Source organism: Phocoena sinus, chromosome 1 (genome assembly GCF_008692025.1).
Source record: "Phocoena sinus isolate mPhoSin1 chromosome 1, mPhoSin1.pri, whole genome shotgun sequence".
In the NCBI taxonomy this organism is placed as follows: Eukaryota; Metazoa; Chordata; class Mammalia; order Artiodactyla; family Phocoenidae; genus Phocoena; species Phocoena sinus.
In genome coordinates this window covers 114,727,863-114,788,810 of record NC_045763.1, presented here as the reverse complement: position 1 = coordinate 114,788,810, position 60,948 = coordinate 114,727,863, and the positions used below count along the sequence as shown (strand labels likewise).

Genomic DNA, 60,948 nt, shown 5'->3' with positions numbered 1-60,948 from the left:
TGGGTCAGTTGTCCAGTAGGCATGGCACCCACACTCCTGTTGCAGGGCACGAGAAGATTTCACCACACCCTGGAGCAAACAGGAATTAAAAACTTTTTAAAACAGCTACTACTGCTTCTTTAATAAGATGCTTTGGGGCGTTTCCTGTGCTGGGGGAAATTAGGGTCACACCCCTTTAAATTGCCCCCCTCGGCTGTAAGTGTTCTGGGGCCGCAGGCATTGGGGATTAGGTCACCCACGAACTATGAGCTGTCGCTTTAAATTGATGGGCGTCTGCCGAGCCGGCTCCGGGAGGGGAGGGGGCCTGTCTCAGGTAGAGGGAGCAAGCGAGCTCTCCAGGTAACCCCCCAGAAATGAACGTGTCCCTTTAAGTGGAGCTTCGGCACACCCTAAGTGAGAAAGATGGAATCTTTTCAACACTTAGCGTCTACCCTTAATTTATCTACTTAGACTCCCACCTCCCAAATCTCCTGGGGCTTGGGGGATGGGGGGAGCTGTCGAGGTAGAGTGTGTGTGTATGCGAGAGTGTGCACGCAGTCCGAGGAAGCTCCCGGGAAAGGACCTTCTCGAGCGCACGGTGGCAGCAGTGCTAGGCGGCCGTCCGGCCAGCTCGAAGCGGGGCACCACGGGCGCGGGCCGATCCCTTTAGGGGCCTCTGGGTCTCGCGTGCCTACTTAGCCTCGGTCCGTCGCTGTCTCCCTCCCTCCCGGCTGGCGGAGGGATCTGCCGCTCCCGGCGCCGCAGCCTAGCTTGGAAGGGCGGTGGGGTGGGGGCCGACCCGACCCGGCTCGGCCGGCCCGAGGAAAGCGAGGGGCGGGGCCGCGTCCCTGGGACGGCCTTTACTCCGGCCCCGCCCCCACGCCCCCACGGGTTCCTCCTATTGGCCCCCCGCCTGTCCATCACCCCTGTTCCCCCCACCCCCTCAAGCTAGGCTGAGCTGTGCCTACGTCGGCCTTGACTCTTGGGGGCTGGAGGAGTTACCTTTGGAGCCCGAAAGGAGGAAGGAAGCAAAATATCAACAACAGCCGAGGCGACTCGGACGCTCGGCCCAGGTCCCCCGCCTGCCTGCCCGCCCCCGCGCCCAGGACGGGGGCCTAGGCCCCCCGGCGCCGCCCAGGGCCCGCGCGGACGCCGGCCTCATTTATTATTCCCCCCGCCCGGAGCTGCGGCTTCCAGGTGCTGAAGATCCCCCGGACTAGGGGCGAGGGCTACCCACTCCCAGCTGTGACACCCCCCTTCCCCCAGTGGGGCCGGTGAGTATAGAAAAATAATGAGCCTGCCGCTTTAAGAGGCCCCCTCCCCCACCCCGTCCTGGGGTTGGGGTGGAGGGTGGTCTAGACCGTCCCCCTGAGGGGTGGGATGGGGTGGCCTTCTGGACTGGGAGGAACTCGCGGAGCGGGCTGTTTTCGTGTGGCGTTCGTGGGAGATTATATGGGGGACTGTTTGGGTGAGGGAGTCGGCTGTGGGGACAAGTGGAGTGGGCTGTAATTCCCTTGGGTGTTGGGGTCGGGGTGGGGACCGGGGGCTTGGGGGCGCGCCGGTCTGTTGGTGTCCGGGGGTTTAGGGCGATCCCCGAGTGGTCTGGGAAGGGGCGCCATCCTCAGAGGGGGTCTCTGGTGACAGCCGGGAGCGACTGACATTTTAACAGCCGGCCCTCCCTCCCTCTCCCTCCTCGCGCCGCCTGTTCCCTCCTCCTTGGCCCGAAATGGTGCAGAAGGGGGCCTGGGAGGGCGGCGGGAGGGTGGGGGCGGGGGGAGCCGCAGCTGTTTGGGAAGCGGGGGAGGGAGGGGGGATGTTGTTCAGATGACACCAGGGTGGTGGGTTGAGGTGTGTGAGTGTGTGTGTGTCCGGGGCCCGGGTTTGCCCGGCGCCTGTGGAGCTGGGACGCGGAGTCACCACGGAGGTGGGCACGCAGGACCCTTCCTTGGGACCTCCTAGCCCGCTCCCGAGACCCCTGATCTGGTTTGTCAGCAGCCCCAGCTGGAGAACCCCCGGCCAGAAGTTTGCAGCTGTTCAGCATCTGGGCAAGAGTTCTCCAGTCCCTCTCTCCACCTACGGCTGGCTGAACTGGGCTGGGAGTGGGGGTCTAGTGAATGTTGGGGGGCTTTTGGGGAGGGAGGGCCAAAGAGGCTAAGATGCATCTAGTCTCTCACCCCAGTGCTAGACCCTTTCCTATCAGGTTTGGTCTTACAGGGCCTCCCTTCCCCTAGTGATTGAAGCTCATCTCTCAGTGGCCTCCTGAGGTCTCTCCCCAATGAAAGGGCTCCTGAGTGTGGGCACCTTTGGAACCACTGACTCGGTTATCCCAGGTTTGTCCTTTGAGTGGGGGACTCTCTCTGCCTTCGCTTAAGCAGCCCATTGTTGATGGGTTGGGGGAGGGTACAGTGGGTGGATCCTGTGTCCCCCTTCTCAGTGCTCAGCCCCCTTTTGAGGTCTCTTTGTAGGCCTGGTTTCTTTGGTTTGGGGGAGTGGCCCTCTGCTGCCCCTTCCCCCATCCCCTCAGTGGGTATCCTAGGCAATTCAGGGGCCAGCCTGGACTATGGGAAGTTTACCGTCTGGGGCGGTGACCTTGGGCTGCTCTGGCCTCGAGATAGCAGGGGAGCCCTGGCCAGCAGAACATTGGGTATTTTGAAGTTAGGGAGCTGTCCACCTCCCGCTCCCCTCCAAACCCCCAACAGAGAAGTCTTAGTAGTCAAGGAGAGCATTGAAAAAGGCACATGTCAGTGTTCACAGATGTCTACCCGCCTGTGGCCGCCGGGTCACACCCGCCCCAGGACTTAGCCTGGCTGTCCCAGCTCCCACGGCCTGCCTGGGAATGAATTTCCTTCCTGTGGTTTCCCAGTGTGTTGGGCAGGAGATGGGGGTGGGGTGGGATCAGTGTGAGGGTGGCTGAAGACGCGTTTATATGGAGTGATTGGGGGTTCACAAGAGCTTATGTGTAGCTCTTTCTCCACTTTCCCCAGCAGACATTTGGACGCTTGGGTCTCAGTGGTCATATTCTCTTTGTTGTAACTTCCCTGCCACCCCTCCCCCAACACAGCCTGTGTGTGTTAGTGTATTTGTGTGTATATGTATGTATATGCGTGTGCATTTGTAAAGGGCAGGGTCTCTGGTTTCTCTGGGAGAAGGGGGAGCTTTCTCTTACATACCTTTAGAGGCCAGAGAGGTTGTTTTTTTTAATCTGAGGTCACACAGCAAATCTGTGTCAGAGCTTTAGTCCAACCACCACTCTTTCAGGCATGGCTTCATAGCAGGGAGAGACCATAGGAAAGAAGACACAGTCCTTCCCCTTGGAGGCCCTGGTCCAAGTGGAGAAGCAGGACCCTTGTGTTGGGGGATGGGCATGAGAGGTTGGGCTGGATTCTGTCTGCTGTGCCCAGTGCGTGGAATAGAGTAGTGGAGGACATGAGAGAGTGGCGGGGACTGCCCGTTGTCTACACCACTCTGTACCTGCTGTCCCTGGACTGGAGGAGCCTGGGCTTCCCAGCTCTGCCCCTCTTGGCTCCTGGTTCTTCTCATAGGCTCGTAAATATGATAGTCTTTCTGGCTGCTGTTACATAATCTCGCCAGAAGATTTTTTTTTTTTTTTTTAATCTTTTCTGGGTCTTTCCTGGGAGGTGTGATGAGGGGAGAAGGCAGAGGGTAGACTCCCCAGGTTGGGGCTGGAGGACCAGTAGCAAGGAAGCTGGGAGAGGCCTCCTGGCTTCTGAGGGGGACAGGAAAGAGGACACCTTGGGTTTAGGCCCTCATTGATTGTGACCTAGCCTCTCCCACCCTCCTCCCCGACCCTGTCCTGGAAGGTCTCTCTGCTGTGGGTATCCCTGGGCCTTGTGCCCCCAGAGAAGCCTGCCCCTCTGCTCATCCTGTCAACCTTCTTCTTCTGGCCAGCTGGGCCCCTTGCCCTCCCCAGTTGGCTTTGGTCCAGAATCTCAATGCTTACCCTGGCCTGGTATGGGAGGCCCCTGTGTTGGACACTTTGCCTCCCACTTCTGTACCTCTGTGGGGGCAAGAGGAGTCAAATGGAACAAATGGGTGGGTCCAGCATTTCCCTAGTTGTATTTAAAGCCAGGCTCCCTGCTTCTCTGCCCCTCTAGTCCAGAGGGTGGTGGCCTTACTGGAGAAGGGGAGTCAGTGGGGGATGTGTAATAGAGGCCTCAACCTCTTGGGAACAAGTCATAGTTGGTGTTCGGCTGGGTCCTGGAAGTGGGTAAGAGGATCAGACATGGGCCTAGAATCCATCCTCAAGGGTCAGCCTATGGGTCTTGTGGCACTGTGGTGGTGGGTTCTCCCCACCCCTTGCGATCATAGCTGGGACTCTCCAGGCTCTCTGAGGCCAACTGGTTTGAGGCAATTCTCTCCCTTTAAGAGGGAAGGAGGAGATGGTGGCAGGGCCAGCATAGCCTCAGCATCACTGTAATCTCCGGTGACTTTTATGAGCCAGTCATGGGTCCGGAGTCCGGCCAACCGTCTGTCCTTCTGTCCCAGTTTGGTGACTTACTCATGGGGTGAGGGGGAGGTGTTAGGTGCTAGTAGTTCTGTTCTGGGAGCTGAAAACCTTTCTGTGGTTGATGTCCCCCTGTCCGTCCACAACTGCAGCAGGCAGAATGGAGCTTAGACTTCAGGAAGAACTTATCAGTGGAGATAGATGGGAGAGAGAGAGAGAGAGCTCTAACTTGGCTTGAGAAGGATGGGATCTCAAAATACTTTCTTCGCCAGTGGCTCTTGGTGGCTCTGCTGAAAGGCCTTGAACTTTGGCCTAGTGGGGATGGTGCTGTTTGGCTCCTGTAATATTTATTTTCTCTTCTTCCCCCATGCCTGGGACTGAAAGTATCCTGAGGAGAGTTTGTCCTGAGAGCTGTGGGATGGCTAGCCTTTGGGCTCCTTTCCCCTGAAGGGGGCGGGGTGGGGGTCTTGTGCAGACTGGCATGCCCAGATGCACCGGGCAGGTCCACAGCGTTTAGTGGCACACATGCATGGAGGTGTGCAGCACATACACACGACTGTCTAGACACCCATGAAGCAGCTGCTCCCTGTAGCGGGTGGGGGTAGCGAAAGGCAAAGATAATTGAAAGATTGGAGACTGGGGACAGGGTGAGGGGACTGGAGGCAAGAAGGCAGAGGCATGCACAACTCTGAAGAGAGGAGTGTCGACTCGAGCAAGAGGGATTGAGTTTAGACCTAGAGCATGGCATGTGAGTTGGGGAGCCCTGGCTGACTTCCCTCACTGCCCCTTGCAGCACTCCACCCCCACCACCATTTTTCCCTCTCTGTGCCCCTGGCTCAACCTGCCTCAGCCCCTCACTCGAACTGTATGTCCTTGGGTAAGTCTGCTTTCCAGATGTACAGGAGTTTCACTTAGCCTTGTGGTGAGCAGAGCACCTGGGTGTTTTGGTGGTTTGTCACTGGTCTCTTTTGCCCTCCCCACTCACCCAGATAAGCAAGGCCATTCTGAGGTATCAAGGTTACATCTGAGCCCTCAAGCATTTTGGGGCCAACTCCTGGCCTGGGTGATCCCCAAGACCCTTGGCATCTGATTTTTCCTTTTCTTGAGGCTGTAGCCACAACCTCTCCTACCTGGGAGCCTAGCCATGCTTCTCTGGCTGGTCCTGCCTGGTGTGGAGACAGGGGGATGCATTCACTGACTCTGCACAGGACCCTGATAGCCTGGGGTTGAGGGGTGGCAGCTGTGTCTATTGTCTGATCTCTCTCCCCTCTGTTGTAGGCTGGGAAGGGAAGGACTTAGATGGAGCTCTGGCCTGTTGCTGGCCTCAGCCAGGTGGGACCATATTTACTCATTTAAACTCACCCTCCCAGGAGGCTCCAGGCTCTAGGCCTGCTCACTGACCTTGGCTTGGTGCCTCTGGCTGGGTGCTCTGGCCACTCCCCCTAGGAGTTGGAGAGACCAGGGAAGCATATAGAGAAGGAACATTTTTTGCCCCCTGGTCATGAGCACTTTTACCCAAGGGCAGTACCCCACTCACCCTATTTTCCAATATACTTTGGAGACCAAAAACTAAAACTTTGGAGATCCCTGGGGATTGGAGAAAGGAAACTTCCATTTGTTGTGTCCCTGTGTGCCAAGCTCTGTGCTGGAAACATAGGAAGACTCATTTATTTTTCTCCACATTGTTTTTTGTAATTGAGGAGACTGAGTCAAAGATTTAAGTGACTTGCTCAAGCTTTCCCAGTTAGGAGGTGTTCAGGGCTTTTGTCTAAGGTTAAGGGAAGGATCCTGCCCTGCGGGAGGGGCAGTGGAAAAGGAGGCCCAGGGAGACCTGGGAAGAGGAGGAGGATACATTGGAGGGAAGAACGAACCCAGTAGGATTCCCTGGCAGGAGTGCAGAGGATTAGGGTCTGGTGGCAAGATGGGGGGACGGGCGGGGGGACATGCTTTGGTTCCCTGAGGAGGTATTGTCTTCTGATTGAGTGCCATGGGAGGAAGCCCCCAAAGCAGGGGTATGTAGGCAGGACAAGTGACACTCAGAGACCCTTCCTGGGTACCAGTTAGTACCCCCTAAAGCTGCCATATGAGATGGATGAGGAGAGAGACTAGATCAGCAAAGACTTGAGCCACAAGAGTCCTGGGCTTGTGCAAAGGCAAGAGGCATGGCTGACTTGAGCCTCCCAGGCCCAGATATTAGGGAATCTGCCCTGGAAGGAATGTGCTGTTACTCCTGGGAGGGAAAACCTGCCTGCTCTCTGTCCAAGTTGTGCGGGGGAAGCGCTGTGCTCAGCAGTCAGCCCTCCTCTGCCACTAATTCCTGGTGACCTTGGGCATGTGTCTGCACATTCTGAGTTGGTTTCCATTTCTGTGAAACAGAGATGCCTCCCCTGGAAAAGGAAGGAGGTTCCATGGGAAAACGTGTGGTACTCAACACAGAGTGGGTGCTTGGAAAGTGGCTGCATCCTTTCTTCCAGACATCAGCTCCAACCTGGCCCTGGACTTGCCTGCTAAGGCCGCGGTCCAGAAGGTGGGGTGGAGGCACGCAGTGTCCTGGGTAGGGACTTGATGTGAGGGGGACTTAGGAGGCCCTGAGAGGACCCTGGGACGGGCTTGAGAAGCTGAGCCCAGCTCTGCCCTCCACAACCAGCTGCCTCCTTGTCTCAGAACCTGCCCACTCCACATTTCACCTCAGAGTCTTACCAGATCCCTCTGGCTGAGTGCTTACTTATCTCTCATGATCTCCCTGCCCCCACCCCTGCCAGCAAATACTTGGGATTGAGGGTTGGGAGAACAAGGAATAAGAGAGAGCTCATCCTCAAATCTCAAGGGAAGACATACGGGGCGTGGGGGGTGGGGGGAGTGGGTGTGGATGGGGAGAGGAGGGTTGGTCTCTTTGTGGAGTCTTCCCACTCCAGTTGGATCGAGTAACACGGAGGCAAGGGGATGGAGCAGGTGACCTCAAACCTTTAAAGCATGCGTGTGTTAATGGTTGGGGGTAGACCAGGAGGAAGGGCTGATCTTGAAAGGGTTGCCTCAGGCCTCCCCAGGCACATCTCTCTTTGACCTCTGAGCCCCTTTTCTCCATCCCCCACAGCTGCCTGCCTCTCTGCTGACTCCCCTATGCATACCCCATGGCAGGCCTGTGGGGCCCAGGCTGACTGGGTGGGGACAGGTGTCCTGGCCCAGCTGTTCCCTTTTGTCTCCCCCACCTGTCAGCCCAGAGGGTGGGGAGCTGACAGGGAGCAGAGATGAGGAACCCCTTGGCCTCCTCACCTGCTCTCTGGGGTGGGGCCCTGGTTATAAAATGTAGCAGAGGGATTGAGAGTAGACAATAGGCAGGACTTCCCACTCAGAGGAAGGATAAATCCTGACCATAGGAATGGCAGAGAATGCTGAGTACATAGGGATCCTAGCTGTCAGAAATCAGAGGGGTGTTTGCACAATATCTTCTTGAAAGGGTGAGAGACTGGATATTGGTGAGGGGCATGGATCAAGTCTGGGGGCAAGTATTTGCCTAGGTGTGTGTAGGTACTCCCACCCCCCACCCCCCACCCCCGTGCTGCCTGCTAGTGTGGCGGGGTCGGAGCAGCTCCATCTGGCTGGGCATCTTAGCCTCACCTGGCACCTTTCCTGAAAGCAGCAAGCTAATCCTATAAGAGCTGCCTGGCTGGCCGCCTCAGCAGGCCCACGTAGCCGCACTGCACTGCCGGCCCTCCCTTGCCAGGGGCTTAGAGGACTGTCCTTCGAGTCAGAAGGAGATCCAGCTGCCACCCTGAGCGGCCCCTTTAAATCCCCGGTGGCTTCCCGAGGTCACGATGTCTCTAGGAGGATTTGCTTTCCGTGATTGGATTGGCCTCTTTGTGGGGGGCAGTGCTGTCTGCAATTGTAGGTGAACACTTCACATTCTCATCCTCCACCTTCCCTTCCATCGGAATTGGTGCTGTCCAGTCTGAGGGCCCAGGCCTCAGGCCTCCTCCCTTCTCTGCTTGCTCTCACGTTCCAGCAATCAGGACCTGGACCCCCTTCATCTGCTTCAGCTAAAGCAGCCTTGCCCCTGTTCTCTGGATGGGAAAGAAGGATCTTGCTGCTTTAAACAAGGGGACAGACCACTGCCCTGGAATACAGTGCCCTTCTGAGACTGTCTACTGCCTGTTTTTCTCCACTTTTTCCTCTTCAGCTTGTTCTTCCTTCGGCCAGGGACCCATGCTCCATAGTTTTCCCAAGCCCTCATTTCCATGGGCAGTCCCTCTCCTGATCTAACCACCAGCCCGCCTGCTGCAGTGGCAGGCAGCCCAGACCCAGCACTGGTGGCATTATGCTCACCCCAACGGCTCTCAAGCTGACCCGCCCCCAAGGCCCCAGCTGCCACTTTCACTTCTGTCTCCTGAGACCCCAGAGGGAAGTTGGGTGGGGAGGTGGAAGGTGACCCACTAACCGTCCCAACCGCCCCACCTCTCCTCAGCCGAGGCTTCGGATGGCCAGGGGCCCCTGTCCGCCACTCTCATCTAGATGAGTGGAATGGGCTTAGGTTGCAGGGGAAGGGTTGGCTGCAGTGGGAGGAATGGTGGTTAGATAGCAGGAAGGACTTCCCGGGATAGGAGGCCACTGCCTGCTTGGCTTCATTGTTTCAGAGGGTACAGCTAGAAGCATAGGTATTATAACTGGACAAACAGGTCATTTGACCTCGTCAAGGTAGGCAGGGCATTGGCTGTCTTCTAGCTCCCATTAGTTGGACTACAATGCTGGGGCCGCAGTGCCCTCCCAAGTGTTACCAGCTGTCCATGCTTAGTCAGGTAACTTCTAACAAAGCAGATTTTAGCCCCAGAGACTACTTTGAGTTCAAAGACTCAGCCTGGGAAGTCCTCTCTGTACTCTTACATCTATGTCGCCTGCTGTACTAGGCTATTTCCTCTCGTTTGGGGAGTGGAATTTAGAAGTGGGGATAGAGGTGATAGAGGGTCAGTCCGCTCATGTCCTAGTGCTGCCCCAGCCTTGGCGCTAAAGAGGGGAATAGGGTTTTTCTCCTGAGGAACCCCCAGGCAGTTTTGGAGCCATCACACTTTACCCCATGAATCTTATCAAATTTCTCTAGCTGCAGTGCTTACTTGTTCCTCATAATTACACCTCCTCCCCTCAGATCCCTTCCTGGACAGGGGACCTGGACAAGAGTGGAGGACCCAGTTGGATTGAGAGCTCTATACAGTACCACTAGATCAATTCAGAAATGTTTTCTGCAGAACAAGGATGAGACTGGAGACCTGAGGTGCCAAGAACTCCACGTGGGGTCCCTGACTGCCTAGGGATGCTGGGTGGGGGTGGCCCAGGTCCTAGAATGGGAAGTAGAACTTGATGGAATGAGGTCAGAGACACTATGCAAATCCCCATGCAAATGAGCAGTAGTGAGTCATTACTGATTGGCCTGCTGGGTGGAGCATGAGGCAAAGCTCAGGCTCAGGTTCCAGAGCTGGCCCCACTAATGACCGTGACAGCGACCTTGGGCCAGTCACTACTCTAACCAGAAGCAGGATCCCAGGCCCTGGGTCTGACAGGCACTCCAGGTGTGTGAGGGGAGCGGCTTGGCAGAACCCCTGCTGCCAGGGCCTGTGCGCCCTGCCTGGCGCCTGCCCTGGCTGACCATGAGCCTCTGTCAACCCTTGGCCATCTGTTGTGGAGGTTATCGTTCCGAAAGCACCTCCGTCTTCATCAGGCCTGTTCCTCCACTCTTCTGGCCTCCACATTGCCCTCCTCTCCTAAGCTGGAGGACAGGGGACCTAACTGGACCAACTCTTCTGTTATCTCTCCATGGAATCACACAGTCCTGACCTCCCTTCCTTTTGAGCCTCTATAAAGAGCATAGGAACAGAATGTCTAGGCTGGAAGGGCACTTGGGTACCTAGTCCACTCCACCTACCCATTGTACTGGCCAGTGGGGTGAACTCTGGCGGGGGCAATGCCTTATTCAAGTTCACACAGTGAGTTAGGGCCAGGGCAGGGACTAGAACCCAGGCACCCAGAATCCCTACCCATAGTCCCCGTATTTCCCTGGACTGTTCATTACCCTACCTCACCTACCCCTTTTCTACTAGGACTCAGTCTCCTGTTGCCCCCAGATTCTTCCTGAGGTCAGCAGGGTGGCTCTGGGAACTTGTGGGCGCAGGGTGGTTCCTAGGAGCCAGCCTAGAGGCCACCAGGGCAAGGCCAGAGCTGGGGTGGGAAGTGCTGGAGGTCGGGGGTGGGGTGGGGTGGCTGCTGCCTCTGTAGGGGGCCATACAGCCTCAGTGATGCTACAGGAAGGATGAGAGCTAGACTACAGGAAGGACAAGCTGGGGTGGGGAAGCAGTGGAGGCGGCTCGGGAGACAGACCCTCACTGGAGAGCCATCTCCTGGGCAGAGAACAGGCTGGCCCCATCCCAGGAGATTTACCAAGGAGAAGAGGGCGGAAAGCCTAGGGTGGGGCGTGTGAGAGTTGTCCAGCGGAAACTGGAGGGAGGGCTCCTAGCCCTGCTCCCCACACTGGGTGCTCCTCTTGGCAAGTCGATTCCTGTCCCTTAAGCCCCTTAAGCGAAGGCTTCAGTGCCGACCTCCGCTTGTGTTCTTAGGGTGCCTGGGACCTGAGACCACCCCCGCCCCAGGTCCCGCTTTCTTGGACTGGCCCTCTCTCCCTCCCCACAGCCCAACAGTCCGCCCCCAGGTCCCTTGTCGGTGAGTTAAAATTAGCTCAGTGCCCAGACTAAAAATAGCCCCTGCCCAACCCTGAGGCTGTTGGGCTGGGGGAGGGGAGTCCCCAGGGAGGGGAGGATGGTGGGAACCAGGGGTTTGGGGAGTGAGCCTGCCAAACAGAACTTTGAAGGGAGGAGGAGGATGGGGATGGGGACCTGCCTGTGCCTTTGAGAGCAGACCCTAGAAGAACTTCGGGGCGAATGAAAGGAGGCTGCCTTGTGGGAGGGGGAGCAGAGAGGGGGCAGAGAGAGTGGAGAACAGGGAGGAGCCAGGGAGCAGTGGGTGGGGAGCAGGCCGGGGTGTGAGAATTGGACTATGGGCGGTGGGGGAGAGGGGCAGTTTGAGACCCCAGCACTGCCTTTGCCCAGACTTCGAGGGGAGGGTGATGCCCCCCACTTCGGGGCTAGTACAGTGTTTGTGAAGGAAGGGCTGTCTGTGTAGATTCCAGAGGCTGCAAACCCCAGGGCTCTTTTGCCTGGGCCCCATCTCTTGGTGGTCACTGAGTTTACCTTCCCACCCATCTTCCAGAGCTCCTCAGCATGTGTCTCTGCGTAGAGGGCTGCGGTTCAGAGAGAGTGGCTTGGAAGGTTTGTGAGCCTTGGGGTGAGGCAGGAATGGAGGCAGTACCCCGGGCGTTTAGAGGGCCGCTGGGCCGTGTGCCCACCTCTGCCCACTCTCAGGGCCTGCTTGCCCTGGAGCCTGGACCTAGCCAGAGCCTCAAGAGCCAAGATCTCCATCCCCGGCCAGGTCTGGGCTCAGTCCTGGCCCCTGAGGGCCTCCTTGCCTCTCCCTGCCCTGCCCTAGGTGGGCCCTGCCCTTCCCTTGTCTGTCTCTTGGCAGGACTGCAGGATTTCAGAGGACAGGGTTGGAGTCCTGTCGAGTTTCGCCCACGTGCTCGGCCTAGCATCAGCGTCATGCAAGCAGTTTCTTGTTCTCTACCTGCTTCTCTCTCAATCTCTGTCTCTGTCTAGTCTCCTGCCTCTCCCTCTCTCCTCTGGCCCTCTCCTTGTCCGCCTCTGCCCCTCACTCTGCCTTCCTCTTGGACTCTCTGCCACTTTTTCTCTGTCTCTTTTCCTGTGTCTGTGTGTCTGTCCCCCTCTGCCACCCCCCTCTGTGTCTGCCTCACCCACCTCTCCTCCCTCGTTAGTGAGCAGGCTGTTTGAGGCCGCCTGACTGTGGGGGTGACAGGTGGATTGGATTGTCACCCCCTCCCCCAGCGCCTGCTGCTTATTTCATGCCCTGCAGCCCAGCTACAGGGAAGGGGCGGGAGGAGGGATGACAGCTGTCTCCAGCACCTCCTGCCTTCCCCTCCAGTCCACAGCCCTGAGCAGCCTGGGAGGAAGGGATGAAGGGCCTGCTTAATGAGAGTTTCTCACTGTGTGGAAGAGCAGGGTTTGAAGCCCGATGCTCTGTGACGGGGGCTGCTCACTCAGCCTCTCTGGGCAGCTGCTCCATTTTGACTTGCGCTGGTATGGCAGCGCTGAAAGCAGATGCTCTGCAGTTCCTCTGAACCTCTGGGCCGCTGGGACAGAGGATGGATATGGGTGGAAGGGTGCAGGGCAGAAGGGGAGGTAGGTAGTCCCCTGACAACAGCAGGAGAGGGGAGGTGGAGGCTAGCCCCTGGAAGGCACTTCTCCTGCAGCTCCCCCAGGAAGGGCAGCCCTGCTGCAACTGCAGCTTCGGGAGGCTGCCCTGACCGCTCACCCCAACTCCTCCCGCTGGCCCCAGGCCACCCTCACACAGGAACTGAGATAGCATCATTCTGAAACCCGAGAATGGTTTGAATATTGCTCAGGTACCAAGTGGTGTTACATTGGGGGAGGCAGGAGCCTGTTACTTCTCCCATGCCCCCTCCAAACGAGATCCCCTTTAGGGTACATTTTATATGTTATTTGCACCTTATTTGCATGTCAGCACAACCCACGTGTTCCTATTGGGTCTGTAGCCCAGCTGAGGAAACCGGTTGTCCGTGGGGTCCTTCTGGGACCCCCACCGTTTCTGGTCCCCTCACTCAGCCTCTACTCCTTGTCAAGAGTGTTGTCAGATGAGCCTCCTGCCCTGTGTCCTGTCTCATTTGCAAAGGCTTCTCTGCAGCCACCCTTCTCCACAGACGGTGGGTCTGCGCCTGCCTCCCTGGGACTCAGCCCAGCTGCCATCCTCCTCCCTCTTTGCTCCTTCTGTCTCTGTTGGGGGAGGCCCTATCTCTGTCTGCTCCCACTTACTCCCCAGGAGGTCCACCCTGCCCAATCCTGTCCTGCCAGCACTACTCCGAGTAGGTGAATCAGAAGCAGAAGCGCTGGAGTCTTCGAGAGGGTACCTTTGGTGACAGAGATGCTGCCAGCCCAAGGAGTCACAGCTGTGGCCTGAGGTCAGGATTGGGTGGGCCCTGGGGCCGTCAGAGCAGGAAGGCCATCCTGGATAACCCCGTCTCCGTGGCAGCCCTAAGCCCTCCCAAGCCTTTGGCCTCCAGGAGAAGCAGCCAAAAGCCAGGTCATCTGGGAGGGCCTCCTAGAGGAGGAGCGGGCTGGAAAGGGGAAGAGGAATGGGGCCGGCCCAGGCGAAGAAGAAAAGGCTCACATCTGGATAACAGATGCCCAGGCCTCTGGCTCCTGGCAGTTGGTTAGGTAATTAGGAAGAGAGCTAATTAAGGAGGTCCAGGTGTTCATTAAAATCTCCCTAATTGGATAGGAGGGAAGCTTGGTCCAGATAGGCCTCCATACCTTGGATAGGGTCAGTTTAGGGTTCATTGTGCCCACCCAGGCCCCAGCCACCCCTTGTTCCAAAGTAAGGGCTGAGTTGTTGCCCTTACTGTTCTCGCCCCCAAGCTTTCCAAGACTGCAACAGTGTAGAGTGGATAGCAGAAGGGGAAAGAGATGAGTACAGACTGAGCCTGCTTTGTAGGAAGGTTCCTGGTTAGATAGGAGGAAGGACTGCCCGAGGTAGGGGCATCTCCTCCTCTGGCAGTGTTGGCACAGAGGTAGGAGTGGCAATGGGGAGGGCGCCATGGGAACATGGAATCATAAAAAGTGCTTTGGGCTACTGGGTATCGATGAGGCCTGGTCTTTTTAACCCTGACTTTGCTCTATCAGAGGATGCTCAGTTGGTCTCTGTGGCTTCCCTGTCTTCTCAGCCCTGATCCCTCTAGCATCCCAGCTCCCCCAGCATGAGGCGGGGGTGGGGGTGGTGGTGTAGGAGATCAGCCAGGGAGCTGGTTGCCAGGTGACAGTTGCCTAAGCAACCCAGTCCTCTCCATCTCCATGTACTCAGGGCTGCTCCTTAGAAGACTTTAGAGTCTCACCCTCTGTACCAACCAACCTGAGGGTAGGGAGGGTTGAGGACTGGAGTAGCAGGGGTAGTTGGAGGGTAGGTGGCGTCCAAACCGACAAGCTGCCGGCGCAGCTGGGAGGGGAAGAGTTCTGTCTCCTCAGAGGATAGAGTGGGAGGAGCTGGTCCTGCAACAGAAGTTAGCCCAGAAGAAGGACTTCTCACAGGGTCACAGCGATGAAACAATCCTTTCTTCCTTTCAACAGACATTTCCCAAGCTCCTCCTTACACGGGATAGAGTGGTGAAGGATACAGATGTGGTTCCTGCCCTCATGAAGCTTCAGTCTCATAGGGGAGCCAGGCATTAAATAGAAGCACAGAATTGTAATTATTTACAATCACGATAAGTGCTAGAAAGAAAAGAACAAAATACTCTGAGAGTCAATAATCTTGGGGAGAACCAAAGGAATGAAGTTAGATTGTAGGAATGACTTCTCTGAGGATCGTGAGAGCAAAGAGAGGGATCTCTCCCAACTTCAGGGAAGAGACAGCATTGGCCAGAAACTGGTAGAGGTTACCTCTCAGCAAAAATTCGCTGATGAGCCAAAGGTGGCGAGAAGGAGATAGTAAAATGGGAGAAGGATGAAAGGTGGGTACTGGGAGCCAGAGGAGGGTGATGGTGGCTGCATTGACCAGTCTAGATTGGGGTTTTCAAGGCCAGGCCAGAGAATCCCATTTAAAAAGCCTTCTTCTTGAAAAATTTTTAAAAGCCCTCTTCTTAGCCCTCCCTTGCCCTCAGTGTGCCCTCCCCACCCCGTTCTCTGCCAAACCCGTACCACTGCAACTCTGGAAAATACAGCCTTTGGATTGCACTGGGAGGCGGGGCAGCCGAACTCCTCGGGCTGGAGCCTTTGCAGTGGTGTGTTTGGCAGAGATCGGGGTCACAGGCGAGGGATGGGGTGGCTGGAGCTAGTTCTGGGTCCAGATATCTGTTCAGCCAACTCAGGGTTGGCTGGGCTGGTGATGGTGATGTCCTAGGGCATGTGTGAGGGTGGACAGTAGGCGGCCCAAGGCCCATGGAGCACCTTGAGGATAAGGAGGAAGGGAAGAGGGTTTGAAGATTTCTCCCTGGGGAGAGAGAGGGAGGTGTGGAGGGTCCTTCTAGGGGTGGGGAGGGGGCTACATTGTTTTCTGAAGCTACCTGGACAGAGCAGAAGCTCTCTTTCCAGCTGGGCTAGGGAACGCCTGAGGGAAAGTCCTGGTCATGGGAAAGGGTGGGGAGGGATATTCCTGGCTCCTCCCAAGGCCATAGATTCCCTGCCTTCCCTCTCTCCTTCCCTCTATGGCCAAGATGCCAAGGCTGAACTTTGGCATCTACTGTGGAACCTTGGGACCCACGGTTGAGTGAATATGTGAAGGCTAGAGAACCTCAGCAGCCACTGGAAATGGGGGCTGGGGAGTGGGTTCCTAATTACAGGTGTCTCTGTCGTCAAACACCCACCCTCTGCCCAGGTTGGTTGTGGGGAGGTGAGAGCCCACCTTCCTGGACTCTGTAGTGGGCCCTCTGGCAGGGACTCTGTGGAAGGGGAACTCTGGAAAGGAGGACTGGGCTTCTGTGGTCTGGGCTCCTTCCAGGACCCTATCAGAGTGGCTTTAGAAAGCGTGGGTCCCATGCCTACTGCCCCTTTCCACCATCTCCCACTATTCCATCTCTGGAATCACAGAGCCAGAAGGGCCCTGGGGTCATCTTGTGCCTCCATCCTGGGCCCTTCCAGTCCCCGGGGGCGCACCCAGCCTGTTTAGGTGCTACCCACACCTGAGAGCATGCACCTTGTCTGGCTCAGGCTGGGCTGCCATCCCTGTGCCTCCTTCCATCCTGTGGTACCTCACGCTGTACAGTGCAGGGCCTCCGTTTTCCTTCCTGGCCCTTTAATTGGAGCTCTTCGACCAGTGGGCCGTGATGGGTTTATAGGTGTACTGAAACAAGGATCCTTCCACCTGGTGCCTGTGTCCCCCTGGCTGCCAGCAGCCTCTTTCCTGTCTGGCACTGGTTCTATATTTTCTCTACATGCTTTGAGTTGAGCAAGGTTGGGAGGCAGTGCTCTTAGACTGAGCTTGGGTTCTAGGCATGCCCCACTCCTCTAGAGCAGGAGTTGGCAAACTGTGACGCATGGGCCAAATCTGGCCATGCCTGTTCTTACAAATCTAGTGTTATTGGGGGGCACAGCCACACTCGTTCTTTTAAATGTGTTGTCTACAGCTGCTTTCATGCTGCAATGGCAGAGTTGAGTAGTTACAACAGAGACGGTATGGCCTGCAAAACCTGAAATACTTACTATTTGGCTTCTTTTTTTTTTTAATATTTATTTACCTTTTTTTTTTTTTTTTTGCTGCAATGGGTCTTAGTTGCGGCACGTGGGATCTTTCGTTGTGGCGCGTGGGCTCCAGAGCACGTGGGCTCTTCGTTGCGGCACACGGGCTCTCTAGTTGAGGTGCGTGAGCTCAGTAGTTGTGGCGCAAGGGCTTAGTTGCCCTGCGGCATGTGGGATCTTAGTTCCCCAACTAGGGATCAAACCCACGTACCCTGCATTGGAAGGCAGATTCTTTACCACTGGACCGCCAGGGAGGTCCCTATTTGGCTTTTCTTTTTTTTGTGTGTGGTACACGGGTCTCTCACTGTTGTGGCCTCTCCCGTTGTGGAGCACAGGCTCCGGACATGCAGGCTCAGTGGCCATGGCTCATGGGGCCCAGCCGCTCCGCGGCATGTGGGATCTTCCCGGACCGGGACACGAACCCGTGTCCCCTGCATCGGCAGGCGGACTCCCAACCACTGCGCCACCAGGGAAGCCCCCTATTTGGCTTTTTAAAGAAAAAATTTAGTGACCTCTGGTGTAGAGGGGTGGTTGGTTGGTTGGTTTGTTTATTTAAAGCAGCAGAATCCTTTCTTCAAAGCAGAAATTTAGGCCAAGGCCCACTGAGTAAAACAGATTGGTGTAGGGGAGCCCTGGTTAAAGGGAGATAGGGGTTCTGCAGCCCAAGCCCTACTTTGGGACTCCAGGCTCCAGGGTTCCATGAGTCTGGTATGAGGACCACTGCTCTAGACCTGCTCTGGTATATTCTTGAGCCAGGGGTGCAGACACACTCCCATTCTGGCAGCAGGTACACCGGGCTAGCTGTTCACAGCCTCGGCGGGTGTTCACTCAGCACGTTCTCTGCACCGGGCTCCGTATGGGAACCACCGTCCTAGGCCAGCGGGGCAGCTGGCAAGCCCAGGTGTCTCTGCTCCTGGTGGGCTCTGGGGAGAAGTGAGGGGGTGGGACATTCTCTAAGACTCAGACCCTTAGGAGCCAGGGAGCTCCCTGATTGTGTGCTGTCTGACCTAGAACCTGAGGGCAGCAGTGATGGTGTGGAAGGATCCTGGAGCAGAGTCCTGGGCCCGGAGTGAATTCCGGCTTGTGCCTGGCTGTGGCATGCCATCACCTCAGGTCGCCACCATTTCCTTAGTTTGTGGATGGGGCTCAGATGCTGCCAGCCTCTCACAGGGGTGCTGTGAGGCTGGCCCGTGTGCCAAAGGAGCAGGCCTGAGGGTTGCCAGGGCTGACAGTCCTCTTGTGACCCTCCCCACCCAGGAGGCTGTGCAGAAGGTGTCCCGCAGACCATGAACTGAGTGCTGGTCCGAGACTGTTCATGAGCACAGTGTAAGGTGTGCCGAGACCCGCCACCCAGCTATCCCCTCCCCTCCCCGGCAGTGAAGATCCCCGGAAAAGATGGGGAGGAAAAAGATTCAGATCCAGCGAATCACCGATGAGCGGAACCGACAGGTGAGGGGATCCGGGAGCTTCGCGGAGTGGATGAGGGCAGGGAGCTGGCCTCTGCCTCCACTCCACTTCCAGACACTCCAAGAAGGCTTCCTGGAAGAAGGGGGCTCTGGAGTCTGTTATGGAAGGGCAAGGGCTGAGTTGGGAGAAGAGGAATCCCCACCTCCCTGCAGCTCTTAGGACCCTGTGTCCTGGAACCCCAAGACTTATCTGCTGCTGCAACCAGGCAGACCTGAGCCCCTACAATATGCAATATGCAAACCTCAGGCCGCACCCAGGCACTTGCCCTTTCCCAAGATGAATCCTTCCCCTCCTCCTACCCCAAGGGAAGAGGCTGGAAGCTCTTCTCTTCTCCCTCCCTAACCTGTTTATAGCCCCCAGCACAGAGGTGTGGAGTTCTGTCCATCTGAATGTCTGCTTTCAGTGAATTGGCCCTGGGCTGTGCCTTGGCCGTGTGTTGGCAGAGGGGCGCTGGCCTGTTCCTTGCCCAGACCAGGGGCTCCTGAGAACAGGGTTACCCTGAGGCAGGGGCTGGCGATGTCCAGCTTCCTGTAGGTGGGACTCCTGGGCAGACCTTGACTGAGCCAGACCTGGCCGCCCACACGCCCACCTACAGGTGACATTCACCAAGAGGAAGTTCGGGCTGATGAAGAAGGCGTACGAGCTGAGTGTGCTCTGTGACTGCGAGATCGCACTCATCATCTTCAACCACTCCAACAAGCTGTTCCAGTACGCCAGCACGGACATGGACAAGGTGCTGCTCAAGTACACGGAGTACAATGAGCCGCACGAGAGCCGCACCAACGCCGACATCATCGAGGTGGGCCCACGCACGCGGACCCCACCCCCGCCTGCGACTGCACACCACGTGCCCATGCAGCATGCACACTTGGACCTCCCCGTGCACACACACATGTACACGTGCCCCTTGAAGCCCCCTCACCTGTGCGCACACACATATAAACCCACATCCTCTTCTACAAACCCCGGGCCCGAGAAGGAAGGAGGGCAGTGAGGTAGATGTCAGATGGGGCTGCCCACCCAGCCCAGTTCCACCCCAGCCCTCTCTGAGCCGCTTTCTTCATGTCTGTCAGGCACAACATGACATCTCTGCTCTGTCTGCTCTCAAATTCTCTCTCTCTCTCTCTCTCTCTCTCTTTCCTTCCTTCTCCATCTTTTGATATGCTCCTGCATCTGACTCTTCCTTTCTCTGTCTCCCTCTTTGTTTCCATCTCTGCTGCTCTGTCTCTGTCCCTTTGTGGGTCCCTGTGGCTCTATTTTCTGTTTCAAAGAGAGCTGACATTGTAAACCATTAAAGGACGTGGGCTTTGGAATCCAGCTCTGGCCTTTACTGGCTGTGTGGCCTTGGGCAGGTGGTTTCGCTTCCCAGAGCCTTGGTGCCCACCTCCACGAAATGGGGCCAGTGCCTGCTTTGAAGGGTGTTGTGTGAATTGAATGAGACAGCCCAGTTCCTGCTTCTCACACTGGGGGTACGGGACCTGTGCTGATGAAGAAGGGTGCCTGGGAAGCCACAGGCCTGCCTTCCTGGAGCGAGACTTCCACTCCACAGATGTGGAAGAAATTCTTTTATTTTTATATTAGAGAAAACAGATTTACTGTAGACTAGAATGTGAAATTCACATTCATTTTCAAGACAAAACAAGCATCTGTGAAGATGTTTTGAGCATGGAGAGGTCAGCTTTGGGGTCTCCTCCACACCACCAGGTGTGCATCCCCTCCTTTGTGTGGGTGCATGGGAGAAGCTGTGGCCTTTGCTCGAGGACAGCGTACAAGGTGGTACATGGTAGGAACTCAGTAAATGCAAAGAAATGTTTTGTCTTTCTCCCTCTTATTCTTCTGCCTCTCTGTCTCCATTTCGATTTCTTTTTCCCCTTCTTCTTTTAAGCAGAGCCCAGGAATTGAGCCGGGCCAAAGACAGCCCTGACTGCCTTGCGCTGGAGAGCGCTCTGTGCCTTCTGGCTGGGGCTCACCTAAGGGTAGACAGGGTACCAGCCCCTCAGCTCATCCCCCAGAAACCCCCCACCCCACCTGTCACCTTGGAAGCACATGTCCCTGTGCCGGCTGCAGTCCCTGGGTTAGGCCCACCTTCCACGTGACCCTGTATTCTGACGCCTCCCCCACCAACCACACAGTCACACAGTGCCCTAGTAGGAGAGTCTTAGGGAAGGGCTGGAAGGAACGCCAGGGAGGCGGGGGCTGGTCGGGGCTGGGAGGACCCTCACCCCTGCTGACGGTAGTGGTGCGGTTACAGACCCTGAGGAAGAAGGGCTTCAACGGCTGCGACAGCCCGGAGCCCGACGGGGAGGACTCGCTGGAACAGAGCCCCCTGCTGGAGGACAAGTACCGGCGCGCCAGCGAGGAGCTCGACGGGCTCTTCCGGCGCTATGGGGTGAGCCCCACTCACTCTCTCTCTGTTGGCCCCCCCTTCCGGCCCCTTCCCCCCCAGGCGCTGCACAAGAAGCACAGGGAATGTGAGAGCCCTGAGGTGGACGAGGTGTTTGCCCTGACCCCCCAGACGGAGGAGAAATATAAAAAGATAGACGAGGAGTTTGATAAAATGATGCAGAGTTATAGACTGGCCGTGAGTAGTCGCATGGAGGAGAGCCTCCCTGTGGTGCATGGTGTGGCTTCGCGCCCCGCCCCGGCCCTCGGCTGCCTCTGATGGATGTTCTGCTCTGAGCCATGCTGGGGCTATTGGTGACCACTGAGGAACCTCTGACGTTGGTCATGATAAACCCGTGACCCTTGCTGAGACTCATCTTGGATGGAGCATAAGCCGGGAGAGGCCTGGAGTGTCCCCTCACCAGCAAGAAGTGTGTAGATGACCTGAGATCCTTAGATGACAGGAAAGTAGAGAATGTGCTCTCTGCCCAGATTTGTTCTGGGGAGAGGCCCCTTTGGGCCTGCTCTGACACCCCCAGCCCAAGATACTCAATAGCACTGTCAAGGGGAGGCAGAGACTCCTGCTGAAGGGGAAGGCAGTGAGGTGGGTGAACGCCCTCTGCAGCAGGCAGACGGATGAGAGGCGACAAAGTGAGGTGACGCCCCGACCCACGCGCTCATCCTTAACAGCTGTGTGTGTGAGTTTGGGTCTGTACTCAGGGCCTCTAACCTGCTCTCTGTGTGTCCTGCCTGGCTGAGGACTAACCCACCTCCGTTAGGGGGGTTCCAGGTGTCCCCGGGTCTCTCTGCAGTGAGCAGAGCCTTCTTCTCATTCTCTGGGCCAGAGCTGGATCCCAAAGCACTCCAACCAGCATACTTCCTTGGTGGGAGTGGCAGGCATGACTCCAGGGGTTCCAGAGCAGAGAGATGGAGCTCCTGGCCCAAGGACCCACAGCCCAGAGGCTAGAGGAACCCTGTCCTGCCCTCCCAGGCAAAGTGAGTCCAGGGTAAGGGATCACCCTGGCCTGACCCTGCCTCTCCATCTTCTGTCTAGTCAGCTGTCCCGGCCCCCAACTTTGCCATGCCCGTCACGGTGCCCGTGTCCAATCAGAGCTCACTGCAGTTCAGCAATCCCAGCGGCTCCCTGGTCACCCCTTCCCTGGTGACGTCATCCCTCACGGACCCACGGCTCCTGTCCCCCCAGCAGCCAGCACTACAGAGGAACAGTGTGTCTCCCGGCCTGCCCCAGCGGCCAGCCAGCGCAGGTAAGTGATCTGATAGGTGGGTAGGTGACGTGGCAGTGAGGTGTGGTGAGACTTTGGGATTCCATTTTCCACGGTGACTATTTCCCTTCACCCACCACAGCACTCTCCCACGTATGTGGTTCCAGAGGGAAGGGAGTGTGACTCCCAGTGAGTCCAGTTCCCAGGACTCACTCTGGAAGAGGCTGTGCTGTCGGCTTATGGTTCTCTTTTTCCTCCAGGGGCCATGCTGGGGGGAGACCTCAACAGTGCTAACGGAGCCTGCCCCAGCCCTGTCGGTGAGTAAAGCTGCCCTTCTGCCTGGGGGAAGGCCAGGGTCTGCCTGCTCGGTGGCCTCAGGTGTTCCAGGGACCGAGAGTGGCCTAGATTAGGGGAGAGGAAGATCCCAGGGCCTGAGCTGGTTGTAGTATCTGAGGATTTTTAAGCCCCTGGATTTTTTTGTCTGTAGCAGTGATTGGTGTGGATGATTGGCAGAGATGTAGGCTCAGAGAATTCTGGGAAAACTCTGAGAACTGACCAACATTTCTAGTTGGAAGAGAGGTTCCAGATTTTTCCAGTTCATTTGGGGGGTGGCGTCTGGTTGGGATCTGGAAGATACGAATATCTGACATTGGCGACCGATAAGAGGCACAGACTCACACGCACTTACACACGTACGGACACTTTCTCACTCTTATGGAAATATCCAGACATTAGATGTGCACTTGTAAGCACACGTCTATGAACCACAGAAGAAAGGCTGCTCGCCCCATGCCACCCCGCCCCCCCAGCAGCTGACAGCCCCTCCTGCCCTGTGCCGTTGTCCGGCTGGTGACTGTGACTTCGAATGTCACCATTGACGTCACCCCAACATTCCTGCCATTCCCGGAGTGATCCGGGAATTGGGATGGAGGCAGCCACACACTTCCAGGGAAGCAGTGTGCTCTCAGGGCAGAGGGCAAGGTGATACTTCTGACGTTGGTCACCGCCACATCTCTGGGTTTTAGAGTTCCCCAGCTTGGCCCCAGGAGCCATGTACTACCTCCTTGGCAGCAGTTGTGTACGGGGGCAGGAAATGGGGGGAATGGGTGAATACCCCTCCCTCTCCAAGGAAATGTCCAGTGAAGTGCCTGCAGACCTTAAGGGAACGGTGATGCTTCTAGGCCCTCGAGCGCAACACGTAGAAAGTGGTTGTGTGGCCCTGGAGAAGTCATCACACCTCTCCGAACCAGCGGTTGGCAGGTGTTTCCTCGTCTGTAAGTAGGGCTAATGATACATGTCCTGTCCATCTTGCAGGGTTAGTGTGAGGATTAAATACGATGATCCGTGTGTGAAGGCCCTGTGTTGGTTATGGAGTGTGGAACAAATGTAAAAGATGGTTATTCTGCTTGTTATTACCAGTCTAATTTTGGTGGCAGCTATGTCATCAGTCCCCCAGTTCCAGTAACACCAGCACTGCAAATGAATGGCTCGTCTTTTTCCCAGAGCTACAGGCATCTTGTCACGTGCTTATCCAAATCACAGCATCCCGAGCTCAAGGCAAGGGGAGCAGTCTGAGTGATTGATTTGCCCTTGTGACCGGGATCCACACTGAGTCTCAACTTCCAGGCTGCCACCCTTCTCCAACCTGCGTCATTATGGGCCCAGCTGGGGGCAGGTGCTGGACGTCCTATCGTTGGAGACCAGCTCCTACTACCCAGTCCCATCACATGTAGCTTAGAGGCAGGGGGATGAACCCGATGATTGAGGAATAAGGAGTGTTCTCCCCTTACTCCCAAGACCAGGGTGGTTTTAGGGGAAAATGAGAGAACTTAGTAGCCACTCAAAGTTTGAACATGGCTTTGAGAAGTTCTGGGTGACAGGAGTATTGGTTTGGGAGCAGTTAACAGGGCTAAGTGGTGGGTCCACGTTTTTCCTTTTACCCTCATCTCTTCACCTTTCCAGGGAATGGCTACGTCAGCGCCCGGGCTTCCCCTGGCCTCCTCCCCATGGCCAACGGCAACAGCCTAAACAAGGTCATCCCTGCCAAGTCTCCGCCCCCACCCACCCACAGCGCCCAGCTTGGAGCCCCCAGCCGCAAGCCTGACCTGAGGGTCATCACTTCCCAGGGAGGAAAGGGGTTAATGCATCATTTGGTGAGTGGGGTGTCTGGACCGAGGGCCAGGGGCTGGGGAATGGGAGAGTGGGGAGCAGTAGGGTGGGAGGACAGAGCCGACCTCTAGCAGGAGAGAGAACCAGCAGTTAGGACTTCCCTAGAGAGATCGTGGAATCGTGGCTTTTTATGAGCTCTTCCTTCCCAAAGGGCCTTCCAAGAGGTTGGAGCACAGAAGTACCAGTCTCAAGGGCAGTAAAAAGGGACAGGAGGTGGGAGACAAGGTTCCCTGATGATAATAGGAGGGTGATCAGAGGGATGAGGATTAGGCTGTGAGGGTTTCCTAACTGGTGGGCATTGGGATATAGCATCTTCTGGAAATCAGGACAGTGAAGAGCTCTGCCCTCCTAGGTTGGAGAGCCATCCTGCTCCGATGCAAAGAGGTAGACGGCATGGCTGTGGGGGCAGGGGCGTGAGGGGAGGGCAGGGGCCAGAGACTGAACCATCCCCTTGGTTTTATTTCTGCTCCCAGACTGAGGACCATTTAGATCTGGTAAGTGAGGCTATGAGATGTTTGCTGTGGCTTTAAATTCTGGGTTAGCCCATTGCTCTGCGGTCCCCCAGCATGGAGTATGTGTGTACCTTTGTCCTTTGGCCTGTGTGTGTAGTGTGTGGTGTTTGTTTATCTGGTTATTTGCCAAGAGCTATGCTTAGTGCCAAGTGGGATGCAGAGATGAACGGGGTGGGGGCGAGGAGTTCAATGCATGTGTGTGTACCTGAGTGTCCGTGGATGTTTTCATGGGACGTTGCATTCATGCAGACACACCTGTGTGTGTGTGTGTGTGTGCGCGCGCACGCATGCCCGTGCACCAGTGGAGTGGGCCTGCCTCAGGCCTCAGAGGTCCCATCTCAGTGTATCCCTGGGTGCCTGGATTAGGCCCTTGCGCTTGCCCTCTGACTCTATTCATGCCCACCCAGGACAGGGACCTCCTTCGGAGGGATGCCAACTGGACAGGAAAATCGGTTTTCTAGGGAAAGCTGAGGCCCAAGGCAAGGCCAGAGTTGTCCTTGGTCAGGGGCTTCCCTGCTTCCCTCCCTCCTGGTGCTCCCTCCTGCACGCAGCCCGTCTTACAGACACTCAGAGGCATACGCAGCACTCTTCCTCTGTCACACATACACACGCTTACATCCTCACACTCAGCCAGGAGTGGGGCGGGGGCTCCTCCCTCCCGAACTCCCTGACGGGAGGCCAGAGAGGCTGGAAAAGGCAGGCAGGCTTTGGCGGCCAACACGGCGGCAGTTACGGCCCCAGCGCGGAGTTGGAATAAACAAGTGACTCAGCGGCAGATGGAGCTGACAGCCCCACACACGTGTGTGCGTACACGCAGGCACACGCCACGCCAGGCCCTGCATTCCTCTCACAGATGCCAGCACACTTCTCCCAGGACGTGTGCTGCAGTGTGACAGATGGAGGGTAGACTCTAGGGGGACTAACCAGGAGAAGAATGGAGACAGGGCCCATGGCTGGTGTTGGGGCCCCAGGACCAGCATATGTACTTTCCTTTTCGCATGTGTGTAGGCGTCAGTGAATCTGTGTGTGCATGTCTCTCTCCATGGATCGCAGTGTCTCTGTGAATGCACCAGTGTTTGTGTGTCTGCGGTGTCTTCATGCTGAGGCATTCCTCCTGGGCCTTGAGATTCAGGGACCCCAGCTTGTCCTTGGAATGGGGGCCCTGGATAAAGCAGCCCTCCCATTTGCCACCTCTTGACAGACTCTTTTCTCCTGCAGAACAATGCCCAGCGCCTTGGGGTCTCCCAGTCTACCCACTCGCTCACCACCCCAGTGGTTTCCGTGGCAACACCGAGTTTACTCAGCCAGGGCCTCCCCTTCTCTTCCATGCCCACCGCCTACAACACAGGTGAGTGTTCATGTGACATGTAGCTGTGTGCACTTGGCCTTGGGGCACAGGAGGGACCAGAGAAGGAACACGAGGTATTCGCCGGGGGATGCCCCCATCTGAGGAGGGCCATTGATTTGGGGTAGCCCCTACCTAATTAAGGTTGCCAGATTTAGCAAATAGTAACATCGGATGCCATTCACATGGTGATGGTGTTATTGGAACTGTCTCAAAGACATACTTGTGCAAAAATTATTCATTCTTTTGTCTGAAAATCAAATTTAAGTGGGTATGAGTATCCCTTATTTTTAAATAGGACCTAATGGAGAGGGAAAGCCCTGTCCTTGGGGAGCTCTCTTCTGAGGTGGGTTGAGCAGCTGGGTGACTCGGGCTGACCAGGGTCGGGGAGTGGGGAGGGGAGCATGCCGAGTTCAGCAAGGCTTCCTGGAGGAGAAGAATGAAGGAATGAGAGAGAGAGAGACAGGGAGGCTGAGGAGACCCGAGAGGAAGCATGGTCAGGAAGATTTATCCAGCTTCCTGGGAAAGCCAAGTCGAGACTCCAGGGCGGGCCGGAGGAGGAAGAAGGGGGTCTCTCACCCTGATGTTGGCTTGGTGGAATGATGAGGGGGAAAGGGGGGAGGAGGAGGTCTGATGAAAGTGGGGGAGGGGATCTGAAGGTGAAGAGTCACTTGGAGACATGGGAGAGACCTCTGGGTAGAAAAATTCAGAAAGGACACCCAGTGCTTGGGCCGTCCTGGGTCCCCAGGGCTGTCCTGGCCTCTGTCACCCACTCACACCCTCCCAGGAACAGTCTGTGACATTTTCAGCCATCCTTGCCTGCATTCCAAGCTGCTGTGTCAGGAAGGACTTCCCAGTGCGGAAATGCCTTGTCACCTTGTTTCAGAGCATCGATGTGGCTGGGAACCTGGTCTGTTTCTCCCACTGAAGAGGCTTCTGATGTTCCCCAGCTTTTCTCACCTGTGAATGGCTTGCATCAGGGCTGTTCTGTGGTGAGATCAGACTAGACCAAAAGACCCCTAAACTTCTACCCACTCCCCAAGCCCACATTCCAGAGTTGAACCATGCTAGGTAGGTCCCAGACACCAGTACAGATACCCACAAAATCCCACCTCTTCCCTGTGTGTAAAAATCCAGAACCCAACCCTGTGTGTGGGAAAGCCCTTCGGGGCAGGTAAGAGAGCTGGAGGAACTGCCTCGTGTTGAGAGGCCAGACCCTGGCATGTGGGTCTGTGTCCAGATTTTATCACCTGGGTGTCTTGTGAAGTCCCTCGTCCCTTGTGTGTGCTCCCATGTGTGTACCCACTCCCAAGTTATCATGTCCTTGGGCAGCTTCAGAGAGGACTGCTTCAGATGGCCGCACCTTCGGGGGCCAGTAGGAGTTCTCATCTGTGAGTTGTGGGTGGACAGGAGGTCTCTGAGGCCCTTCTAGCCCTACCAACGGGGGCAGTTGGTAGAGGGCAGCACAGGCCACTTTTCAGGAGCTGCTGTTTATTTGGGAATCCCATGGTGGTGGTTTCCTGCCATCTTCTCAGGTCCTCCACCAGTCTCTGTGAAGCAGGAGGCAGGTTAGTGGGTGTCAGTGAACCTGCGACAGGCGCTCAGCAAGGCCAGACTTCAGACTCTATTTGTCAGTCTGGTGTGAAAGCAGATTCTGACCCTGGGCCTGCCGTTGGAGCCCTGCTGGGAAGTGTTTGGGCTTTCTCACATCCTCTCAGAAACCAAGGGCTCCAGTTCCTCTTGCAGGAGTAGTTAAGCAGACCTCGGTTTAAACAGCAGGTGTTTTCAGGTGACCCTACGTATATAAACAAATCCCCAATGAACACATTGCTGTTTAGTTGTTCACTATTTACAGTGCCTGGCCCCAGTCCAAGTTCCGGCTGGGGGTGATCTGCCTGTGGTAATATCATGGATAAGGGACGCACCTGGCCCCTTGTTGACACTGGCTGCAGAGGTCTGGCTTGGTCGCTCTAGGAGGAGACCAAGGGGCCTGCTGGGAAGCCAGATCTCCAGGTAGACAGGGCTGGAGTGTGGTGGGAAAGTGCAAGACTGGGGTTTGAGTCCCTACCATTCACTGGCTGGGGGACAATGGGCAACACTGCACTGTTCGGGTTGGTTTCCTTGTTTGTAAAATGAATGTTGTAAATAGTTGGTCCTAGGGGCCCCTGTCTGCCCTTGGTCTGCTTTTTAAATGTAAGCATCTCAAAACTCCTGGCTAATTAACATTGTCATGAGACCAGAGGCAAGAGTGGACCATCTATAGAGTGAGATTTAAAGGTAATAAAAGAAGCCTGGGGTCGTGTCTTAGCTCTGCCATTGGCTTTCTCTGTGACCTGGGGAGAGTTCCTCAAACTTGAGGCTGCAGTCACCTCATTTGTAAATTAATAATAACAGCAGGGAGCTCTTTTGATTATTTATCATGTGCCAGACACTGTTCTACATACTTCGTGTGTGTTAACGAGCTCAGTCCTCATAGCAGCTGAGTGATGCAGGCAGGATTATTGCCTCCAGTTTATGGACAGACTGAGTAACTCGCCGAAGATCGCATGGACTGTAAGTGGAGGTGGCTAGGAAGTTTGACCCCATCGCTCATGCCCTTCACCTTACCGTTCTGTTGCACAGATAATCCTGTCTTCCCTGCGTAAAGACAGAGGGCTGGAGCAGATGGCCCCTCAAGTAGGAGCACATGGTGTAGCATTGGGAAGACTGGCGGGTGTGCCCTCCTCATCACGCTGCGGTGCAGTCAGCCTGTGTTCCTCAGGGAAGGCATTTTCTAGAGTGTCCCAAACAGGCTGCGGCGTGAAACAGAACAGAGCTGCGTAAATCGTGAAACATTTCATGGTTCTGTTTGTTCAGTGCAAACATCACAGTTTCTTCATTAAGACAGAAATTTTGAAAACAACGAGTGCCACCTCATGGGGAAATCCGCCAGAACCTTGGCCGGTTGCACCGCAGGCCTGTTTCGCTCACAGCCCCTCTGCTCTTGTAGGCCCTTCTGGGCGGCAGATGTGCGTCCTCTGTGTTTGTGGGCACAGCAGCCCGAACGCTTGCTGCTACCTATTCCTACCTGTTTTATGTGTTGACAGTCTTCAGGAGACTCAGGGACTTTGAGGAAGGTGGAATGGTAGTTACAGTCATTTGCTTCAGATGCGCCATTCACCTAGCATTTCCCACCACTCCCCTCTAATCTCAGAAAGGCTCTTGAAGCCTTGGCAGTTGAAGAGATGACAATTAGACATATATTAGACCTTTCCTACCTACCTTTTTTCCCCTTCTTTTTTATTTTTTTAAATTTATTTATTTATATTTTTTATTTTGCCTGCTTTGGGTCTTCGCTGCCGCGCGCGGGCTTTCTCTAGTTGTGGTGAGCAGGGGCTACTCTTCGTTGCGGTGCACGGGCTTCTCATTGCGGTGGCTTCTCTTGTTGTGGAGCACGGACTCTAGGCGCGCGGGCTTCAGTAGTTGTGGCGCGTGGGCTCAGTAGTTGTGGCGCGTGGGCTCAGTAGTTGTGGCACACGGGCTTAGCTGCTCTGCAGCATGTGGGATCTTCCCGGAGCAGGGCTGGAACCTGTGTCCCCTGCCTTGGCAGGCGGATTCTTAACCACTGTGCCACCAGGGAAGTCCCTCGCCTTCTTTTTTAAAATTGACATTTAAAAGTGATACCTACACACGGTTAAAAAAAAAAAGTTAAACACTATTTTAAAAAACCACCTCTCTTTGCATCCTGTTAAAAAGCAGCACCTCGTGGTTATCAAGATTTGCGTTTCTTTGAGTGCCATCTTCACTGAATTTGTACAGGCTTAGTTGATTATTCACACCTGTCGTTAACAACTCCCCCCACCCTGATAATCCTGGAGGCGGCTCCCCCATGGGAGCCTCGGTCCTCTCTCCCACTGCAAGAAGCTCACCCACACTTTCTTCCCCACCCCATGCAGATTACCAGTTGACCAGTGCAGAGCTCTCCTCCTTACCGGCCTTCAGTTCGCCTGGGGGGCTGTCGCTAGGCAGTGTCACCGCCTGGCAGCAGCCGCCGCAGCCGCAGCAGCCGCCGCAGCCGCAGCAGCCGCAGCCCCAGCCTCCCCAGCAGCCCCAGCCGCCACCTCAGCAGCAGCCCCACCTGGTCCCCGTGTCCCTCAGCAACCTAATGTGAGTCCCACCAGTGTTGGGGAAGGGGGAGCTGAGGGGTGGGAAGAGGAGGGGCCTCTTGAGAGCTGAGATCCCTCTGAGGTTGTCTGTCATCAGTGGACAGCACGTAAGCCACTAAGTGGCAGCCCTGGAGTCCCCTGTCAAGGCCCGGGAGAGCCATCCTGAGCCTTTCCCCCAGCCAGCCCGGGCTTGGGGTGGGGTGCGGGGGCCCTCCTGGCTCTGCAGAAGATGACATGGGATGGAAAGACAACTCACGTGACTTCTTTTCCTTCTTTTCCCTTCACTTGGCCCTCTCTCTCCTGCTGCCTCTGTCTCCATCCACTTGCCTCACCCCACCCCCAACCCCCATCCTCTCACTTTCTGTCCTCTCTCACTCCCTGTCGTGTGACCTCCCATCACTTTTTCTGTCCCTCACCTCCTCTATTTCTGTCCCCTGTACTCCATGCCCACTGCCTGTCTCCAGCCCTGGCAGCCCCTTGCCCCATGTGGGTGCTGCCCTCACGGTCACCACCCACCCCCACATCAGCATCAAGTCGGAACCAGTGTCCCCAAGCCGTGAGCGCAGCCCTGCGCCTCCCCCTCCAGCTGTGTTTCCGGCTACCCGCCCTGAGCCTGGCGACAGTCTCAGCAGCCCGGCTGGGGCCTCCTATGAGACGGGGGACCGGGATGATGGACGGGGAGACTTCGGGCCCACACTGGGCCTGCTGCGCCCAGCCCCAGAGCCTGAGGCTGAGGGCTCAGCTGTGAAGAGGATGCGGCTCGATACTTGGGTACTGTAGCATCGCCCCTCCGGTCTGCCGTTGTCTGCTGCACCCAGGGACTGGCCCATATGCCCCCAGCCTGTCTCATCTCCCACCTAAAAGGTGGCCAGCCAGCCCTTCCATCAGCCCTTATGGGGCAGCACGGACACCCTTTCACCCCCGCCAAAGGCCCATCTCCCCTCCCTCCAGCATCAGTCCTTCTGCTCGATGACTTCCTCCCCTCAGAGCTGGCCCTGCCACTAGAATCCTGGCCCTACTGGGAGAGGGACGTGGGGGGCACATACCCCATAGCCTGGGCCATGCCCTCACACCCCCTTCTCCATCTCCTCTTTTCACAGACATTAAAGTGACGGTTCCCACTCCCCTCCTCTCCGCCTCCCTGATGAAGAGTTGACAATCTCACCGCCCACCCCTCCCTGTCCTGGGCTCCTCCCGCTCGACCCCCACTTCCTTTCTTGTGCTCCGTGTCCTGTTGACGGTTACATTTGTGTATAATTATTATATTATTATTATTATTATTATATTTTTTTTAATTTGGATTCTCGCTTTGGAGAGGGGGATGCTCCCATCCCCTCTTTCTGCACCCCCCCACCAGTTTCACTGGCTGGGGGGCTCTTTTTTGCGGGAAGGGGGGGACACTTTGCACGTTGTACACATATGCTGCAGGAGGGGGTGGGGGGCCCGATAGGCCTTGGGAAAGGACAGGTGCCGAGCCCTGCATGCGGGGCCCTCCCACCCCATCCCCCAGACAGAGGGAAATAACCAAAAACTACCAAACAACAAAAACCCCTTACAATAGACTGAAACCCCAAAGTCGGCCTCATGGGTGGTTTTGTGTTTCAGGGGGAAAGTGAGGCAGAGGTTCTGAAGAAGGTCTCTGCTTCTCAGCTGTTCCTATGGCCACAGGCACATGGGGCAGAATACCCAAGCCTGGGCCCCAGAGGCCCCTGCACACACACCACACACTCTCAACTGATTCTCATGTGATCTGCACCTCCAAGGTGTGCGGGTGCTGGCCGAGGTTTGGGGCTGGGAAGGCTGCCTGGGAATCGAGGCTGGAGGGAAGGGGCTTGAGGTGGGGCCCCTATGAAGCACAGTTGGAGAGAAAGACAGAGAGCCATGAGGAGAGGGCTGAGGAGGGGCAGAAGGGCTGGGGCAGGGAGTGAATTGGGGGCCCCCTCCCTTCCCCAGCACTTTCTCTAAGATACACAGTGCAATAGCTCCCCAGCCCCGTAAAGCCGGCCACAAAGCGCAGGGAGAACTGGGGAGAGTGAAGTGGCTCAGCAGGAGGTGGCCTCAGGCACCCCGGGGTGCCTGAGGACTGGAAACCCTTGCATCCAGGGACTAGCGTGAGTGAGGGGACTTGCTCTTCCTTGCACGTACACATCCCCAGAGGAGTGGACATTGGGGTGGTGTGTGAGGGTGGGAGAGGGGATGGAGGAGGTCCGCAAAAGGCCTGCCTCCCTTCTTTCCTCCTGGCCCCTCTCCCCAGCCCTCCTCCCAGCTCCTTCCGCTCCTGACCCCACCTCCCTGCTCTTGGCGCCCTCATTGTCTCGCTACCTCCTGTCCCACCACCCCCAGGCAGCATCCCACCTTCTGTCTTGGCTACTGTAATTGTAAATAGCAACCTTTGGAAAACGTTAGCAGTGTAACAGTCCAGGAAACTGTTTTTTTTGTTGTTGTTGTTGTATTGATATGAAATGAGATTCTATTTTTGTCAAAGTATATTGTAATAATAATGACTCAAACGGCCCGTACTGTACAGACGAGATTCTTCTGCTGTTGTTCTTGCTCCCCTCCCCTCCCCCCCAAGTCCACCCTCTCTACTGCCTCCCCAGTGGGGGCAGCCAAAGCGTGGGGTCCTGAGACCCCAGGCTGGATCACAGATCAAACTGGAGGGGGCAGGCCCCCGGCCCGCAGTCCACCACTACTCCCTGCCCTAAGGGGCCTGTCCTGGGGTGACGTGGGCAGGCAGACTGGGGCCTGCCCCACTCCTTCACATAAGAAGCCCAGCCCCTCTGCCCAAGGGGTGCAGTGCTCCCTTGGGGTTTCATCCTGGTGGGAAAGTAGAGTTAGACAAGGCCCGGTTTTGTGGTAGGCGACACTGCCTGCCTCTACGATCCAGCCGCTTGCAGTATTCCGATACTTGATGCAGGGAAGGAAACCAGAGCAGAGGGGTGCGTGTGACCGCACAGGTACCCGAGTGTGTTTATGAGGGCATCTGGTATTTATGTGTCTGAGTGTACCTTCGTATTTATGTGTGTGTGTGTGTGTGTGTGTATGGTTGCATGGGTGTACCTTTATGTGTCTCTGAGCCCGTCTGGGCACGTGTGTGTGAATCTGTGTGAACTGAGCTCTGAGGGTGTGTGCGTGTGTGTTTGTGTGCCTGAGTGTGTGTTTACAGAGGGACAGATGGCTCTTCTTGCAGCCACACAGCCCTGGCTTCCAGCTCTGTGACCCTCCTTCCTGAGCCCCACTCTCTTCTTCCCTTCTGCAGCCCCTGTTCTCACCCTCAGCTCTAATATGTTTATACTTCACTTGGGGATCTGGCACTTGGCCCTCTTTGCTTCTCCCTGTAGCCCTACCTCTCCCGCAGTTCCACCACAATTGTTCACCCAGTCCCCAGGCCTTTATACCCAGCTCCCTTTCTTGGAGTACCCTCTTCCCCCCACACCCCCTCCTGCTTTCAGGATGATACTCAAGTTCCTCTTCCTCTCTGCAGCTTTCTGCTCACCTGGGCTGCGGTCCTTCCTTACAGCTTACCCCCCCCAACGCTGATTGGGCACACAGCATGCCCAGTCTTCCTGCACGTTCCTAGAGGGAGTGTCAATAGATGAGACTTGATCAGGACCTTGAAAGAAGCCAGGGTGTAGTCTTGTGCATGCGTGCATGCGTTCCCAGAGCCTTGCCCAGTGCCTGGCACATAGCCAGCGCTCAACAAATGCTGATTGGGTGAAAGGTGAATGATAGGTGCTCAATAAACGTTGAATGACTGGCCTTCCCTTCTCAGGCTATTCCCGCCATCAGTCTGCCCACCTTTCTAGGCTGGGCTTGGCCACCATTAAACATGGGGTCGGGGTGAGTGCCCCTGCAGTTCACGGTGCAATATTCACCAGTTTTGCCCTCTGCCTTGTAATGGCAAACCTGGCTTTTGATTACCATGTGTGGATGTGTGCGTGTCCTTTTCTCTCTCTATCCCTGGGGGCAGGGGGTGATCTGTGAATGAATATGTGACATTTCTGCAATTCAGTATCCCGAGGTTTCTCTTGGGGTTAGGGGCCCCTGGCCGGCCTGATGAATGGGTCTCTGGGAACCCAGACCTCAAGTGAGGACTTCATTTCTTCTTCCTCTCACAAGCCAAATTTGCCTCCACCCACTCCTTCCTCCGAAGAACTGGGCATTTGCCAAAGTAATCACTGGAGTCGTCCAATGCCCCTCCCTCCCCAGGTTTCCCACAGCTTTCAGGGATAGTGGGCGAGAGGACCTCCCACACATACACCCCTCCCCCAGTGGAACACACCATTTCCCCTCCCCCCAGCAGTGCACTCAATGCAGCGAGACTGACCCCTGACCCTTATCCAGCCCTTCCCACCTTGGACAGGAAGGAAGTAATGCACCTTCTCTTGCTGATTATTTATTTGTTTGGAGAGACAGAAATGATGTAAAAGTGTATCTAGAAATATCTATATCTATATATTTTTAACTGACTCTTTGGAATCCCCTGGGGTCGGATGGGGGGGTGAAATTAGGCTTTCACGGAGGGGAGGAGACATGGAGCCTGGGAACGCTTCATCTCCCCTCTTGCCACCTCTCCATCCCCTAAGCAGTTGGTAGAAGGAATGGGATTTGTAGCGGGGGAGGGGGGCTGGAGTGTCATACGGAGAATCTGGATTCTCTCTGTCTTCCCCATTCAAGTCCCAGAGGGAAGGGGGGAGGGAGAGGGAGGGGAGACAGGCCCCGAGGTGCCCCACCCTCAAACCCGACAATCACCCACACTCCTAGGGCTCATCCTGGGTCCTGGGGAGGGCGAGTCCAAGTGTGTGACTGTTGATTTGTTTTCAATATTTCTTTTTGTGCTGTATGGTGATGCTTTCTTAGTATTCTACACAATAAGAAAAGACAAAGTCCTCGAGATTCTTATGAGTTTTGTTTGAAAACTCTTTCACTATATTTGTTGTAAAGAGGTTTACTATTAAAAGAAAAAGAATACACGTTTCTGATACTTCGGCCTGGGTTCTGGTTTCTTTGGTGCGGTCGACTGAGTAGGGGAAGGAAGGATCGTGTGGCCCTGCCAGGGTGGGAGTCCAGAGCTCCACCTCAGCAGGAAAGAATGGCGGTTAGCCTGCCGGGCGGACACTCATGACGTCTGAGGTGGGGTTTTCAGCTGAGAATTTCTTCCAGGTGCTCTGGTCAGAAGCAGAAGCAGCCCCAGGACTCAGGAGGGTTGTCTGGTTAGAAGCCAGAGGAGGGATCCTGGGACACAAGAAAAACAAATACCACTCAAGGCCAGGTCAGGAACAGATGGAGTGTGCGTGGAGGAGGAGTGTGATAGAGGACCTTCAGCTACGGAAAACTCTTCCACGGCAGAAAGTTGCCCAGGCACTCTGTTAGGCACAGATGGAGTCCACCTTCATGGCCCCCACAGAGTTCCCTCCCGAAGGGGCAGCTGCCCTACCCCTCCCTTCTGAAGCGCCCTTTCACAGTGCCAGGAGCCTCTCCCTGCCCTCCTCACATACCCCAAAGGGCTTCCCCACCTGGTGCCTTTCTGCAGAGGCTGGCAGGGGCTGGTGGCTCTTGCTCCCGAAGCCGTGTGCCCTGCACAGCTGTGCTGTAGGGCAGATGCAGGGGCTCTGGAGGGAAGTGCACAGGGAGGGCCTGGCTCACTACTAACAGGGTTTGGCCACTCTTCTGTACTAGGCCCATGCTAGGTGCTGCAGAGGCAAAGATGGAGTATGAAGGGCCCACATACGATGGTGGCGACAGGCCTGCAAATGCCTAAAATCCACAAACCGTGGTTTTAATCCTTTGGGTGCTGCCTATGCAGGCACATCACAGAATGTCTTCATTCCTTGGATTCCTCATCTGAAAACTGCGGTCATCTGTACCAGTCCTGCCTCCCTCTCAGGGTCATTACAGATTTTGCTTCACTTCTCCCTCAGCTGGAGCAGAGGTGAAAGATGATGAGCAGGAAAGGGTCAAGAAGGTAGTACTGTCGCCCCGGATGAGGTTCCCCTGCTGGCTGCCTGTGACTAGAACAGCCTTGACCTAACACAAATCCCGAGCAAAACCTCTCTCCTTCGCACATCTCATACACTCAGACTGTTTGGCCTCACCCCTCCTTCTCTGTAGGCATCGGCCCCTGATGTCCTGGGTAGGCATTACTGTTGCCCACAAATATTTCCTGCCCTCTTCTGCTTCCTGGACACATAGAAGCCTGTATTTCCCAGTCCCTGTGTAGTCAAGTGAGGTCATCAGACTGGTTCTGGCCAGTGCACCGTACTGGAAGTAATGTGTGTCACTTCCAAAATCAAGCTGGTATGTGATTCTCCAAGTGCTCTTTCCCTATCGTGGCAACTGTGGAAGCATGTCAAAGCAGCCTGGATGGCTAAGCTGCCTTAAGGTGATGTCCAGCGCCACAGTGGACTTTGTGTGAATGGAAAATAAGTGTGTTATGTTAAGCCACAGAGATTTCAGAATTGTGTCTGCAACATAACCTATCCTGTCCTGATTAATGGAGTATCCATTCACACTGGGACAACCTTGAAGCCCCATCTACTGCATACCCGCTGTGGTGTGGTACAAAGATCTCTGGACTTGGCATAGTCCAGAACTTGTTCAACTCCTAGTTCTGTTGCTTACCAGCTGTGTGGCCTCGGGTAGTCACCATTTGCCCAAGCCACTGTTTCATCAACTGGAAGACAGAACTAATAGCTACCCGTTTTCTCTAACCCAAGCCTTCGCCTTCTCTAATCCATCCTCCCATCTTTGGCACAGCACTGATCATCCAGCACCTCATGGTTCTCTACTGCCCACCAAATAAGCCCAAACTCCTGGGCAGGGTTCCCAGGGCCTTCAAAGAACTGACACAACCTCTTTTCCAGGTGTAGTCCATGCAGCTCCACTGCACATCCCTTGGCCACTAGGGCAACCAGGCAGTACAGTCCATTCCTTGACAGACCCTTTGAGTCTTCAGTCATGCCATCCTCCTGTCTTAAATGCAACAAACATTTATTAAGCACCTGCTGTGTGTGAAACTCTTTGTTAGGTATTGGAGATACAGAGAGGAACAAGACAGCTCCCGCCTCTCAACTCACAGTTAAGCGGGGACAAGAGACAGGTGAACCAACAGTTAACACTTGAGTCAGCAGGCTGCATTAAATGACATGTAGGAAGGCTGTAAGTGGGCTGTGGGATCAGAGGAGGAGGCACACCGAAATCCGAGCCAGTACAGATCAGGGGAGGCTACTTAGGGGAGGTATTTGAGCTGGATTTGGAAGACATGTACAAATGAGGGCAGGGAAGTCATTCCTGGTAGCCGGAATAGCGTGTAAAGTATGGAGAGAAAATGGTGCGTTCAGGAAATCTAACACTGTGGTATGGGTCAAAGGTATAGCAGAGAAAGCTGAAGAGGTAGGCGGAAACCTCACTGTGAAGGGCCTTGATTGCCGTAATTTGGATTTTATTCTGCAGGAGATATTTGGTCATCAAAGGATTTTAAATAGAGGAGGGACTTGATCAGATTTGCACTTAAGAAAGCTTCCTGCCAGTATAAGCTCCCTCAGACAGTACTGCTGAGAACAAGTTGGAAGGCAGGCAGAATTGAGGTCCAGTCAGGGTCCTTTGCAAGTGAGAGGATGAATTTAGTAAATAACTTAAGAGGTAGAATTAACAGGACTCGGAAACTGCCTGGTGAGGGTAGAGGACAAAGGAAAGGGAGGCGAGTCAACGACTCTCAAACTCATGCTTGGACTACTGACTGGATGGTGGTGCTGTGGCGCCAGACAGGGCCACCAGGTACGTCCGAAGGAGATGAGTTTCGTTTCAGATGAACTGAGTTGGAGGTGTACGTGGAGGGCCAGCAGGGTGAGGTCACCCCATGGGTAGAGAGAAGGTTTTTATAAAGAGGGAAGCCATTCATAGTGTTGGTCACCTGTGAAGTCGTCGCCCTTGGGACATGGGAACTCCAAGGACCAAGGAAAAAGGCTGGAGGGCGGGGCAAGGAGAGACTCATAGAGGGCCCCAAGCTGCATAAGAGTTTGAGTTGTAGAGATCAGAAGAACCAGAAGTGTATTTCTTATCTGTGATCTCCTAACTTCACTAAAGGCCTGCTTGACTCATTAGTCTTTTTTTTTGGCCGCACCGCATCTGGGATCTTAGTTCCACGACTAGGGATCGAACTCATGCCCCCTGCAGTGGAAGTACGGAGTCTTAATCACTGGACCACCAGGGAAGTCCCTTGACTCATTAGGCTCGTGCTAACCTTGAAAAAGGGAAAATTCACTGATGCATTCTTTGGGGCATCGAAGGTAGGGAGGAGTGTTTTGCTCCCCAGGGGTAACTGCAGGGTCAGGTGTGGTGGACCTGGTGCAACCCTAGAGGTCACTGGTTTTCTTTCGATAAGGAGAGAGAACACTTCTTTACTAGATACCTGGAGGATATTCCGGAGGAACTACCTGGTAGGCAGCTGGATGAATGAAGCTGGGGCTCAGGACAATGTGTAGGCCAGAGGCAAGAGAAGGCTTGTGAGACATCAGCCTAGAGAGTACCTTAACTTCTTCACGACTCAGTCACTTCATGTGTAAAATGGGTTGCTGTGAGATTTAAATAAACGTTACGTATTAATCACTGGAAACCATTCCTGATCCATAAGTGCTCAATCAGTGTTATTATTTTTATTACTGCTACTTGTCAAAGACATGAAAATAGATTAACTTACTTGGGTAAGAAGAGGCTCTATGGGCAAAAAATAGGGCTCTACATGCCTATTTCTTTGAAAACTTTCCTATCATTCAAGCTTTTACTCCTACAACTTTACCTCCATTAAACTTTTCCTGATTTCCCCCATCCTACCCAGCTGGCTATGATATTCTTCTCTTATGAAGTGTCTTAGGAATCTGCCCTTTTAATAGCTCCTACCTCATTCTACCTGAAACTGTAGGTACTAGTTTCTATTTACTCTGTACAACTGGACTGAAAGCTCTTCTTAAAAATTCACTGCCTCACCCGTTTTTGTGTCTGGCTCAGTGCCTGGCACACAGTACGTGTTCAGTCAGACTAAAATGAGATAATGCATGTGAAAGTGCAGCCCATAAACTGAGCGCTACAATCTACAAAGGGTTTTTTTTCCCCTCACGGGCGTGGTAACTTTCTGCAGCTTCTCTACTTTCCAGCACCAGATCCAATGGGGCTGAGGAGCGTGGATTCCAGTTTCTTCTAGTTATCACTCCACTGAAGAATTAGCACCCAGTGGGCGCCTATCCCCAAAGAGGTGACTCGTGGGAGGTGGGAAACAAAGGGTGGTATCTGATTGTTCCAGCCAAGGAGGCCAAGCAGTTCCCTGTAGCTCATGTTCATGTGACTCACCCCTCAGTCCCATGGGCTAACTTTTCCAGCCTTGTGATTGTGGAAACTTGTTTCAGGAACAGCAAGCGGATGTGAAAGGGACATAAGGCGACCCCACCCCAGGCTCCAAACTGGCTCCTACTGAGCCAATACAGACTGCTTGTTTCTGACTGCAAACTTAAATCATTCAGTGTCATTGCCCGGCTACGGGGCACGTCCAGTGCCTTGCTCTATTTCAGTTGGTAAACCCTAGGCCCAAAAAGAAAAGGTGGCTCTCAGGTTCTTTCCACAGCGCAGTTCCCAAAAAGGTATAGTTCATTTGAGCCTAGGCTTTATTGCTTCCAGTTGGATTGACTTGCATTTACCCACCCCACCCCCCTTTGCTTTGCCCCCGTTTCCACCTGTTTATAGCTCTTAGGCCTCATTTGAGCACTTCTTTTGGCTTGAGGTCCCCGCCTTCGCAGTGTGGCCGCCCAGAGTCACTCCCATTTACTGCGCATCAGCCGCCATGTGTCCAATAAGAGCTGGCGACGACGCCGAGGGCCCAAGAGGGAAGGGGAAAGGGAAGAGGAAGGGGAAGGGCCCCGCCTACACGGAGGTCACGGGCCCGCCAAACCCCGCCCTCACGTGACCGCAGCGCCAGTCCTCACCCCCAGACACCGCCCTCGGCTGGGAGCGGAGGCTGGCCTCGGCGCCTTGGTGTCCAATCCCATCGCTGCCACCCAGTGCCGGGTGGGGACCTTGAATTGGTTTAGTATTCACGAAGAGGAGAATCTCCATCTAAGGCCAAGGGGAAGAAGGGAGGTGTAAGGCAATAAAAGCACTTGTTTAACCTGTCCCACTAGGCTGTAAGCCCCCATGGAAGCAGACATCACCGTTCCAAAGCGCCTGCCTAGGGCAGTGTGCCCCAAAGCGCCTGCCTAGGGCAGCGTCTGGCACACAGTGGGTGCTCAACAAGTGATTGACTAGCAACGACCCCTGGGGACCCCGTCACCCTTTACACCGCCCCCTTCACTCTCTCATCCACCCTTCCCGCTATGACAGCAAATAAGGCAGTCGGTCGCCAGCGGGTGAGCCAAGCTTCCTGCAGCTCACTTCCCAACCGCTTGACCAGCACGGGCATGAGTGCGGACACGGACAAAGACCCAAATCCACTCCTAGGGCTCCCCACCGAAGGGCGGGAAGTGGATCTTGAGGCTCACTTCATTGGCTCATCCGATGACGGATGGGACCATCAGCCAACCGCAGCCTACACAAGACGCGTGCGTACAGAAAAGATTTTAGCCCCTGTATGGAAAAAACACGAGCGGAGCGAACCAATTTTGGCTGGGTCTCACCAGGGCCTCGAGGAGGAGATGCGCATGCGTGAATACAACTGCCTCGCGCCCTGCCCAATTCGAGGGGGACGGAACGCCCTCCCGCCTGCCGGCAGTTTTCGCAGAAGTTTAGCCTCCGTTAAGAGTATGGCCCGCCATGGAGCTGCCTGGAGTATCCCGAAGAAAGGAAGAATCCAGGTCCCTGCCCTCGCGGGTGACACGGCCGTCCCCAAACACAGCCAGAGCGCCACTGGCCTGGCCCCGTTTGCAGAGGCCCCTCTGGAAACTGTGGGCCCAACGGTGACGTGAATATTAATTCGCCGTTTACGAAGCGCGTTGTATCCGCGGTTTCAGGAGTTCCTCGCAAAAACCCTCCTGTTAAAGTAAAGAAAGAAGTGGGAGGCTCAGAAAGGGGAAGGAGCCAGGCCGAGGACACTGCCTGTGAGGGTGACACCGGAATTGGAACCCAGGCCACCCATTCAGTGCCCTCCTACCACGATAAGCCACCTCCCTGCCTTCCAAGGAGTTTACGTCTAGTTAGGGTGATGCCACTTAAGATATAGCAAAAGTGAAGCTACAATTTCAGCTCATTTTAAAAATAGACAGTGACTGCTAGAGGCGTTCATAGTGGGAAGGATCGCTTTGTGCTCTTGTGATCTGAAGAGGCTACGTCAAGGAGATGAAGCTTCAAAGTATGTATAATTGGATTGACTAAATCTTAGGAACATACTATTGAATGATGAAAGAAATCCCAGAACACTGCAAGTATTTGAGACCATTTTCATAAATTTCAGAACCAAGGGAAATTAAACAATATATTGTTTGGGTATATATGATAAAATGTTTTGAAAAGCAGAGGAAGGATAAACACAAAATTTATTAGTAGTTACTTTGGAGAGAGTTTGGGGATGGGATGGGGAAGAAAAGTGGATGCTCTTGGTAATGTTCTAGTTATTGGGTTAAATGGTAGATTTGTGGGTATCCATTTATATCTTATAACACACATATAACAACTATTCTTTTGTATGTATAAAATATCTAAAAGATGATAGTGGAATCATCTCCACCACCACCCCCCAAATATAATACACAGTTGGAGAGATGAGGGGAAAGCCTTAGCTATATTACACTTGGTTTCCAGAGCATTTCTACACATGTTATATCAGTTGATCCTCACAAAAACCCTTCGAGGTAGGTATTATTATCTCCATGTTAGAGAAGAAGAAACTCAACTGAAAGTTACTTGAAGCCAGTGAACAAAGACAGGAAAGGCGGAAATGCAGAAGGCCTGTGGGGAGCCCTGTACAGCTAAACCTCCAGTGTGCCAAGCACCACGCCTGAACAGAGAACATGATCAGTAAACATTTGTTGAGTGAGCGAGTGGCTGAATTTTCTGATTACTTGGGTGTCTAGTGGTGAAATGAGCTGCCCTAGAAGTAGTTGAATACCCTGCACAACAGCTGGCTGACCATTGTCAGGATCAGGAGTACTACAGAAGTGATTCTCTCTCTGGGTAAAGGGTGGATGTAGATAACCTCTAAGATTCTTCTCAACTCTAAGGCTCTATGAGTTTATCAGGGGCTGAAGGCACAACCGTATGAAGATAATAAGGCTTTCCACTGGGGAAGTGGAAGTGGTCACCAAAGAAATGCCTGGACAAAGGAGACGTTTTGAAGGACAGATTAATAGGACCTATTTTGCCAGAGTAAGTGTGAGGTGTGTTGTAGTTGTTGTTAAGTGTATTGTTGTAGGTAGCTACAGGATGTCGACGCATCCCAATTGGATGAATGGTCGTACTACCGAGTAAAACAAGGAAGTAGGCCTTCTTTTAGCAATGCCTAGCAGACAGTTGAGAATACAGGATAGTGCTCAGGAGAAATGAGGGCTGAAGACACACTGAGATGTAAGAGAAAGAACACTGGAGTCTGAGTTAGGAGACCTGATTTCTAGGCCTGGCCCTGCCTTTAACTGACAGAGTCGCCTTGGACAAGTTACTTAATCCATCTGAGTTTATATTCTCAGATATTAAGGAACATATACACACAGCAAGAACTATAAAAAGAAGAATGTGCCCTACCCCCTTCTCAAGATCTAGTTAAATCTACTCATATAGTTACATATGCAGATGTCCATCATTGGAGCTTTGCTGTCCTTGGTTGTCCGTTAACGTCATGTTCTCTCTCCACTATAGGACTTAACCACGTTTCATTTCGTGTGCTTGTGCTACAAGTGAGCTCCTTGAGAGAAGGAACCCTATCTAATTCAAGTTTATATTCCCCCAATGTGTCTTGCACAAAGCAGTAGATGTGTCTTGAATTGCGCAGAATTGTGTGGTTAAGTAGAGAACAATGTTTAATCTCTGTGAGACCTAAATGTCCTTATTTGTAGATTAAGCTAGTTCATCTTTAAAGTTCCTTTGAATTATAGAAGTCTGTTATCCAACTGTGTTCTATGGATTGGGAAGATTGAACTATCCAATCTCTAAATTCCATTTCCAACTCCAATATTCAAAGATTTTATAATATTGAGTTACAAGTAATCTGCACAGAAGTGATAGATTGAACTTGAACAAGTTCTTGAAGGGAAAACGTGTAGAAGAAGAAGATTGAGAACAGAAGCAACATCCAGTTATCCGATACAAGAAAGAGAAGCCATTGAAAGTGACATAAAAATCAGTCTCGGAAGTAAGAGAGACTTCCCTGTCGGTCCAGTGGTTAAGACTCTGCGTTCCCAATGCAGGGGGCACGGGTTCAATCCCTGGTTGGGGAACTAAGATCCCAGCATGCTACACAGCATGACCAAAAAAAAAAAAAAGTAGGAAAGATAATAATAGGAGGGGTGTCAAATTCAGATGCCTAGAGGAGCCAGGCAGATAACAAAAATAAGTGAAGTGGTCATGTGGTAAGTATGAGGGAGCGGTGGAGACTGGAGAGGCCACAGCCCATCCGAAGAAGTCAGCAGTCTCTGGTTACCAAAGCTTGTGTTGCCACATCTTCTAGTTTTTAAGAGGAAGCTGGAAATCCAGATTTTTGTTTGAAATCTCATGATTTTTAAATGTGGGCAACCAATTCAGATTCTTTTGAAGCTCTATGCAGGTAAACACACACACACACACACACACACACACACACACACACACACACACACACACAATCTATAGGCCAGATTTGTTGGGCCACAGTCTTTAGCCTCTCTAGTATAGTAACAAAGAGGAACTCTTTTCCCACCCTCAAATCATACATGCTTAAGTATAATTTTAGTGGAAGAGGTTCCTGTTCCTGTTCATAGCAGTTCTATAATATCAATTCCAACCCTCTTGGTACTTCCAGGGCTTTGCCCCATCAGTTATACCCTTCCCTTCCTCTTTTTCTTTTCTTACTTATTTATGCTGCGCACGGGCTTTTTCTAGTTGTGGCGAGCAGGGGCTACTCTTCGTTGCGGTGCGTGGGCTTCTCATTGCGGTGGCTTCTCTTGTTGCAGAGCATGTGCTCTAGTCACACGGGCTTCAGTAGTTGTGGCTCGCGGGCTCTAGAGCGCAGGCTCAGTAGTTGTGGCACACAAGCTTTGTTGCTTCGCAGCATGTGGGATCTTCCCAGACCAGGGGTCGAACCTGTGTCCCTTGCATTGGCAGGCGGATTCTTAACCACTGTGCCACCGGGGAAGTCCCCCTCCTCTGTGTTCAACTTTTCCCTTTCTACTTGCATCTTTCCTTCAGTCTAAGAACATGTTTAAGTCTCTCCACTGCTCCACTGTCCTATAATCCCTTCTAGGTACTTTCTAGAAAGTTTTATCTCCTTTTCCCTTCTCCAACAAATTTCATAACAGAATTAATTGCATTTGCTATTTCTACTCTATCTTTTCCCATTATAAGTTGGCTTTACTCTTCAACTCACTGTAGTCTAAGGTCAGCCTTCACCATTCCACTGAAGCCTTTCTGACCGGGGCAAAGGTCTCTGTTGCTAAATTCACTGAACTGCTCCAACTGGTCTAAACTCCTCAGAGATCAAGTATTATCCTTTGCACCTAACTAAGAGGTGTTCCATCAAAGTTTATTAAACCAAACTGGAAACTGTTTTCAAGAAAGAAGGATGGTCAGCATCATCAAACTTGCGAAAAGATCAAAGACTGTGTTGGCCAAATAAAACCCATTAGATTTTAAGATAAGGAGACTGTTGGTAACTTTTGACAGGGTAGTTTCAACAGAGGGAGTTGGTAAACATATTGCTGTGGTTTATAAAGAAAGCAGTTGTGAAGTGATGACAGAGGATATAAATCATGCAGAGAAGTTTGGCACTACAGGGAAGAAAAATCAAGCAGGAAATACTGGAGAAATAATGCCAGTTGGAGTTCCTAAGATTGAGAAAATCATGGCATGTTTGTTGGTAAAGGGGACAAAACCAGCAGCATAGGAGATACTGAAAATGCTCGAGAAAGGGAACACTTGAACATGCATCATCAGAGGGGATGGGAGGGAGTTGAGAAATCAGCCAGTTGAAGAGACTGGTTGGCTTTTGCAAGGAAGTGAGAAGTCTCCTCCTCTGAAGTAGGCAGCAGGGTTAAAGGCACAAGTCATAATTATATACAGACCCTTGAGGTAGGAAAGGTGGTGTAGGAGAGCTCCTGTGGATTTTTTCAGTCAGATGGAAGCAAGGTTACATGTCTCCAGTAATGGGGTGGTGTACAAGAACTATAGATTGCTGGTGATCTAAGAGACATTATTCTTTACTGGCTATACTCCTTTTGCTTACTGTGTATTGTTTCCCGGGGGTTCTGTATTTGCTGCCCTTTCTTCTTTACTCCTTTTCAGGGAAGTGTCATCTAGTCCTGAGGTTTAAGCAAGCACATAAATGCTGATGACCTCCAATCTATGTCAGTAGCTTAAATCTCTCTCTTGAGCTTCAGATCTATGTATCCAGCTACCTATATAACATATCCCCAGGGTATTTTACGGATTAAACTGAACAAAAACTCAGTATCTCCAGGACTGAAACTGTTAATTTCTCCTAAATTGTTTATCACAGCTAATGGTCACAATACTTTCTCTGTTGCCCAAGCCAGATACATGTCTTCATCTCTCTCTCTCTTTTTCTCTCTCCCTCTCCTTCTCTCTCTTTCTCCAAATGTGTGCGTAGGTAGATAGGCATTTAAAAGACTGGGAACACACTTATATTTTGTGTATTATGTTTTCTTTTTCACTTACTAATGTCATAATCATTTTATCATGTCAGTAAATGATTTTCTATATTTTTAGTGTCTGCATAGTATTATCTCCTACACATGTACTATATTCTACTGCCCTGATGAAAATCCTGTTTGTTTCCTTTTTTTCTATTATAAATAGCACGGAACATACATGTACGTATTTTATTTCCTTAGACTGAATACTTAGAACTGAAAGTGGAAGGCCAAAGAGTATGCACATTTGAAAAGCTTTTAACACATATTGCCAAGTTGGCCTTCCAGAAAAATTGTACTAGAAGTATATGGGTAGCATTCATTTGCTTGTACTTCTGCCAACATTGGATGTTAGCACCTTTAATTTTTGCTGATATGATAGATTATATTTGGCCCTCCAACTCTCAGCCCCTGCCTTTCCCCAAAATCCTTTATCCTTTGTTTCTCACAACTCCCCCGGGATACACAACTCACTTGAAAGGCCGAGGGGAAGGTTACACCAAATTTCCCATAGAGATAATTCTCAATCTTCTGCCCTTTCTTTAAGCCTCTGGCCCGATTTTTGCTGCTTTCCTGCGCAGTGGTTTCTAGACTATTCTATATGAGCTTCCAGAATATGTTTTTGGTGACTCTTTAGTATTTTCTCTTATCTCCCTCTTTTCCTAAATTCCTGTCTCTGAAAAGTCGTTTCTTCTCCCTCCTTGAAGGTTGACCCTTCCGAAGCACTCCTGCCCTTCCCTCCTCCCCTAGAACCTTTGCCTTATTTGAGCATTATCTTCCATTAATAGAGTATTAATGTCCTTCCTCTTCCAGCAAATATAGTTAAATCTCTCCTATACAAGAAAAGAGTTCCATCACCTTTTTTACCTTCTCAAACTTGTACCTTCTCAAACTCCTATTTTTCATCATCAAACTTTTCTAAACAGTGATCAAGAAGTGTCTATTGACTCTCATTTACCTCTCACCCCTTGAATTACGTGTTCCAGCCCCTTTTCTCTCCTGAAATTGTAGTCTTCAAGGTCCCAAACAGTCTCAAAGCCATACTGAAAATCTTGGTCTCTGTTGTCCTCCTTCACGTCTTAGTAGCTTGTGACGCAGAGCCATGACCTCCATCCTGAGGCCGTCTTCTTCTGGCTGTGTGGCTCTGCCTTCTCCCGGTTCTCCTCTCAAGAGAACGTCTGTAATTCTTCATGCCCTCTAAGTGTTTGTGTGCCTCCACCCTCATCTCTTCTCTCTCTCCCCTCTCTCTTTGGGTTTTCTCACCTACTTCCGTGGCTTCAGTGATCTTCTTTACGTTGATGACTCACAGCCTCTCTCTTGAATTTCAGACCCAAATGAGATAGTTACCTGTTAGACAGCTCTACCTGGATGTAACTCCTCAGATTCCACAAGTCCCGTATTGAATTCCTGAGCCAACAACCCCTTCCCCTCCCCACACAGAAAAATCTGCTCTCCCACCATGTTTCCCATTTCAGTTAATGCTGTCACCATACTTTTAATGGTCACGTTCAAAATCATAATCTAGGGCTTCCCTGGTGGCGCAGTGGTTGAGAGTCCGCCTGCCGATGCAGGGGACACGGGTTCGTGCCCCGGTCCGGGAAGATCCCACATGCCGCAGAGCGGCTGGGCCCGTGAGCCGTGGCCGCTGAGCCTGCGCGTCCGGAGCCTGTGCTCCGCAACGGGAGAGGCCACAACGGTGAGAGGCCCGCTTACAGCAAAAAAAAACCACAAAAAACAAAAAACAAAAAACAAAACACCATAATCTAATAGCTACCAGGTATTGAGTACCTGCTATATGCCAGGTTCTTTCCATACACAGTCAAATCCAATCCTCTTACAATAATTGTGTAAAGTTGATTTACTATTCCCATTGTTATAGATGAGGAAACTACTAGAAAGTGGTGGTATTCACAAGTCTAGTTAGTGGTAAAGCTTCTGTGTGGTATTTCACCACATAATTTCTTCCCGCTCCTCTACCATATCCAGCCAGTTTCCAGGTCCCCTGAATCTCTGCATGTTCGCTGTACGTCTGCCCCTTCTTTATCTGCCCACCACCTCCTTCAGTCAGCCTTTGTTCTTTTTGCCTAGAAATTGGCAAACCCTCTTCAACTATCACTGACAGATTTCATTCTAAAGCATAGTTTTAAACATATCACTCCTTGTAGGTAAAAATCCGAAATTGCTCTTGGTGCTGAATGAAGTTCTAACCCTTTAGCTTGGCATCCAAGGCTCTCCACCCTCTAATGCCAGCCTTTCATCCTGCAAGTGCCCTTTGTGGACTTATATTCCACCTAGCCAAAACAGGAGCCTTCAACATGCCCTGCACTCCTAACCCAGTGTTTGTTCTTGCTATTGCTTCCCTCTTTAATTCCTTTTCTTCCTTATCTAACCCCCCCATATGTGTCTGTTGAAATCCTACCCACACTTAAAGCCCAATTCAGATGCCACCTCCTACCTAAAACCCCTTCAAATCCTCTAAGGGACATTTTAGTTCTACCTCTTCCAACCCCCACTCTTAGTATTTTTTGCTTTTCTTTGTCATATTTTTCCTTGTCTCAGAGATATTTTTGCAAATGTTTGTCTTCCCAACTAGTCTCTTATATTCTCAAAGGATATGGACTGTTTCTTAGCTATCTTTGCTCCTCTCACCTTAACCCCGCCCCCGCGCACCCCTCCCCCCGCCCCCCACTAAGCAGTGTTCAAAGCAGTCATGTGCTGTGTGTTAAATTTTAGTTTGGCTGATTTGAACCAATCAAATAAACATTTAGTCCCTTCTTGTTAATCCTTCAACTTCCACATTTCAGGCTCTGTCAGGTGAGCTGTTGTGCTGTGTTTCTAGACTGAGTGGCCTTGTAGGAGGGAGTCATTCCTGGAAACTGGAATAGATCAGAGATACCCCTAGGAAGAGAGATTATTTTCTCCCATTGGATTCCGACATAAATAAATTTTGCCTACTTTTACACAGTCAGTTCTATTCCAAGTGTTAGGTAGAGGGAAGCAGTGTTCCAGGCTTTGGAGTCAGCCCAGGTCCCACCACTTACTAGTATGACTCAGAACATATCGCTTAACCTCTTGGACTCTCCGTGAGTACTTACCTCGCAGAGTTGTGAGGAGTCAATATAATGCAAGTAAAGCACTTAGAATAGTGCCTAGCAAAGATTAAGTGTTTAATAAATTTTAGATGTTATAGTAACAGTAGAAATTATAAAATACATTCAAAATGGGTTGGTTGTTTTTTGTTTTCTTTTTTGCAGTAAGCGGGCCTCTCACTGTCGTGGCCTCTCCCGTTGCGGAGCACAGGCTCCGGACGCGCAGGCTCCGCGGCATGTGGGATCTTCCCGGACCGGGGCACGAACCCGTGTCCCCTCCGTCGGCAGGCGGACTCTCAGTCACTGCGCCACCAGGGAAGCCCCAAAATGGGTTTTATCTATTTATACTTTAGTATGAATGTGCCTGCCTTTCTGGAAATCCACATCAGTGTAGATTAAATGACTCTACTTCCCAGCTTCTCTTCCCAGCCCAGGTCAGCCCTTCCAGCCCCTCTCCTTCCTCTCTCCTCACTCTCCTCCTGTGTGGAGGAGGATATTGCCATAGCCTCGCATGGCCACCAGGAGGAGCATTTGTGCCAAAGGAGGAGTTCCAACTCTCCCGTAGGAAAAAGTCAGCTTGAGTCTCCTGGCCACATACGCTCCCCTCTAGGGCATGTTGCTCGGTAGTGTGCTATTTTGTGATGCCACCACTTCCATCTCCCTGTCCCCTCCTCCTCCAGGCATACATGGGGCTCTCTAGTTCTACATTTCCATTCTCTTCTTTCAGACAGCCTGCTCTAAAGGAATGAACCCTGGATGAGAGCCAGGAGACCTGTGACTTACCCAGCTTTGCCACTGATTAGCTAACTGCTTGACTTTCTTTAGCATCCGTTTCCTCACCTGTGAAATGATGATACTAATACCTGCCCTGTGAGCCTCACTAGGTTGCTATAAATCTTAAATATCCTGACATATGTTGACACTATTTATTAACTATAACATGCCACAAAGGTTATACCTTTGTCTAATCTCATACTGTGTCATTGCTCCCTTCCACTGCCTTTGCCGTCTATGCTCTTCATTCCCATCAACGCCGTGCCTCAAGTTGGAAACTATGGTCAGGAAGGGAATACAGAGCACAGCTTCTCTACCTCTGCTAACAAAAAGGAATGAATTTCAACCATAGCAAGAGGTTGAAAGGCTGGAGCCTCTTTTTTTAACAGGGAGAAAAGGGCAGAGAGGGAACTGTCTAGAGCAGCATGAAAGCAGGGATACCTAGAAACAAACAGAGGGATGGGGTGACTTGCTCCATAATTGGCCAGAGGGAAGGCTTAGCATATTTTTGCTAAAAGGTTAAGGGCATCAGTGAATAAAAGAATGAATGTAGGACTTCCCTGGTGGAGCAGTGGTTAAGAATCCATCTGCCAACGCAGGGGACACGAGTTCAAGCCCTGGTCCTGGAAGATCCCACATGCCGCGGAGCAACTAAGCCCGTGCACAACTACTGAGCCTGTGATCTAGAGCCCGCGAGCCACAGCTACTGAGCCCACGTGCCACAACTACTGAAGCCCCGCGTACCTAGAGCCCGTGCTCCGCAACAAGAGAAGCCACCACAGTGAGAAGACTGCGCACCGCAACAAAGAGTAGCCCCTGATCTCCGCAACTAGAGAAAGCCTGCACGCAGCAACGAAGACCCAATGCAACCAAACATAAATAAATAAAATTTTAAAGTTAAAAAAAAAAAAGAATGAATGTATTGGGACTTCCGTGGCGGTCCAGAGGTTAGGACTCTGTGCTTCCAGCTGCTGGGGGCCCAGGTTTTATCCCCGGTTGGGGAATTAGGATCCCTCAAGACGCGTGGTGCAGCCAAAACCAAAAACAAACAACAACAACAAAAACCCGAAAACAAAGAGAGAATGAATGTATAAATGAATCTGCATGAATGAATGAACTGTGGTCCCTCCCTACGGTAAGGTATTTAAGGTTTTTGGACACTAGGTGGCAGCACAAGGCAAGACACCAAGAGATGAGACGGAGCACCTCGTCTGTGTTCCCCTGACTTTAAGCACCTTTTCCCTTTCTCTACCTACATTCTTTCAAAGGATGACACTCTCTAATGGTAAAGATGCAGGCAGGGAAGCGAAAATCTGAGGGGAACCAAATGCATATTTCCTAGGGTCGTTTTCAAATAGCCCCTGGGGTTGGAGTGTTCCAGCTTTCAAAAGGGCATAAAAAGAAAAAGGAAAATTCAGAACACTGCATGAGAAATCTGGATCAGGGTAAGGAGGCATTCAGATAGGACTCCCAATCTAGACTGATTGGGAAAAGAACTGTGGCAGGAATCTTTTTTTTTTTCTTTTTTTTAAATCAAATAATGGTACTCTGAAGAAGTGAGTGCCTCACCCATTCCTGCCTCAGGACACCAAAGACATGTCTCCTCCACTTTCTCCATAGATAGAAAGCCCATAGCATTTCTCAGCAAAGCAAAAGCAGAGCAGAAATCAGGAGTGTAGTTAATGGAAACTTCATTTTATCCTCCCATCGAGTATTGGTTCTTTGCTACAGGAAAGAAGGCTCTGCCAAAAGCCGGGGGCCATCGAGTAAACCCCCATCTCAGCCATGAAATCCTGAAAAGCTACTGTGGTACAAAGCAGGGAGTTGATCATGCCACCTTTGCCACCATAACGCAAGTCTTCTGTGTCGTGAACATCACCCCAGTGGAAATATGTTGCTTTCTCCTTAGTTTCACTCTGCTTGGTTTTGTAACTCTAAGACAAAATTCCCCTTTCTATATTATTTCCATTTCTCCTGTTGCTCTGTCCAACATCCTATTTTAGCAGCCATCCGTGGATGTGCAGCCCAGTGACGCCCCAAATTTCCTTTAGCACAGTACAACAAATACGACCATCTTATCCTGTTTTCTCTGTCTATGGGCTATGACTCCTTGATTCTCCCTGTTTCTTCCAGACCTCACTTCTTCCCATGCTTTTCCTTTGAACTGTAACATTTACTGCCTTTGTAATAATGCATATAAAGCACTTGAAACAGAACACTCATTTATTCATTCATTCAACAAATTATTTACCAAATGCCTGTTATACTCTTCTGGGCACTTGATAGAGAAATGAACCAAACGGGCATGATTCCTGCCTTCATGGAACTTTCAAGGAAGCTTATAGTTTTCAATTTAAGCTGACACATCCACTGCTTTGTGTCAGAATCTTGGCATTGGAAGGAATGTTTGAAACAGCTAGTTCAATCCCTTACCCAAATCAGAAATTCCTTCCTCTATGTCTTTGATGGGTGGCCATTATTAACAAAACATTCTCTATATTTGGTCTTTTCTGGCCATTTATACATCCTTCTCCATGCCAACCCTAATCTGCTTCCTTATTTCCATTCACCGATTCTTCTCCTACACTATTTTTTAAAATATCTTTATTGGAGTATACTTGCTTTACAATGTTGTTTAGTTTCTGCTGTACAACAAAGTGAATCAGCTATACGTATACATATGTCCCCATATCCCCTCCCTCTTGAGCGTCCCTCCCGTGGTCCCTCTCCCACCCCTCTAGGTCGTCACAAAGCACCCAGCTGCTCCCTGTGCTATGCAGCAGCTTCCCCCTAGCCATCCATTTTACATTTGGTAGGGTATATATGTCAGTGCTACTCTCTCACTTCGCCCCAGCTTCCCCCTCCGTCTCCCCCCATGTCCTCAAGTCCATTCTCTATGTCTACGTCTTTATTCCTGCTCTGCCACTAGGTTCATCAGTACCATTTTTTTAGATTCCATATATGTGCGTTAGCATGTGGTATTTGTTTTTCTCCTGCACTATTAGTCTGTCCCTTTTCTTTCTTTCCTTTTTTTTTTTATTGGGGTACAGTTGTTTTACAATGTTGTGTTGGTTTCTACTGTATAGTGAAGTGGAGTTCCCTGTGCTATACAGCGGGTTCTTATTAGTTATACATATTAGTGTATATATGTCAATCCCTAGTCTGCCCCTCTTCTACATGATGGCCCATTGAAAGTTAAATACAGAAATCACGTCTTGTATTTTCCATGTGCCAGTCACTTTAGCGGGTGTTTTCATATAATCTCATTTAATCCTCACTTACTGTGCAGCCAGTGTCATTCTCACCTTACTTACTAATAAGGAAACTGAAGACGAGACAGGTGAAGTAACCCGCCCATGGTCATACCCCTTATATATCACAGAGCCCCCTGTTTTTAGCTAATCCTCTTCTCAGTGCTATCTTATATGTTAGTATCTCACTTCAGATGAAGCCAGTTCAAAGAGCAGTAACATTCTTCATCTTTCTTGATCTGGATGTGATTCTTCACCTCATAAAGCCAAAGACCACGTTAGCCTTTACCAGTTACATGATGGTATCGGTTCATAATGAGCTTGCGATTACCTAAATGTTCAAGTCTTATTGATATGCATTATCGTGAAGCATGGTCTCTCCCATTCTCTCCTTTCCCTACATTCTGCATGTTCAGGTCCTATTCATCCTTCAAGGCCCACCCAGCTCATGTCACCCCCTTAACGAAATCTTCCTGATTCCACATTATGCCAACTGAATATTATCTCTTGAGCTTTGCTTGTGGCACAGTGGTTAAGAATCCGCCTGCCAATGCAGGGGACACGGGTTCGAGCCCTTGTCTGGGAAGATCCCACATGCCACGGAGCAACTAAGCCCATGCACCACAGCTACTGAGCCTGCACTCTAGAGCCCACGAGCCACAACTACTGAGCCCATGCGCCACAACTACTGAAGCCCGCATGCCTAGAGCCCGTGCTCCACAACAAGAGAAGTCACTGCAATGGGAAGCCTGCGCTCGCACTGCAAGGAAGAGTAGCCCCCGCTCGCTGCAACTAGAGAAAGCCCGCGTGCAACAACGTAGACCCAACACAGCCAAAAATAAATAAATTAAATAAAATAAAATTTTAAAAAGGACCTCTTGCTCTCCCCTTAGAATTTCTATCTCGTTTTCTGAGCACATATCATGTCCTGCTATGTACATCAGTAATCTGTGTCCTTGTCTTCACTCTTTAACCAGGGCATACGCCTCATTCCCTTTTGTGTCTCTTAGTGCTTTGTATATAGAAGTATCCAGCCACGTTTGCCAAATGAACAAGTCTTATAACTGGGAAATTAACATTGTGTCCCTAAATGTGCAAATGCTTTACACACTGCTGTTAAATTTCTTGAGCAAAGGCTTTCGAACTTCTCTGTGGTGTTGGGGCACAGTCCCTGCTCTGTCTTGCACAGTGTTTTGTATAGAACACCCGCCAGGAACTGTGTATTACCTCATTGATTTTTCACAGCAGTCCTGTGAGGTTGGCATTATCTCTGTTTTACAAATGAGGAAAATGGAGAGTCAGAGAGTTGAGGATCCAGACCCAAGATCACCTAGCTAGTAAGCAGCAGAGCTGGAATGATTCAAACAGATCGTCCTGGCTCCAATGTCTGTGTTATTTCTGTCACTATGCTGCTTTTCTAAAATAAAACATGTGCCCCTTCTGGAGACCAAGTGTGTTTGGGGCAGTCGCTCCAAACAGGCAGTTGGTTGTTGGCCGAGCTGGGGAGACCTGCCTCTGCAGATTGTCCTGGAGATGATAAAGCAGGCTGCTGGGAGCCCCTTTAGGTTCTTGAGCAGGTCAGAGAACAGCTAAAAATAATGGCTGAGAGACAGAATGGGTTAGAAGTGGCCAAGACACAGGAAACGATGGGAAGAGACCGGCTATTCTTTGTGTGTGGAACTCTCTCCTGATTTCCTCTTGAATAATTCTCTCATCTTCTGCAAGTCTTTGTTCAAATGCCACCTTCTCAGTGAGGCCCCATCCCTCACTCCCTTACCCTGTTTTATATTTCATTTATTTTCTATGGCACTTATCACCTTTCAATAAATAACTTGCATGATCTAAATCCTGGAACCGATTTGCACATACATATTCCTCCCGGTTCAGCCATAAATAAACTTCCCGTGAGGCTCCTCCTAAGCCTCTCCCTCCACCATTTATGAAGCCCCTTTTGACAACAGAGTAATAACAAAGAAGAGAATAAGTGTGAAAAGTCTATAGAAGAAATGACTTTTAGATGGAATTAAATTAGTGCTTCTGTGGATTTTCCTGTCCTCTTCCCCACAGTTCTGCCAAGGGAGGGATGAAAGTTAGATTTCAATAATTATTTCCCAACAGTCACAGGTGGGAGAAACTTGAAGAGACTAGAGAGAAAGAGAGACCAAAAGTGGGCTGGGGCAAGGTGGCCTCAGAGCTGAGACAGCAGGCCAGTGGGGCACAGAACGGGCTGTCCCACACCTCCACAGGGGGCTGATCCTCAGAGACCCCCAGAGCCCCGGGCCCGCCCCTCTCCCCGATTCCCATCGTCGCAGGCTCCCGAGAAGAATGCAGGTCAGGAGCATAAGTGACCTTTCACACCTCAGACAAGCTAAGTTTGTTTTCTCCTTTTCTGTCCAGCCCGCAGCAGGAGGGAGGGGGAAATGGGATGGGCCTTGTCGAACTTTCTCCCGCTACAATACCCCAGAGGAGCTGAAGTGGAGAGAGTAAAGGATCTATTTATTTTGGCTCAGGAGGGACAATGTAAGCAGATGGTCTTTGATGGGATTAGCGGCGTAATCTCTAAGACCCTGGTAAATTGGAAAATGATCCATTATATTCCAGGAACCTTTGGCGGCTTCAGCTCCTGGGGAGGGAGGGGCAGAGCCCGGGGGCACCTTGTTAGAAAGGACCCCCCTCCGGGAGCAGCCGAATCTTGCACAGAGAATTTGGGAAGAAGTTCGTTAGCTGGGCGATGGAAGCCCCTCTCCACTTGAGAGAGCACAGAAATAAGAATTCTCCCAGTGCCCTCTCAGAGCTTCCTTTTTCTTCCTTTCCCTCCTCCCTCTCCTGGGTGTGCTGGGGTGTCTTCACTAACGTCCTCTGCCTCCAACACTTTCCATTCCCAGGAACTCTTCTTTGGGGAAAGATATTGGGTCTCCTGCCTTGGGAGGTCAGAAAATTCTTCTTAGAATCCAAATGATAACCCTCCCAGTGGAATCTCAGTCCATTTCCCACTCCCTCCACTGGGACTCCCTCCACTCTCCATAGACTTGAAAGCCAGGCTGAGAAAGAGCCAGGACAGGGGAAATGGTCAGCGACTGGGGAGGTGGGAGAAATGTGAAAGGGGAGGTAAGGTGATAATGAGCCACTCTGCCCAACCTTTCATCCTTTTAACTCACCTCAATCCCCCCAGAGCCCAAGTGCCTCCAGACTTAGGATCCCCTCCATCTGGAGACTCTGGGCCTCTGAGTTGGAGGCGTATGGGAGACGCATTCAGTATGAGGTGTGGTGCAGTAGGTAGGGTCATATAAGTTATTTGTAGTGTGTAGTGTGTAAGTTATTTGTAGTTCCCCACAACTAAGTGAGGAAAATTGAAATCGAAACACTGGAAAGCCTAAGGTCACCCACTTCAGTAAGTGACAGAACTAGGACTGAAACTTGCTTTCATGATATTGTGAGATCTGCTCGTGTTGCTATAGATGTCTAAATTTTTATTTTAACTACTGCACAACATTTTATTGATTTATTTCAGTATTGAAGTAATTTCCAAAACTTTATTGTTACAACCATTCTTGAACAGATATCTGCTTGGAATTGTATCAGATTTATAGATTTAACTTGGGGGATTAAAAGCCAAAACACAAATAGTCAAATATGCATTTTTCCATACATAGAATCTCCACAATTCTCTGAAAATAAGTATGTAAATAAGGAAAGTTGGTGGTGGGGAGGGGCAGATAGAAAGGCAGCACAAATTATTCAGTTCCAAGTAAAAATTCTAACACTTTTGAGTATATTAAACTCTAAGAGATGTAACAGTTGACTGGTGAGGGTTCCAGGAGGAATTCCACTTGTACAGCATTTTGTTTCAGGCTATTTCAATGTACTGAGGTATGTTTTATTTTATTTTAGTATCATTTTTTTAAAGGGTGACATTTTGTTATGTGTGTATTTGTTTATTTGAGATAATTTGAGGCTGACACAAGGATTTGTAGACTGGTTAAAACAAGAAGGCAGCAAGCTACAGCCATTCCTCACCTCCCAAGCCCCCCTCCCCCCCAGCAAATATGAAAATTTCTCCCAGCAAATATGAAAATCAAACAGTTGACATAACAATCCTGGACTGGAAGAAACTTACTATTTCTTGAGTGTCTATGAGGGGCCAAACAGGTACACACTGGGTGCATTAACGCACTGAGTTCACAACCCAAGGAAGTATGTTTCCTCTCCTGCATTTTACCTGTTCCGAACAGAGGCTCAGAGAGCTTAGGTAACTGGCTTAGAGTCACACAGCCAGCTAAGTGGCAGGGCTGCCATTGCAGACTGTGCTCTTCCCAACACCTTGCTCTCCCATCAAGCTGTCTGGCCTTACGTCATCCTCTGCCCAGAGCACCCTGCCTGGTTATTCACCCTCCTGGGAAGTCCTCTTGCTCCCCACAGCTGGTGCCTTTCTCTTAGGTTGGACTGCACCCTGCTGAAAATTAATACACAGTATGTTTACTGATGAAGTCCAAAATGTTCTGGGCTGAGACTGACTGACTCGCCAAACCTGGGTTGGTCTCATTCCTTCCTGGCTCTGATCATCTTTCCACTGGAAGGACTGGTGACTCCTAGCCCCAGACTCTCCTTTTATAAAGGAGGAAATAACTTGGCCAAGGCCACATAGTTGGTCCTAGCAGCCTGTTCCCCACCGGTCCATGAATACGGGGGGCCAGGAGAGAGACTAGGGTAGGTATTTATTCAGGTGTTCTGAGAGTAAAATGGCCACTGAGTCAGCTGGAGCTTATGGGGGAGCTCTGAACTCAGCCAAGCCTCTTGGTGGCTGTGATTCCAGAAATGGCTCTGCACCTTTATCTGGAGAACTTCAGCTTGCTGGGTGCATCTCTTAGGCACCTTCTCTGTGCCCTAAGATGTTACAGCTTCCCCATCGCCTCACACTCTCTCTATCACCTTTCCCTGCTTCTGAGAGCCACAGACATGTTCAGCGGAGTCTGCACGTTCCTAGTTCTCTGAAGCCTGTTGCAGGCTACCATGTTATGGTCTCCCCATCCGCTACCGGAAGCCCAGGGTCTAAAGGCAGAATTCAGCAGCTTTGGAAGATAAGGTCAAGGGCCCCCAGCGGTGCTTCAGGGAGAGAGGATGTCAGTGCCTCCGGCCAAACTCCTCGAGGGGCTCGGCTGCCCTTCCACCACCTTTCTCCGTCTCCCTTTTCCCCTTTATCTCTATGTTTCCTTTTCTCCAGCATTTCTTCCTCTCTTATCCGCCCCGTTCTTGGCCCCGTCTTTTCTATTCTGTCTCTCATCTTCCTTCTCCTCATCTTGCCAGGATCCCCTGACACCCTAGCTGCTCCTGGTTATTAATTACTCACCCCCCTGGCCCCGCACCACAGTCCGGGACTTCCTGGCTGGGGCTGGGGCCCTGAGCTGCCGGCAGGAAGTGGGCGCCGCCGCGTCCCCCAAACCCCACGCTGTCAACAGGCCGGTTTTCCCGTGGCTCCGCTTGGCGCCACGAACCCAGAGAGGCGCCTACAAGGGCTTCGCGGCCAAGAACACGAACCCTGGGGGGAACTGACCCTGACAGTCGGGGGATGTGGGGGGGGGATAGGAGGATCATTCTTGGTTTTATTTTCCCCGCGGGTGAGTTCAGTAGCGGAGGTGGGGGGCAGAGGTGGTCCTCTGTGCCATCGCTGCTGGCGGGGCGAGTCGGGACTAACAGACCCTCCAGCGGGGCTTTTCGCCGGACCCGGGTCCGGGGAGCGGGCGGACGAGCAGAGGAGGCCCCGGGGGCTTGCCTTGGGCCGAGCGCAGACGCCCGGATCCCCGAAGCTCTCAAACGCCGACTCGCCCCGTCTAGGCTCCCTTTCCCCTCGGGCGCCTTGGAGTCGTTTCTTTTCCATTTTGTTCCTTTGCCGTTTCTACAATTTAGTTTAACATTTTAAATGCCTTTGGTATGTTTCCTTTTCATTTCATTTAGTGTTATTTTATCTCGTTTGTTTTAACGTGTTATTTCTTTTCAAATAGATTTTGTTTTTCCCTTTTCTCTCTTTCCGATTCTCTGTTTTCTTCTGCTCACTTCTCTCCTCGGCTCTTCTCGTGCTTTCATTTCCTCTCCTGGGCGCCCGCAGCCCTGCGGCTCTCGCGTCGGAGGCGTCCGCGGTCGTCCCGCCCTGGGGAAGAAGCGAGTGTCCCCCACGCCTCACCCTTCGCACCCGGAGCCCCCTCGGCGCAGCCCGGCGCGTCCGAGCCCCGTGCCGCTGCGGAGCTTGGACTTTGTCGCAAGCGGGAGCCGGAACCGCTGCTGCCGCGAAAGCGCAGAGAAGAGGCAGGGGCGCCGGCTGGGGCCGCACGGGCGTGCTCCTCCCTGGCTTTGGCCGCGCCCGGGCACCCGCAGTTCACACATAGAAGCCACAGGTCCACACACACTGGGATTCAGGGCCCCGCAGACCATGGTCCACGAGCCACAAAGACACCGAGGCTCACAGCCAACTGAAGGGCGTGCGCTGCGCAAGCACAGCGCACGGCGACAAACACAAACACCGAGATCAACAAATGTAACACATATAGCCCCAAACTACACACACACACCAGTCACAGAGGGTCATATGGTCATACGGACATATATGTGGTCATAGTACACATACACCAACCAGCACACACATGACTGCGCACTGCATACAGACATGAGGCAGACACACAAACCTACTTGTGCACACACTGCCGCTCAGGGGGGTTTCAGTGCTGACGACTCAACCCATCACAGTGGTGGCCCTGGGGAGAGCTCCCGGCAGTGGGGAGGGAACCTGCCTGGTCTCACCAGCAGGCACAGCAGTAGCCATATACGCAGCCACCCAGAGTTCAGTAGCTCTGCTTGGACTAAGGCTGTAGGGGCTCCAAAGGTGGGGAACACTGGCTGCATTTTTAGCTGAGGGATCCAGCCCAGACCCCAGAGCCTGAGCCCCAGAAATGAGCATCGGACCTAAAGAACCCTCTGTGAAGCCGACAGAAGCGGGCACTGCACCAAGAAAATGGCACTGTGTTAGAGTATAAAGCAGGCATGCGATATGTGTGCCAGTATGTATTCCGTGCCACATGTATCCCACACAGTGCCGGTGTTTGGCCAGGTGCCCACATGGAGACCATTATTTTTGTGAAAACGAGCAGAAGAGATGTATATGGTTCCAAGAATAAAGTAACATATGTATACAAATATAGGTACCAATACACAACTAGGGAGATGTCAAGTAGAAAATCTCTCTCTAGCTCACTGGTATCATTATCAAGCTGGCATGCTAGACCAAGCCTCTGTGGCAAGGTCTGTCTCCTTTCCAGGGCGGCCGTGATTATTTGGTGCCATGGGAGCTCTTTGGTGAAAGACTGGTTTGTGGGAGAATCAGATGTATCTGACATATTATCAACCCAGCTAAAGGGGAGCGTTTGGCAGCTTTAGGGGGGAACTTTGGGGTAAAAAACTATCTGAATTGCACCCCAGAAGTCCCGGGTTTGAAAGGTGCCCTGGGCTGTAGCAGCACCAGTGATGGCCAGACATGCCTGGCCGATGGTGGAGCCTGATTGCAGGTAGGTGCCGGTACACGTAGACTGTGCTGGATAAAAACATAAACCTATTCATGCCATACACAAACCCTCTCTACACATGGACAGCTCTGAGAACCACACCCGGCAATGTGCGGTTACAGATGTCCAATTGGATTGCCAGAGAAATTAATTTTGTAGGAGAGAAGATAAGCGATATTTAGGTGCACACAGGGCGCTCTATCGTTTTGGAGCTCGGTTATTGTAACAGGAGAGCCACAGCAGCAGAAAAGTGCCTAGCGCAAAAGAGAAGCACAGGCAGGTGAGTCCCCATCATAGAATGCCAGGCTGCATGGAGATGGGTGTCTAAGGGGCAGCCCCGGGAGGGATTAGATCCATTGTCCAAACGACTCCAGATGCACGCAGAGGGATGTGCCTGATGAAGCTGCAAATCTACTCACCAATTTC

The 60,948-nt window shown here is 52.3% G+C and overlaps 1 protein-coding gene across 3 annotated transcripts; it reads left to right on the top strand.

The window, feature by feature from the left end:
- Window positions 1-950: 950 nt before the first annotated feature.
- Window positions 951-35,027, top strand: MEF2D (myocyte enhancer factor 2D). 3 transcript variants are annotated; one of them, XM_032628156.1, is made up of 12 exons: window positions 952-1,253; window positions 17,812-17,913; window positions 18,058-18,249; window positions 18,863-19,066; window positions 20,519-20,656; window positions 21,704-21,914; window positions 22,133-22,189; window positions 23,835-24,025; window positions 25,772-25,901; window positions 29,834-30,044; window positions 30,508-30,814; window positions 31,144-35,027. In XM_032628156.1, exons 3-12 carry the CDS (start codon window positions 18,196-18,198, stop codon window positions 31,153-31,155), a joined length of 1,515 nt encoding a protein of 504 aa, XP_032484047.1. In that variant the 5' UTR covers window positions 952-1,253; window positions 17,812-17,913; window positions 18,058-18,195; the 3' UTR covers window positions 31,156-35,027. The 3 variants fall into 3 exon arrangements, with proteins under 3 accessions (XP_032484054.1, XP_032484047.1, XP_032484040.1); XM_032628149.1 differs by lacking the exon at window positions 17,812-17,913; XM_032628163.1 differs by lacking the exons at window positions 17,812-17,913; window positions 31,144-35,027 and having other exon boundaries at window positions 951-1,253; window positions 30,508-30,823.
- The last annotated feature ends 25,921 nt before the right edge of the window (window positions 35,028-60,948 follow it).

Coding starts and splice junctions, on each gene's coding strand:
- MEF2D (XM_032628149.1), top strand. CDS start 18,196: ATGGGGAGGAAAAAGATTCAGATCCAGCGAATCACCGATGAGCGGAAC. Junction 19,067..20,518: donor CCAACGCCGACATCATCGAG/GTGGGCCCACGC, acceptor GTGCGGTTACAG/ACCCTGAGGAAGAAGGGCTT. Junction 30,045..30,507: donor GTGTCCCTCAGCAACCTAAT/GTGAGTCCCACC, acceptor GCCTGTCTCCAG/CCCTGGCAGCCCCTTGCCCC.